General features: G+C 34.9%; 17 protein-coding genes across 26 annotated transcripts in view; 8 read left to right on the top strand and 9 right to left on the bottom strand.

The window, feature by feature from the left end:
• The window catches only part of LOC106443739 (39S ribosomal protein L41-A, mitochondrial-like), a 1,098-nt gene extending 162 nt beyond the window's left edge, over nt 1-936 (top strand). Inside the window, exons 1-3 of the mRNA XM_013885292.3 lie at nt 1-417; nt 532-596; nt 697-936. The exon at nt 1-417 is cut by the window's left edge and continues 162 nt beyond it. Of these exons, the coding sequence (XP_013740746.2) occupies nt 273-417; nt 532-596; nt 697-759 (273 nt within the window). The 5' untranslated portion in view covers nt 1-272 and the 3' untranslated portion in view covers nt 760-936. The remainder of the gene's footprint in view (nt 418-531; nt 597-696) is intronic.
• Nucleotides 937-1,531: 595 nt separating this feature from the next.
• LOC106443738 (F-box/kelch-repeat protein At4g38940) lies at nt 1,532-3,806 on the bottom strand. The gene is made up of 2 exons (XM_013885291.3): nt 3,406-3,806; nt 1,532-2,954 (listed from the first exon to the last, which is right to left on the bottom strand). Exon 2 carries the CDS (start codon nt 2,934-2,936, stop codon nt 1,833-1,835), a length of 1,104 nt encoding a protein of 367 aa, XP_013740745.2. The 5' UTR covers nt 2,937-2,954; nt 3,406-3,806; the 3' UTR covers nt 1,532-1,832.
• A 210-nt stretch (nt 3,807-4,016) lies between these two features.
• Nucleotides 4,017-5,934, bottom strand: LOC106438473 (F-box/kelch-repeat protein At4g38940). Of its 2 annotated transcripts, none has more exons than XM_013879640.3 (2): nt 5,774-5,934; nt 4,017-5,322 (listed from the first exon to the last, which is right to left on the bottom strand). In XM_013879640.3, exon 2 carries the CDS (start codon nt 5,308-5,310, stop codon nt 4,222-4,224), a length of 1,089 nt encoding a protein of 362 aa, XP_013735094.2. In that variant the 5' UTR covers nt 5,311-5,322; nt 5,774-5,934; the 3' UTR covers nt 4,017-4,221. The 2 variants fall into 2 exon arrangements, with proteins under 2 accessions (XP_013735094.2, XP_048631947.1); XM_048775990.1 differs by having other exon boundaries at nt 5,826-5,919.
• A 562-nt stretch (nt 5,935-6,496) lies between these two features.
• On the top strand, nt 6,497-8,498 carry LOC106438471 (thylakoid lumenal 29 kDa protein, chloroplastic). The gene is made up of 10 exons (XM_013879639.3): nt 6,497-6,742; nt 6,827-6,928; nt 7,014-7,101; nt 7,186-7,286; nt 7,367-7,407; nt 7,488-7,618; nt 7,695-7,801; nt 7,868-8,005; nt 8,087-8,221; nt 8,305-8,498. The coding sequence occupies exons 1-10, from the start codon at nt 6,650-6,652 to the stop codon at nt 8,413-8,415; spliced, it is 1,047 nt and encodes a 348-aa protein (XP_013735093.2). The 5' UTR covers nt 6,497-6,649; the 3' UTR covers nt 8,416-8,498.
• Nucleotides 8,499-9,441: 943 nt separating this feature from the next.
• Nucleotides 9,442-11,685, bottom strand: LOC106438470 (F-box protein FBW2). Of its 4 annotated transcripts, none has more exons than XM_013879638.3 (3): nt 11,474-11,685; nt 10,410-10,723; nt 9,442-10,291 (listed from the first exon to the last, which is right to left on the bottom strand). In XM_013879638.3, the coding sequence occupies exons 2-3, from the start codon at nt 10,721-10,723 to the stop codon at nt 9,649-9,651; spliced, it is 957 nt and encodes a 318-aa protein (XP_013735092.1). In that variant the 5' UTR covers nt 11,474-11,685; the 3' UTR covers nt 9,442-9,648. The 4 variants fall into 4 exon arrangements, with proteins under 4 accessions (XP_013735092.1, XP_048631949.1, XP_013735091.1 ...); XM_048775992.1 differs by having other exon boundaries at nt 11,438-11,637; XM_013879637.3 differs by lacking the exon at nt 11,474-11,685 and adding an exon at nt 11,151-11,402.
• Nucleotides 11,686-13,623: 1,938 nt separating this feature from the next.
• Nucleotides 13,624-15,674, bottom strand: LOC106438468 (serine/threonine-protein phosphatase 2A activator-like). 2 transcript variants are annotated; one of them, XM_022716137.2, is made up of 2 exons: nt 14,414-15,674; nt 13,624-14,102 (listed from the first exon to the last, which is right to left on the bottom strand). In XM_022716137.2, coding segments are annotated over exons 1-2 (1,155 nt in total). In that variant the 5' UTR covers nt 15,568-15,674; the 3' UTR covers nt 13,624-14,101. The 2 variants fall into 2 exon arrangements, with proteins under 2 accessions (XP_022571858.2, XP_013735089.2); XM_013879635.3 differs by having other exon boundaries at nt 13,624-13,915; nt 14,414-15,665.
• A 1,235-nt stretch (nt 15,675-16,909) lies between these two features.
• On the bottom strand, nt 16,910-20,661 carry LOC106416217. Its single transcript, XM_013857064.3, has 10 exons — nt 20,024-20,661; nt 19,279-19,523; nt 18,905-19,178; nt 18,607-18,721; nt 18,411-18,535; nt 18,057-18,138; nt 17,873-17,984; nt 17,639-17,796; nt 17,451-17,571; nt 16,910-17,359 (listed from the first exon to the last, which is right to left on the bottom strand). The coding sequence occupies exons 1-10, from the start codon at nt 20,283-20,285 to the stop codon at nt 17,099-17,101; spliced, it is 1,755 nt and encodes a 584-aa protein (XP_013712518.1). The 5' UTR covers nt 20,286-20,661; the 3' UTR covers nt 16,910-17,098.
• Nucleotides 20,662-26,891: 6,230 nt separating this feature from the next.
• Nucleotides 26,892-28,106, bottom strand: LOC106438469 (protein EXORDIUM-like). The gene has a single exon (XM_013879636.3). It carries the CDS (start codon nt 27,935-27,937, stop codon nt 27,002-27,004), a length of 936 nt encoding a protein of 311 aa, XP_013735090.2. The 5' UTR covers nt 27,938-28,106; the 3' UTR covers nt 26,892-27,001.
• Nucleotides 28,107-34,280: 6,174 nt separating this feature from the next.
• On the bottom strand, nt 34,281-36,209 carry LOC106438467 (arginase 1, mitochondrial). Its single transcript, XM_048775986.1, has 6 exons — nt 35,828-36,209; nt 35,592-35,751; nt 35,378-35,511; nt 35,003-35,212; nt 34,820-34,930; nt 34,281-34,724 (listed from the first exon to the last, which is right to left on the bottom strand). Exons 1-6 carry the CDS (start codon nt 35,978-35,980, stop codon nt 34,464-34,466), a joined length of 1,029 nt encoding a protein of 342 aa, XP_048631943.1. The 5' UTR covers nt 35,981-36,209; the 3' UTR covers nt 34,281-34,463.
• A 1,940-nt stretch (nt 36,210-38,149) lies between these two features.
• On the top strand, nt 38,150-40,670 carry LOC106443737 (cytochrome P450 71A26-like). The gene is made up of 2 exons (XM_048775984.1): nt 38,150-39,864; nt 39,942-40,670. The coding sequence occupies exons 1-2, from the start codon at nt 39,013-39,015 to the stop codon at nt 40,551-40,553; spliced, it is 1,464 nt and encodes a 487-aa protein (XP_048631941.1). The 5' UTR covers nt 38,150-39,012; the 3' UTR covers nt 40,554-40,670.
• A 241-nt stretch (nt 40,671-40,911) lies between these two features.
• On the top strand, nt 40,912-43,334 carry LOC125606904 (probable F-box protein At4g22165). The gene has a single exon (XM_048775985.1). The coding sequence runs from the start codon at nt 42,129-42,131 to the stop codon at nt 43,332-43,334; it is 1,206 nt and encodes a 401-aa protein (XP_048631942.1). The 5' UTR covers nt 40,912-42,128.
• Nucleotides 43,335-45,799: 2,465 nt separating this feature from the next.
• Nucleotides 45,800-49,594, top strand: LOC106438466 (MDIS1-interacting receptor like kinase 2-like). The gene is made up of 2 exons (XM_013879633.3): nt 45,800-48,676; nt 49,092-49,594. The coding sequence occupies exons 1-2, from the start codon at nt 45,886-45,888 to the stop codon at nt 49,379-49,381; spliced, it is 3,081 nt and encodes a 1,026-aa protein (XP_013735087.2). The 5' UTR covers nt 45,800-45,885; the 3' UTR covers nt 49,382-49,594.
• A 1,866-nt stretch (nt 49,595-51,460) lies between these two features.
• On the top strand, nt 51,461-53,618 carry LOC106438462. The gene has a single exon (XM_013879625.3). The coding sequence runs from the start codon at nt 51,743-51,745 to the stop codon at nt 53,420-53,422; it is 1,680 nt and encodes a 559-aa protein (XP_013735079.2). The 5' UTR covers nt 51,461-51,742; the 3' UTR covers nt 53,423-53,618.
• Nucleotides 53,619-54,699: 1,081 nt separating this feature from the next.
• On the top strand, nt 54,700-56,871 carry LOC106438463 (phosphatidylinositol transfer protein 3). Of its 5 annotated transcripts, none has more exons than XM_013879629.3 (7): nt 54,712-54,836; nt 54,935-54,973; nt 55,308-55,400; nt 55,499-55,675; nt 55,745-55,843; nt 55,915-56,157; nt 56,414-56,871. In XM_013879629.3, the coding sequence occupies exons 3-7, from the start codon at nt 55,335-55,337 to the stop codon at nt 56,756-56,758; spliced, it is 930 nt and encodes a 309-aa protein (XP_013735083.2). In that variant the 5' UTR covers nt 54,712-54,836; nt 54,935-54,973; nt 55,308-55,334; the 3' UTR covers nt 56,759-56,871. The 5 variants fall into 5 exon arrangements, with proteins under 5 accessions (XP_013735084.2, XP_013735083.2, XP_013735080.2 ...); XM_013879626.3 differs by having other exon boundaries at nt 54,716-54,836; nt 54,935-54,969; XM_013879627.3 differs by having other exon boundaries at nt 54,748-54,836; nt 54,935-54,983.
• Nucleotides 56,835-57,688, bottom strand: LOC106438465 (pollen-specific protein C13). The gene is made up of 2 exons (XM_013879632.2): nt 57,369-57,688; nt 56,835-57,303 (listed from the first exon to the last, which is right to left on the bottom strand). The coding sequence occupies exons 1-2, from the start codon at nt 57,520-57,522 to the stop codon at nt 56,978-56,980; spliced, it is 480 nt and encodes a 159-aa protein (XP_013735086.1). The 5' UTR covers nt 57,523-57,688; the 3' UTR covers nt 56,835-56,977.
• A 138-nt stretch (nt 57,689-57,826) lies between these two features.
• Nucleotides 57,827-60,817, bottom strand: LOC106441971. The gene has a single exon (XM_013883714.3). It carries the CDS (start codon nt 60,303-60,305, stop codon nt 59,121-59,123), a length of 1,185 nt encoding a protein of 394 aa, XP_013739168.2. The 5' UTR covers nt 60,306-60,817; the 3' UTR covers nt 57,827-59,120.
• Nucleotides 60,818-63,884: 3,067 nt separating this feature from the next.
• On the top strand, nt 63,885-65,488 carry LOC106441970 (non-specific lipid transfer protein GPI-anchored 4-like). The gene is made up of 3 exons (XM_022717585.2): nt 63,885-64,309; nt 64,391-64,429; nt 65,115-65,488. Exons 1-3 carry the CDS (start codon nt 63,937-63,939, stop codon nt 65,339-65,341), a joined length of 639 nt encoding a protein of 212 aa, XP_022573306.2. The 5' UTR covers nt 63,885-63,936; the 3' UTR covers nt 65,342-65,488.
• Nucleotides 65,489-66,623: the final 1,135 nt, after the last annotated feature.

The raw sequence follows: 66,623 nt of genomic DNA, 5'->3' as shown, positions 1-66,623 counted from the left end.
CCTTGTCTCGATTGACGAAGAGAGAGCTGGTGTCGGTGGATCCACTATTTGCGATGGCGGTTCACAGTGGTGTGTTTCTTGCCGGTCCGACAACAATAAGGTTGCTTACAAAAGGACTTCCATATCAGTTAGTGGGCTGCTTATTTGAAGTTTGGGCCTCTTCCATAAATCTCGGTGTTCTCTCTCTCTCTCTCCACGCCGTTATTCTCATCTCCTCTCCTTCCACATCGTTTGCTCAACATTGATATCTGGATTCGAATTTTTCGAGTGGGATGACGCTAGGGTTGTTATCAGCGATTGGAAGATCATTCCGGAGAAAGCGAGCGTCTTCTCTTGATATTCTCTCTCCCAAACGAGCTCCAAGAGACTTCTACAAGGGCAAAAACTGCAAACCTACTGGTTTCCACACCAAAAAAGGTTTTTCCACTTCTTCCCAGATTTAAATATTTGGGCAATTTCATCATCACATATGTATATAATATTAAAGTATTTTTGGATTAGTTTTCATACTCTTTGCTCTAAGTTTTGCAGGAGGATATGTCGTGCAGTCAGATAAATTGCCAAACTACGTAATCCCTGATCTCACCGGCTTTAAGGTTCCTTTTTCCACCCTATGTGTCTTTTAATCTTTGATTCTTCTAATATTGGATATCTCAGTAAGCTATTGTGCTGATTGAACATTTTGGTATTCTACAGCTGAAACCGTACGTGTCTCAGTGCCCTATAGAGGTCAACAAAACAACTGAAGCTTCCCAGTGAAACATTTTCAGAAGAAATATGTATTTGAGTCTTCATAAGCTTGTGCGTTTGTTGCTATTCTTATGATCCTTTATTTTCTTCAAGGAACTTATGACAACTTTTGGGTTAATGTTTGTTTACTCTCTCTACCATTTCAGAATCAGAAAATTATGATATAAACATAGAGAGATAACTCGATGTGCCGAGATTTATTAGTGTCATCGTCACCACTTGTTTTGCTACAAACGCAGATTCATTTTAATCAAAGTTGTTACTACACACCTCGAGTTGTAAATGGTGTAGAGCTACACTCGAAAAATGATTTTTAACAAAGCACTCAAGTTTAGGGTAATGGGAAGAAAATTGATCAAGGAATTAAGTGAAGCTTGAACAATAATAAATATTGAACAACTTGTAAGGAGAGTGTGTTGCATCAAACCATGCTAAAAAGCTCATCATGCTAACAACATTGTCTCATACACCACCCATTCTCACTCACCCCGTCATCATACTTAGGAGCCATTTCACTATGTAACATGGACGTAACCATTTCTAGTTAAGACAAGAGTAGCTTAAATTTGCGGACTGTCATCTGCGAAATTCGTGTGTTTTATTATTCTTAATCGTTTCTCTTTCAAATGGATTCAGTTAAGTTATGGCCACTACAATTACCATGGTAAGTCCTCACGAGAGCTACTAACATTTAAAGGAAGGAGCTACTAACATTTAAAGCAGAGTTTCTCACGAGAGTAACAATTTGTTGTTTGCTTCAGAAGCACTTCAAAACTTGATGCAGCTTAACTACTGGAGATAGATGGTTTCTATTCTCAGCCTAAGACATTAAACTACAGATGAGGTTGTGAGGAAGCAAACCTCAAACAAGTCTTAAAGTAAACATAGCCTACTTAAGTCTCAAGAAAGCGATCTAATAATAAAACATACCACAAGTTTTAAACAAACAACATAAACACAACAACACACACTTACGGTTTTGTCTACGTTAACGATGTAAGCACACTTCCAACAACACGTTGGGAATTAGGATAATCTAAATACGAAGGGATCTAAGCAGAGAAGTGATGATTATGCTGGCATCAAACCGTGACAGAGACACATTCCACCATGTCGAAAGGCCCATCGCCAATGACAATGTGACACCACTGCACCTTACCCCAAATCTCTCCTCCTTGACGCCTTTCCAAACCAATCTCCGCACAGCAAATCATCTTCTCGCCGTACTGTTTCTTAGGAAAGAAGAGAGCCAGCTTCTCCGCACCGTAGTTCACCGTTATGGACAACCTTGAACGACCAGTCTCCACAGCCAAAAACTCCTCCAAACCATTAACAACACTCCAACAGCCTTGCTTCGGATCATACGCCCTCAGAACCTTCCCGGAACGATCATGATAGTACAAGACGCCATCAACCACACAGGCACCCTCCCAGTCCTTAGAGTTCATCACCTCGTCCATCAATTCCCATTCCCTTTCCTCTGGTCCATAAACAAAAGAATTACCATTCATGTAACCTTTCAGGTAAATCTTATCCTCCAACACAACAGAATCAGACCAAAAGGGACCTACACCTACAGCCATGTCTTCATGTACCAACTTAGGCTCCAACGACTCCGTTTCTGTATCAAAGACCGTCACTGCCTTCTGCCACACTTTCATCCACCCGGTCCCCTGGACGTAATGACAAAACGCATCACCAATCACATAAACCTTCTTCCCGATGACGTTAACCTCTTTATAAGACATCCGCTGAGGAAAGTTGGGTCCGCGCTGAACCGTGTGAGAGGTGCAGTCAAAGCTGAGCACTGAGAGGTCGTTGAACACGTACACCTTCGAACCAACCGAGACACAGCTTCCACGGGAAGACATGAAAGGAAGTGACCGGACGACGACCAAGCGGTTGTAGCCGTTGAGTTTACGGTGGAGGACGTAGAAACTGAACTCACCGGTGTTGCGGTTGCGGAGGACGGCGTAGAGACGGCGTTGGGTGATGCCTAGCTGAGATCGTCTCTTGTAGAGCTTAGACGAGGCGATGAGATTCCTGAAACTCTTGGAGACGAGGGAGAGTGTCGGGTAGTGGCTTCTGGGCACACGAGCTACGATATCGATGGTGACGTCGTCTGGAAGCGACGGAATCAGAGGAGACAGCAGCATCTCGGGAGATTGCTTCATGTTTTCAGACATGTGGTTGATATGAGTGTCCTAAGGAAATGGAAAAGACGAAAGCTTTGTTTGTTAGTCAACATAAAAAAATATCAATTTGGTTCCGAGACCAGACAGAAAAGTTTTACTAAGCAAAGTTTCAATTTTTATCAAAGTAGAGGTCAATATATTACTCAAACTCCATCAAGAGATGTACGCAGGACTGTTTATCATGCATATTTCAACACTAACGTAACGCTCTAAAAAAAAATAACCAAGCAGGACCATTACTCTACAGTAACAATCAAAGTTTCAATTTTTATCAAAGTAGAGGTCAATATGTCACTCAACAAGTAAGTAGGACGAGCTTTCGATCATTTATCACGCAGATTTCGAAAGCAACCCCAAAACATTACACTAAATTTTCAACAAGCATAAAGTAACCAATCGAAGGAGATGGTAAAGGAGAATGGAGATACAGAGACGAAGATGTGAGATTTTGCGGAAAAACCTGCAAGAATCGAGAATTTCAGCAAGGAGATTTGGGTTTCGCACAAACTCGAGAGCAAAAGAGACGAAGACTACTAGTGCTTGTAAGAGAGAAGATGCATGGAGCAGAAGAGAGTCTCTTCTTCAGGGGTTTATGTTAAAAAGCTCAAACGGCAACGTTCTACTTGTGGCCCATAATAGTCAATCCGAGATCCATAGCCCAATAGTATCTTAGTTGGCCCATTAAATATGTCAGTTTGTGGCTTTGATGTTTGTTTGTTTATCAAACTCATTTGTGGATTTCGCTATGTGACAGTAGCTTAAATTTGAGGACTGTCTTCTGCGAAATTCTTGTTTCATATCCTTAGTGAATTCAGGCAAGTTGTGGCCACAACTGGATTAGTGATACTAAAAGATAATTATTATCATGGTGAGTCCTCACTTGAGCTAGCACTTGACATTTATAAAGGAGCTACAAGAATTTTTGAATCAGAGTTTCTCACGAGGGTAACAGTTTGTTGTTTGCTTCAGAAGCACTTCCTAACTTGCTGCAGCCGAACTACTGGAAATACATATGACTATAATTCTCAGCCTAAGACATTAAACTACAGATGAGGTTGTGAAGAAGCAAAGTTCAAACAAGTCTCAAGGAAACGATTATAGAACATAGCAAACTTCAAGTCTCGATCTAAGATAAAAACATAGCACAAGTTTTAAACGACTACATGAAACACATTACTACGTTAACGATGTAAGCTAAGCACACTTCCAACTACACGTTGGGAATTAGGATAATTAAAATACGAAGGGATCTAAATAGAGATATTATTATCGTGCATCAAACCGTGACAGACACACATTTGACCATGTCAAACGGCCCATCCTCAATGACAACATCACACGACTCCATCTTACCCCAAACCTCTCCATCTTGGCGCCTTTCCAAAGCAATCTCCGCGCAGCAAATGACCTGCTTGCCGTCATGTTTTTTAGGAAAGAAGAGAGCCAGCTTCTTCTCACCGCACTTAACAGTATTGGGCCACTTTGACTGGGCACACTCGGACGCCAAAAACTCATCCAAACCGTAGACAACACTCCAGCGGCTCTGCTTTGGATCATACGCCCTTAACGCCTTCTCTGAACAATCGTGATAGTAGAGGAGATCATCAACCACACACGCACTCTCCCAGTGCTTAGAGTTCAACACCTCGTCCATCAACTCCCATTTCTTTTCCTTTGGCTCGTAAACAAAAGAATTAGCATTCCTGTGACCTTTCATGCAAATCTTATCCTCCAACACCACCGCATCAGACCAAAGAGCACCAACCCACATGTCTTCTTTCATCATCACCGGCTCCCACACTTGCGTCTCTGAATCAAGCACCATCACTGTTTTCCTCCACGACATCCCATGATCAGAAGTGAAACGGGAATCACCGATCAGGTAAACCTTCCCGTCGATGACATTAGCAACTTTACTAGGCATGGGAGTCGCCGAGAAGCGCTGAGGCATGTCAGGGATGGCCTGCGCCGTGTGGGAGGCACAGTCAATGCAGAGGGCATCAACATCGTTGAACACGTACACCTTCGAACCCACCGAGACAAAGCTTCCACGGTAAGACACGGGAGGAAGCGATCGGACGATGACCAAGCGGTTTCTAGAGTTGAGTTTTCGGTGGAGGATGTAGAAACGGCAGTCTCCCGTGTTGCGGTTGCGGAGAAAAGCGTAGAGACGGTGTTGGGTGATGCCTAGCTGAGATCGCCTCTTGTAGAGCTTAGGAGAGGCAATGAGTTTCCTGAACTTCTTGGAGACGAGGGACAGTGTCGGGTAGTGGCTTCTGGGCACACGAGCTACGATGTCAAGAGTGACGTCGTCTGGAAGCGACGGAATCAGAGGAGACACTGACAGCTCCATTAATTCAGACATGTTAAAGATGACCTAAATAAAGGGAAAAGACGAGTAACTAAATCGCTGAGAAGCTGATTACAAGTCCAGACAGAAGTCTTGTGCAATATATTTAGACAGAAAAGTTTCAATTTTTTTTTCAAAGTGGAGGCCAATATATCACTCAAAACCCATCAAGAAGTGTACGCAGGAGAACCTTTTATAATGCAGATTTCAACAGTAATCACCAATAACAAATTAACTAGGCAGGACCATGACTCAACAGTAAACACTCAAAAGTTTCAATTTTTATCAAAGTAGAGGTCAATATGTCACTCAACAAGTAAGTAGGACGAGCTTCCGACCATTTGTCATGCAGATTTCCACAGTAAACCACCAAAAACATTACAATCAAGTTTCAGCAAGCATAAAGAAACAATCGAATGAGATAGTAAAGAAGAATTGAGACACAGAGAAAGAAGAGTTGAAATTTTTCCGAAATAACCTGCGAGAAGCGAGAATTTCAGCAAGGAGATTAGGGTTTCGGGCAGACTCACTCGAGAGTACAAGAGACGAACACTTGTAGCTGTGTACTTGAAGGGAGAGAGAAGATGCATGAGGAGAGAAGAATCTCATCAGGGGTTTATGTCAAAACGCTAAACGGCGACGTTTTCATGGCCCATAATAATCACTTCGAAGTACATAGCCCAATAGTATCTTAGTTGGCCCATTAAATAGATCAATTGGTGGCTTGATGATGTTAAGTATTTAGCTTTTGCAAATAAGCCTTACAATTTCCAAGTATTAACTAAGAGCATCTCCAACCCACCTCTATTTCTATCTCTATAATAGCATTTTGAGGCAAAACCACTCCAACCCATCTCTATTTTTGCCTCTAAAATAGAGATTGCTATTTTCTCCTCTATTTATAGAGGAAAAAATAGCATTCCTCTATATTTTGCTCTATATGTAGAGATCTCTATTTTAGAAAAATACATTGGAGTAAAACTCAACTCTATTATAAAGTTTCTCTATTTTAGAGGTAAAAATAGAGAAATACATTGGAGATGGTCTAAACCAATCTCTTTTGTGGATTTCGATTTGGGAAGTGAAGTTTATTTTTACTTTTAAAAAATTGCATTTGTATATTACAAAAAAAAAAAAAAACAAAAGAAAACATTTTGATAAAAAGGCGTTACATTATTTTATAACCATAACGAAAATGCCTCCCTTTCACGATACCAAATCAATAGGAGTGATATGATTGGCTGGTTTGGATAACACAAAATCCACAACTGTATCGTTCACAAAACCCAAAAGCAAGCTCCATTTTCTTCACACACTCTCTCTCTCTCTCTCTCTCTTTCATCAGAAACCAAAAATGGGAGGAGTTTCTTTCCTCTCCACTGTTCCCTCCTTCACCAACATCAACAATCGTCAACAACATCTCACACTCTCTTCTTCTCATCCCTCTGTAAGTTTCAACCGTTCCCCATTTACTTTTCTACCACATTTATTATCATGTCCCTTTCGAAATAACTGTGATGATGATCATCAGGTTCTCATTCGATGTTGCAAGACCGATCCTCAAGTTTCCGACAACACTTTTTCTTTTCACAGGCGAGATGTTCTCAAACTCGCCGGGACTGCTGTCGGAATGGTATCTTTTACTTGCTAGGACTTTACAAGAATGGTTGATATAATGTGATTGATGAGTTCTTGGCAGTGATGATCTCTCTTGTTAGGAATTAATAGGTAACGGTTTCATTAACCATGTGGACGATGCAAAAGCTGCTGATCTGAATCAGCGTAGACAGCGATCAGAGTTTCAATGTAAGTTCTCAAACAGATTCATGTATAAATGAAGTAACAAGAGGTTGTTAGAAACTAATGGTTACTTTTTTTTTTATTATGCAGCAAAGATCAAGCTTACACTTTCAAAAGCGGTTAAGGCTAAACCGGAGCTTGTTCCTTCTTTACTTACTCTAGCTCTTAATGATGCTATGACTTATGATAAGGTCAGGCTTCATTTTATTTTATTTATCCATCACTCTAGTGTGATTGCACAACTCTTGAAAAATAGTATTAATTTGTGTAGGCTACAAAATCTGGTGGAGCCAATGGATCCATACGGTTCAGGTACTTGTTTCTCTTGAAATAATGTTCTATGCAAATGCAATGAGAAAACTTATAGGCTTGATTTTTATCTATATGTGTAGCTCGGAGATAAGCAGAGCAGAGAACGCTGGGCTTTCTGATGGGTTGGCTCTCATAGAGGAAGCGAAGAAGGAGATTGACTCGTTCTCAAAGGGTGGACCTATTTCATATGCAGATCTCATTCAACTAGCAGGTGATACTAAAGGGTGTTCATGAACAGAGGCATTGTTCTTGTGAAACTGAAGTCTTTCATGGGTTTGGTTCTGTAGGGCAAGCAGCGGTGAAGGCTACATTTTTAGCATCAGCAATCAGAAAATGTGGTGGAAATGAAGAGAAAGGGAACTTACTCTACACAGCATATGGTTCAAGTGGTCAGGTAACACGATGCTATCCAGTCATGACACATTGTTCCAATGGAAGCTGACTTGTGTGAATTGTATAGTGGAGTTTGTTTGATAGACAATTCGGAAGGAGTGATGCAACAGAGGCAGATCCAGAAGGGAGGATCCCATTATGGGGAAAAGCAACTGTTCAAGAGATGAAAGATAAGTTCATTGCCATCGGATTGGGTCCTCGTCAGGTACATTTTTACTTTCCGATTTAAAGAAATGGCTATTGGATCAACTAAAGTGAATGAGTCTATTTTTTTGTGGATTTGTAGTTAGCTGTAATGTCTGCATTCTTGGGTCCTGATCAAGCCGCAACAGAGGAGCTTTTAGCTAGCGACCCACAAGTTGCACCATGGGTTCAGAAGTACCAACGAAGCCGCGAAACTGTATCTCAGACAGATTACGAGGTTTGTTTTTACTCAGATTTGTTTGATCATATATTCTTAAAACTCGAGCTCATGTTTGGTTTTTTTAAAACATGTGTTTGCAGGTTGATCTGATTACTGCGTTGACAAAGCTAAGTGGTCTAGGACAACAAATCAACTATGAGGCATACACATATCCTGTCGAGCGGATCAACCTAAGCAAACTCAAGCTATGAGCATAAGCGTGACAACAAGTTTAAGTCATTGTATAACTTGAGCAAACTTGAACTCATTAATACATTCAAGATTTTTCTTGACATTCCAATGGATAAATTAAGGAAAATAAAAGAAAAATCAGAAACCAACATTGAAAGAAACATTCTCCAAGGAAAAACATATTAATGGAGAAAGTTTAGATACTGAAACAATGAAGTCGCCAGAAGAATAATTAGGATTGTTGTTGTTCTTCAGCAGGCTTTGTTGCTGCTGCTGCTGATCATTTCTTGATGATAATGTCGTTCTGACTCATGACCCAGCATTTAACAATCATAAAGATTCAGAAGGCATCACAATGCAAAAACTAAACCATTTTTTTATTTCAGAATTTAGTCTTTAAGAATGGGTGGTTAATAATAAGGTTCATGGTTAAAACAGCAAACAAGAATTACAAATTTGGAATCAGAAACCTAACCAATTTGATCTTAGTCTGTCGAAATTAGTCAATAGGCTTTTCAGATATCAAACAAGAGAAGAAAAGGTTTAATGCATCATAGAGTGGGATTGTCAAGAAGAACCTGCATGATCAAAGTACTATCTTTGTAAAGAGTAATCAATTCAGCAATAGCCTAATCAAATGCCTAGTGAATCAAACTCATCAAATAAGTAAAATTGACTAAATATATTAGAGTTTCTATTGGAGAAAGTTAGTAAAGGTAATTGTTAGATAATCATTGATCAATAATGAGCTTTCATCTCGATTCCAAATTTCCAATTAAGTAAGAGCAAGCACTAAATAATAAAGTAGTCCGAGACACCATGCATTTCTATTAAATGAGGGAAAGACAGGAAACTACCCAAGTTGCCAGGTCAGTAAAAAAAGCTTTTAATGTGAAAGGACCCCAGCTCTGTGCACACAAAAAAAAAAGACCCCAGCTCGTTTGAAATCTTCATCAATAGCTTGTCTTTTTACTTATTCACTTTTTGTTTCTTATACATCAACTTGACATCTCCAATTCCATACATACACACAGACACAGTACATATATCAAATATCTCTATACTATAAAATATAATAATACGAATCTAAACATCAACTAAAGTAAAAAGAGAAACATAAAAAGGCATGAACACCGGCCCGGTTTAGATTAGAAAAACGCAAAGAATCCAAACAAGTATCAAGCACCCATACATAGAGAGCAAAAGCACATAAAGAGGCTAATACCATTCCTAGACCATCGCAAGACCTGGTTTCAAGGAGATGGCGGCCAAAGATGCGGTTCCATGTCTATATTCACACTATCCGCATAGAAATGATCGTCCCAACCATGCTCAAAATCTTCTTCATAAAACTCTCCCATCTCACCATCCTCAAGAAACTCCCAAGCCAAGTAATCAGACCCATCTGAGAAATAATCCGAGCAGCAATCCTCCCAGTCATTTATCATATCGTAGAATCCGATAACGCGTGGACCCAACACTTTCATATCCGGAAACTTCTCCTTGAAGAACTTGTTATCTAGTTGCACGTCCCAACACCCTCTAAGTTCCAAGAACTCGAGAGAAACGCAAGAGGACAAGATTTTGAGGACTCCTTCTGTGCTGACTCGGTGGTACGCGATCTCTAACCGCTTCAGCTTCGGCATCGTGCTGGCGATCGCATCAGCTTCATCGTCGTGTGAGTCGACGCTCGCTACGTCCAAGGGATGCATGTTTCTTGAGAACTCTATCAGGGATTTGCAGTGTCTGCCTATGGCTTGTATCGCCTCCGGGCCGAGTTTGCAGCAGTAGCTCAAGTCCAAGAACGTGAGAGATGAAAGCTTTTCGGCTACGTTGACAACACCTGAATTGCTCAGACCACTTCTCGGCACCTTCAAGGTCTTAAGCGAACCAGCACTTACCAAGAAACACAAAAAGGTGTTTAAGTCAGAAACAATGATAGATACAAAACAATGAGCTTAGCCTATAAACACTTAAATCTCAACTATATAGAGAGAGTATGCTTATAACTCACTGTTGAGCAATGAAGGAGAAGATGGAGTCATTTTGAAGGCCAGTGACGGAGAGTTTGCGCAAAGAGCCAGAGCTCCTGAGGATCAACATCTGAAGCATTCGATCGAGATGATCGGACTGGTGGCAACGGTTACTCCATAGCTCAATGTCTATCTCTTGCCAGCAATAAGGTCCGGTTACAGCTCTGTTCCATGCTTTGCAAACCCTAGGCACCACTGTTAGGATCTCTTGAAGTGGTAAGTGGCTAAAGATTAACCCAAGAGCGTCTGGGATTAACTCATCCCATTGTCGAAACTCACCATCTTCTTCTTCCATCTACAAATAGAAACATGATCACACAAGTCTTCAAATAAAAAAGGCTGTAAACTTTTTTTTGACAAAAATATAAATCAAGATCCAAGCAGAGATGAGAATTAAACAAGAAAAAAACTCAAAGATCCAACAAACCAAGTTATGGAACTAAACAAATCAAGAAAACGACAACACAAGCATACTACAGTCACTGCTACCATTTTTTCCTCGGTAAACTTCCACTGCAGAAAGATCAGAGAACAGAGATGTGAAAAGGTGGTGGAAGAGCTAAAGAAACCAGTGAATCTGAAGCAGATAAGTTACTAGAAATAGAAAGACAGCTACTAAAAAGGCAGATACTTTCTCTCACCCAGAAACTATCAACAAGTAATACTGACGCTTAGAAAAAACAGCAACACTTCAAGAAAATGAAAAAAAAAACTTAATTCACCAGAAATCTCTATAGCTTCACAAGTTTCTTCTCCAGGTTCGGATTAGAGAGAAGAGATTTCACCAGCTTATCCGCCACACAGAAGCTTGGGTAAGGAAAGAGAAAGAGAGAGAGGAGAGAGAGAGAGAGAGATCTGACCCACCTCAAAGAGAGAATCAACAATTTACAACCAAACAACAAGAACAAAGCAACAACAGTTAAAAGCCCAGCGAGTTAATTCTATGACAACAAAAGGGTCCCTCAAGAAAATATCAATTATTTTTTTATAAATACAGTAGAAATTGTACATTAAAATGACAGTTTCTTCTCTTTTTTTCACTTACTTTTAATTCCTCAATAATCAAGGAAAAGAGAAACCCTTTTTACACGAATCCGTAATCTCTGATCAGAGAATCAACGAAACTTTTATCTAGTTCTCTGATCCAACCAACAAGAAAAAAAGAAAGAAAAACCCCTTTTTTAATCTCTCGGGAAAACGCAAGAGAGATATTAATTTAGTAGTTTTAGCAAAAAAAAAAAGAGATATTAATTTAGTTTTATAAAGAGAAGTCTTGATTTTTTTTTTTGATATCGATGGATGGTTGGATACAGGTGCCGTGGAAATTGGGTAACAGTGTGTGTAAGTGTTCACATAATAATTGTAGAGAATAGAGAGTAACTTGTGAGTGAAAAAACCGACACCGACCGGTTAAAGTACCGGAAGATAGCATTTCACGTGTCTATAGATGCGGTTGTGGGGTCTCTGCTGACGTTCACATGTTGACTATTTCTACGATTTTAGCATGTAGAGCTGAGAAAGAGTCTTTACTAAATAATGGACCAAGAGCAAAGGCGTGATCAATACGAGAATCATAAACATATGGTCGTTTCCGACACACATTTATGACAAATCGAAATGGTTTTTAAGTTATCAACCCAATGGTTTATTTATGCTCCCTTGAAAAATCCGTTGGGAATTTATTATTTTAACTAATTCTAAATTATAAACTTATTTATGTTTATTGCTTTCTATAATTATTTTTATGATCTATCAAAATGTAGATAATTGTATATTTGTATTTACATTAGTACTTTATCCAATAAGTCATTTCATCACTTATCAAAATTCCAATACAACTCCAACCACACTATTATACATTTAAACACTTATTTTAACAAAAAAAAATCTTACAAATAAACACTTTGGTCTAAGTTATGTACATTTGATAAGTTTTTTAAATAATGGTCTAACTTAAAATATAATACATGAAATGAAGTTGTAACTTAAAATATAGATACTTGGAGTTTTCAGTTTCATAGAAAGGTGAAAATATATATTAATCAAATCAGTATAGCTTATACCACCTTCACATGTCATATTTTTGATAATCTTAAAAGTGACAAAAAGACAAAATAATTCACTAGTGCCGTGTCCCAATTTTGATAGGGTGCAGCGGGAAACAGCAAAAGAATGCATTTGCTATGATGACAAAAATTAAGTAAGGATAAGAGAAATGATGAGTTAGATTTTCCTAATTTAGAGAATTTCAGCACAGCATGACATCCAACTGACACACCATAATATTTGTATCTGCGAGTTTTTAAGGGTCAATATTTCATGAATTCAGATACTATAAGTCCATTCGGATCACTCTATGATCATGGGCGGACAAAGGCCGGTGTTACATGTGCCACATGCTAAATACTATAAATTTGCTGTTCGGGTTTCTATCTGTTTAGCAAGAGAATCCATGAGCTTATTTTGTTCCTTCGATTTCTTTTCAAAAGTTGAAAACATTTTTTTATCGTCCTCGAACGCCATGGTGTTAGCGTTAGCGTTAGCATTAACCGCTGAGACGTTTGTTGCTGGAGTGTTTTTAGTGTTGTCATGTGTGACATCGTTGTCACGAGGTGGTTGATTGTTCTGATCGTCTGTAGCAATATATGACCAAACATTTTGCGGCAACGAGTCAGATTGATCTGTATCTCTCTCTCCTTTTTTCTAGCGTCAAACTATGGAAACCAAAATTTGTACAGTCGATTTCTGTTAACGGAGAAAAGTAAAAAGATCCTAACTTAAAGAGTTTTTTGTTGAGCCTACGATAAGTGCTCAAATTGTGAGAAATAGAATGTGAATTTAGAAGTAAAGAGAAAGATCTTATTGAACTGTTTTTGCGTAAAAACGTTGCAATGATACAACATGTTTAACATGGGGTTATTTGTGAAATAACCAGAAAGCAAAGGAAAATTAGATTTTTAGTGAGAAGATATAGAGAGATAGGAATAGAAATGAGGAGAAAATGAGTGGTTTTAGTTAGTTTGTGAATTTGTGTTTTTTCTTCTTATGTTGGGTCTAATTTCCCTTAACATTATGCATAAAAGAAAATTGAGCACATTAGTTTTTTTTTATAGACTTGGCCACTTAGGTGTCGTTTATTTATCGCCTTTTTAACATTTGTGTATAAAAAGGCTTTTAAATTTCAGCAAAAAAAACTGTCTTATGGATTCTGTATTTCACTAAAAGCCATTTGGTATATGGAAATCATAGTAAAAGGCAGATAGAATTTATAGAAATCATAAAAAAAAAAAAAAAGGGGCAAAAGACGCAAGTAGCAAACCAAAATGATACAATGCGAAGATAGCATCAGCAATTAAAAAAAGTCCCTAGTTTCTCAATGACCTCGGAAAAGCAAGACGTCTCTCTATAATATTTTAAGCCACCGCAAGGACGAGAAGTAGATGCCCTTGCGTCAATGCACTGTGTGCTTAAAGTACCTCACTCCTCCCTGCCAACAAGATTTCTTTGAGAAATTAAATCAATTACATTCCAGGAACCTGATGACATTTAACTAAAGATCTCAAGACTCATAACGTCTTAGTTTTATTTACGTTGACGTCTGATGAAAATGGGAAGCAAATTTGGGTAGACAATGATGATTCAAATACACTCACTTTAATTTCCAGACAACGATTCTGCACAAGTTTTTTCATTTAATCATCATACATGTGAAAGCGCATAACAAAAGAAAATCAGTCAACACATAATGTAACACAACCTGCAAACTATAAGTTCTCTATCTAAAATGATTTGCATTTGCAACAATCAAGAAGCTACTGCTTCTCCCACCAAACCCATTGATTCATTCAGAATACCACTAAACTAGTACTCAGCCAAAAAAATTACAAATGAAGTGTGGTTCTTCTATACATCAATCAACCTCAGCAACATAAAATCCAATTTATTTCAAGGCGAAAACCGAGAAAAGAGGAAAGAAGAATGATACCATTTGATGAGGCAGCCAAAGAGGAAATGCTGCATAATGGGAACCTTCTCGAGCACTTCAACTTTATACATCTTAAGCAAACCGCTATTCACTTTCTTCCAATTCGGCACGCCACTAATATCATCAAGCAAGGGAGAGTGCTCAGCGAACAAACCCTTCTTCACTTTCTTCACAAACGCGATACAAGACAAGTACATGAACTCGCCAGAGAAATTCTCCAAGATATCATCGTTATGAATGGACTTGGGTTTCATATACTTGTGATCAACCAACTGAGAGCTCCCGAAAATAAAGGGCAAGAAATGGTAATCATCAAGGCCCCACACTCCATGGGACCCAGCAGGCTCCAAGCAGTAGACCATCTGCAGCTTCCTCATGAGTTCAAGATACTTAACGAAAACCCTAGCCACCACGCCGTGGTAATCTTCCTCCTTGATCACCCCCATCCTCGCTAAGCAATACAGCCACGCCGCGAAGTTCGTCTCGTGCCCCGTCCCGTAATCGATCCTGCTCGCGTTCCCGAAGCTGTCGAAGAAGTAAGGCACGATCTCGATCGTAGATCCTCTCAACTCCTCGGGAAGAAGCTCGAGGATGAGCGATTCGCCTCTCTGAGCGAGCCTCTCGTGCCACGAGCGGAACGAGATGTTTCCGTAACGCGAGGACATTTGAACGGGAGGGATCTCGTCGATCCATTGCAGCAAGGTCTCGAGGATTGAGACCACGGCGGCGACGGTGGGGGAGACGAGGCAAGGATCGGAGATTTTGTGTCCGCGGATCGATTCGGAGAGAGAGACTACGAATCCTAAGAAGTTCTTGAAAGAGGGGGATTCCTGGAAGCGGCGGATATCGTCCGGGGAGTGGATTCTCTTGACGGGACGCTCGAATTGGTACGGCGGAGAGACGACGGGGACTCGCTCGGCGTGAGGGACGGGGGAGAGGATGATCGCTTGGGAGTTGTGTGGGAGGTTGATGGCTGGAGCTCGGATTGGGCGGTAGTTTGGGGGAGGTGACATCTCGGGAAGTGAGGCTAGAGGTGAAGGTTCGGAGATCGTTGGACCGCCGCAGTTAGTGCAGCAACCGGAGGGAGGGTAGGCGGAGGAAGGTGGGTCGGTGGATGATTTCTCAGGCGTGTGTTGGTCCTTCGGAGGTTCCATTTCGCAGTTCGCAGAGGCTTAACGATTACTCGGTGGGAGTCTCAAGAGTTATTTTTGTGGTTGGTGAAAATGTTAAAAAGGAGGCTCAAAGTTGAGATGGCATACATAAACTACTGGTAGGAAAACCTATTGAATTTTTCGTTATTACGAAACTTAAGTTTTAATGTTTTATAATTTGAAAAACTTATATTAGTTTTTAACATAATATTAACTAGACTAGAGCCTTTCTCCGCGCTACGCGCGGAAAAGTGGGTCGATGGTGTACTTCTCGATGATAAGTTTCAATATTTCTGTTTGTAATAGGAGTGTGTTGATGGTGTACTCCCCGATGATAAATTTCAATGTTTTTGTTTGTAATAAGGGTACAGATTTATTCAAAATGAAGAGAAGTTTGAGTGCCAAGCTTTATTCAGAGAAACCATTGTTGAGAAATGGTTGGAAGGAATGTAACCAGAGAACTGGTTGCCTGATGAATAAATAGATTTCAGACCGGTTGACCAGTTAATCTCAGGTATGTCACTGGATAAAGAGTTTGTTCATTATGCTAATGGTGCGTAAAGCCGAAAAGTCCATTGGGGGTTCCTGAGTATGAGTTATATGAGGCACTAATGCAGTATCGTTTGTTATGTTTGACTGGATCGTGTATCTTTATTATTCCTGAACTATTATTACTTAACCAAAAACATATAAGATTTGAATGCTCGTAACCCGTTTGCGTAAAGCCAAAAACAGTAATGTTTTAGATCACAATATTTTTTTAAAAAATAAAATTAATATATGTGAATGCATAGGTAATATATATATAATCCAATCCTTCAAACATCCAAACATCAATGATGTGGAAACATTCAAACATCACATATTCATTATAGTTCATTTGACTATGTATTTGTATTAATAATTAATTTTTTATTAAGTATTATTCTCAGCTTTTTTTTTGTGAATATATATTCTCTAGATCAGTTGACAAAAATATAACAAAGCTTTTATATTCAAATATAACATAGCTTGCATATTAGTCGTAAAAAAAAAAGCTTTCATATTAAAAAAAACTTTTATATAAAAAGGGCTGCTCTCATAGCTACTACAAAATACTTAAAAATAATGTGCATGTATCTAGTGCGAAATAAACACATTGACTGCATCACTTTCTTTTTTTTCTTAATCATTTTAAAGTTTGATTGGTAAAACACAGCCATTCTCTGTGCCTACTAACAATCTTAGTTTCCTCATTTTTCAGAGAAATAATTAAGTGCAGGCTCAGTTATAACATGTTCTGTTTAAGGGAGTATCGAAAGAAAAAAATCAAGCAAGCAAACTAAAAGTTAAAGGCTCAATCAAAGATGGAAAAAGCATCAGATATAACAAAAGTAAAATAACCAAACATCAAACTTGAAGAAAAAACATTAAAATAAGAGTAACCATCGTTATTTGAAGAAAGATAAGTTCAATGTTGCAAAACCAAGGTCTGAAAATGAAAAGAAATGAAGCATAGAGTTTTAGTAACCATAAAACCACCACTAATCACACCTTAACCACATTTGGCTCTCTTGGGCTCTTCTCCCTCAATGTTTTCAGCAGCCCTTTTCACCCTCTCACCATCGGATTCTTCTAAATTGACTCCAATATCTGGATCTTCTGGAGTGAGCACCTTTGTCACAGTCAAAGTTTGGGTCTTGCCAGTCAAATTGTGGGTTGATACCTTCACAATGAACTTGCGAGTCTGGCCTATGGTATCAATCAGAGCTTGAGGGACCGGAACCAAGTGATCAGATCCTTCATCCTCGTTGGCCTAATATACATTTAAACAATTGTCACTATACATTTTTAAATATATTGGGAGTATACAGTTAAATAACAAAGCCAGACAGGTTTGTAACTACCTCGAAATAACTCTCAACCAACTCAGAAGCCTTCTTCCCAGACAGCTCATGACCAGAGTCACCAAGGAGCACAAAAACCGCCTGGTCATTATTGTCGTACACAGATATCTTGGCTAGGTACCTGTATTATGAGAAGATTAATAGTGAATGCATCGAACGCATGAGTATAGGTAAAATGAATCACTTACTGTGCAACACCAACAATATCACTCTTCCCACACTTTTTACACATAAGGGTGGTAGGCCCTTTGGTTGCCTTTGTATGGCACCCACCACAGCCTATGTAATACCATCCCGAACCATGTACAACATCACCAATGGTTGCTATGCACTCAAACCAAGCAACCTGCACAATACTTTTAACAATTATATCAGAAACTAAGACTATCCTACTGAATATTTATACATTGATAATGCACGACCTTAGCATCTGCCTGCTTCATATAAGAAAAGAGCTCGCCTATGGTCACTGTCTCAGTCTTAGTGACAACGTCTGCATCAACTCTCTTAGCAACATCCAAGTTTGAGTTCAACCTGAAGACAACCTCCAAACATCAATTGCGATACTGAAATAACAAAAACAATATTTAAAACAGGAATGCTTACCAATTGAGATAATCTCGGGTTGCTTGAACATCACTGTCCATAAATATCCTTGACGACGCCATAGAAGAGAGACATAGGGCACCTACAACAGTTGCAATGTTATAATACATAGGAAACTATAGTGTAAAACGAATCGTGGAGTTATGCATATATATATCTAACATTTGTTATTGCAGAACCTATTGGGGTTAATCAACTATCAATTATTCACATACTTTTCAAATGTCTCATAGCTAATAAGCTCTAAATTCAATTAACGCAGGTCTACTGCTCAAAACTAACCTAACCAGATAAGATTCCTTGACCATCCTATGCAACTTCTTAAAATGATAAGAAAAAGCTGATGATACAAACCTCCATATCGTTTCGGGTTTAAGGTGGTGACTAAGATAACACTCGCAGTTCCTCCAGACGCCTTGAATCTTTCACCAAAGTCTGAAGCAGCCTTGTCCCAGAGGTACATCTTCATCACCGGACCACTATAACATCCAATATACATGTGGTAAGAGAGTCGATATATGAACATGAAATGAGATATAGAGTAGCTTACTCATGTGTTTGAACATGAAGCAGAACTCGTCGGGTTGAAGCTATCTCGGCTTCATCTACCACGAGACTGTCATTGAGGACCTGCCCATTCACAAGTTTGATGTGGCCAACATAATCTGCAAAAGAAAAAAATCAAACTCAATACTTTATATTTTATAAACCCAGCCATGAAACCTAAATACTTAAGACTGGATCAAAACATTATCATAGCCTAACAATGCTTGATATATTTCATCGAGTAAGAACACATCATATATGATTAGATTAAACATGATACTATAGAAACAGTGAGAACTTACCATAAAGATCCCCTTTCAAGTCGCAGGCAGCATTGAACTCCTCATATCCATAGAATCGGAAACGGTCCTCAGGGAAACAAACCGAACTGTCCTCTAGATCAGAGAGGACAGAGGTTGATGAGAAGGTGATGGTGACACTTGGCTCGGATACCCGATACAATGTCTTGTTATTAGACCCGAAAAAATTATGGAGCCTGTAAATGCCACCAGTTCTCATGTGTGGCAAATAAGTGTCCATCCTCCCAGCTGGGATGAAGCCCTGAATAATAGTTTCCTGTTAACAACATTAAAGAGATTGAGTTGAATTAGAAAAGTTAGTCAGTAAATCTTTTTAAAAAAAATATTATCATAAGCTTTGAATAAACGGCTTATACCTCTTGGTCGATGAGAAGCATTTCGAGACCGATAAGCAACTTCGTCCGAACATTGCGAGCTTCCCAAAAGTGGATCAACCGAAACCTCAACTCGCTTTCATGAGGTCCAAATTTCACATCTTTGAAAGACATCACTCTCCCAACGTTGGCGGAGACAATAGCTTTTCCCCTGACGCCAGAGGAGACAGCAGCTTTGCTTCTTACGCCTGAAGAGACACTGGTCTTCGTGGTCTGAATGATCGGACCTACAGAGAAATATGAGCGTTGCCATCATCATATAATTAGTTTCATCTCTGTAACACAATTGTATATGTTTTTGTATGTACCGTAGAAAAACTATTGGAAAAAATTTTACTTGTTTGATCTCACTGTCCTAAAACACAAACTCAAACTGAATAATTTTTTTTTTGGGTTATCAAAAAGATTTGGTCGGCTATATGGTATCAGAAAAAATTCATTTTCTAATATAATAGCTAGAAGCACTTTTAGCAAAAATCAAACGAAACGATTCGGTTCTTACCATTAACACAATTGTATATGTTTTTGTATGTACCGTAGAAAAACTATTAGAAAAAAAGTTACTTGTTTGATCTCACTGTCCTAAAACACAAACTCAAACTGAATAATTTTTTTTGGGTTATCAAGAGGATTTGGTCGGCTATATGGCATCAGAAAAAAATAATTTTCTAATATAATAGCTAGAAGCACTTTTAGCAAAAATCAAACGAAATGATTCGGTTCTTACCACTGGGATTCTTCGAATTAGGTGAGCCGATCGAGACGCCAGAAGAGACACCTCTATTGCCGCTGGGTTTGGTCAGACTTGGAGAGGATACCAAAGCATCGCCTTTGGCTTTCTTCGAGCGGGGATCGCCAATCGAGAGGCCGGAAGAGACATCGTGTGTGCCGATAGGCTTGATCGGACCGGAAAAGTCGCCAGCCTCACCGTCTTTTGGCTTCTCCGAGCGGGAATCACCAGAGAACGCAGATTTTCTATTGGAACTCATTGCAATAGCGATGTACTAATGAGAATATAGAACGACGTTTGATCGAAATAAAACTTCGATCGAGAGCTTTATAAATAAAATCTTGATGAGAAGAGCAAAGCGAATCCATAAATGAGAGTAAAGAGAGACGAAGTGGAGGATGTATTGTTGGTTCGAGAATTGAATCATGAAACGGAACGGAGAAGAGGAAGATCAAAAGGTACCAAATTGATAGAGGGAAGTAGGGTTGAAGGACTGACGAAGGGGATCTCGAGTCGGCACTTCTCGTTCTCCGTCTCTAGAAATAATGGGCTTTATGGCCCAGCTAATATCACGTCAAACCATATCACGTTGTTTTTTTTTTAAAAATGCAAAGCCTAGTGACGTGTCAAAACATTATAATGTGATTGGTTGATTAAACTGTCCGACGTGGACATCGTTTCTGATCAGTATATCGCCCTTTTAATACTTGTTTGATTTTGACCCGCACACCCGTGCAGATGTATTTTAAAAAAAAAAATATGATGTATGATGCTATTTTGCTTTTTATGTCACTATTTAGAGTTGGGCAAAAAACTCAAATTCGAAGAATCAAACCAATCCGATCCCAATCCAAATAAGTAGTACTAAATCCGAACCAGAATTGATTAAATATCCGAATTATTCAAAATTTTGGTATTTGAAGAATTGAAACCTAATCCGATCTGAACCGAATTATTTTTAATATATATATAAACGTCCAGAATATATATTATACTTTTAAGTTCGCATAAATGCTTGAAAATATATACAACTAATTAAACGTAAATATCTTAAATAGTTAAAAAATACTCAAAACTCCAAAAATACTTAAATAATTATTAATTCTCTATCCAAATATTTAAACTAAACCTATTTAAATTGGTTATCCAAATCAGAACCAAATCCTCAAAGATCTGAACTGAACACGAAATCCCAAAAAGACCCGAAAACGAACCCGAACGCCCACCCATAATCACTAATATATATATGTTATCATAGGTTACAAAATATGTGTTATCATATAATTAATCGTATTTTATACGTACCAGCAAATAAGTTTTCTTATAATTAATAATATTTTATACGTACAATCATATAAATAATCACATATATTATATTTTAAAATTTAATGTGAAATATAAAAACCATAATTTAAGTTGGTGTTTGAAATTGGGCTTTGTATTGTATTTTTATTAAATATATTGAAAACATTTTTATAATAGTTACTGGAAAATATGTTAGTAAAAATCAAATTTTGAATATATGTATATTTTTGAATGAATTTTTGATATAAATCAATTTTAAGTTATTATTTTGATTTGAATATATATATCAAGTAACATATACCTATTAGTTTTTAATATAATGTAATGGATTTTCAATTTTTTTAGTAGCATAAGTCCATTATCTTTTTTTCTAACTTACTATTATCATGTTTTCAAACAGTACTATTTTTTTAACTACTACCTACATTACCAAACAATCTCATTTTGTACTTGAGTTTTAATAAGATAGATATTTCATAATTTAAGGTTTCACAATAGTTTAATTAAAACATTGATCTTGGGTTTTAACATGGAAAACTAGATTTTGATCCGCGCTTGGAAAGCGCAGGGTTGTTGGAAAATTTTATTATATCGAAAAACATAATTTTTAACAGCTATATAATCTAGAAATTAGTTTATTTGAGATTTTATATGTACACTTTTACGTAAGTTTCTTTTCGACATGAGAATTATATCCGGATCAAAAAACAAACCGAACCGACCTAAAATTATAGGTTTAGTTCAGATCGAGAAAAGATAATCTATTGAGTTTTTTTTGACCTGCAAGTCTTTGTTTGAGTCCGGGTCCTACCCTAGACTCAATCATAAATACATGTATATTAGGTATATTTGGATATTCCAAATATGTACCCGGAATTATGGATATTGTTTTTAAGCTTTTGGTTTACGATTAAAGTTTTGATTTCAGATAAATTTTTCAAATTAAAAAAAAAATGGATATTTGGATAAAATTTTGGGTATTTTTCAGTTCATCGTATCAGATTTTGAATAAGGTTTTAAATTTTTAGGTATTTGAATTTTTTTGGTATTTGTTTGGAGTTTCAAATACTTTTCGTGTTTCAGATATTTTTCAGATTTTTCATATATTTCAAATTCTTTTAGGATCTTAAATACTCGAACAGATGTGGACCCATTACGTCTATATCAGGTCCAACAATCTTTTGATATATATTTTTAACGTTATTGTACAAAAACATGGTTGATGAAATATTTTTTCTCAGAAAAGGTTAAGAAATAATATTAAGATCTGTTAAAAATATTTAAAATATTGTATTTTTAGAATGATTAATGTATTATCAGAAATATATAACGGATACTATCGTAAAACTGATAATATAAGTAATTTATCTTGCTTTAAATCAAATATTATATGATAAAAGTGATAATATAAAATATTAGTCTCAATGCTTTTACGATTAAAAATCAAAATGATAAATATAGTAATAGTAATGATTAGGATTTATGAGTGAGATTTAAATAAATAAAAGAATTGACTAAATTATTGTTAGAGAAATATATGGTAACATATTATTAGTATAAATTTAATGTAAGATCAAAAAATAATGAGTTAAATGAAAGGGTCCAAACAACTTTTATAGGTAGATTTTTTTAGACTCCTTCTTTTTTTTTTTTTTTTTTTTTTGCTAACCGAGTATCCTGACTCCACCGAGGTGGTCCAGACTAGAGACCGAAGTGAGCATGGACGCTGTCAGGACTTCACCATGTGGCTCACCGTATAACGGTCTTCGGTCTCGGATGCTGCAGCCCATATGTAAATTCTGCAGTGGCCAAGGTTCGAAATCAGAGACGGACATCATGTGACTCCTTCCTTTTTAATAGTATTGATTAGTAGCAATGACGATAAAAAGAAATAAGAAATTCCTTAGGATAATCTTAAGAAAAAAATAATATAACTATAGTTTATAAACATCAAAGGACAATTTTCTTAAATAACTTTTTAAAAAATTTTGTTATAAAAATAATTTGCTGGGTTTGACGATGGAATAAAGATTCTTTTAAGAATAAAAAAAATAAATCTTAAAAAAATATAAAAAATAAAAAATTTTAAAAATAGTTTCAACAAAAAAATTTTGGATTTTAAAATATTATTTTTGAAAAAAGTTAAAAAAAAAATCAAATTCAAAAACATATTATTCAAAATAATAATAAAAAATTGTTTATTATATATTTAAATAATTATGTATTTTGAAAATAGAGAAATTTTCTAGGATCGTTGTTTTAGTTTATTTTCATAGAACAATCAAAGAGAAAATGACAAAAAAAAAATTATTAAAGGGTAAATATAAATTTCTACCATAGACTCTACACGTGTTGTTTTGGATAAAGTCTTAAGTTTCATCTGTCTTAACACATGTTTGTATCTTTGTGTATCAAGATAATATTGTGCTTTTATATGGGCCTTAGTTTGTACTGCTACTGGTTTACCCATTTGGGTTTTTTAGAAAAAGTTGACAAAAAAAACCATGCTTATAAGTTTTGGGATATTTAATTTTAAAGTTAATTTAAATAAATAAATATCAAATATTATCAAGTAATTTGCAAGTATTTAAACAAGTACCTAAAATGTGATTTCCCTTTAATTAACTAAGTACTTATTGGATCAAGTACAAGTACAAATAAAAACTTCTAACACAAAACAAGTCAGGTAGCGGGTAGGGCAAATAAACCAAATGTCCGGTTTGAGTCCAAGCCTAGGTAGTGCACGATGCTGCCCTTTTACATTACAAGGATAATAAATAAGAGTGGGACAAAGATTTTGATAATAGAAATTGAAAATGTTGGCAGGAGACCAGAACCGCGTACGTTACCAAACCGTCCCTACCGATCACCGCCAACTAAGGCATCCAGATTCCAAAATGATCACATGACCATCACGCGATTACACTCGTCGAAGTTGGGAAACCACCGAAAAGACTTTCTCATTATTAATCAACCACTCTCCCTTTTTTGTTGAAGTTGTTGCAAATTCTTGGTTCTATCTTTGGTTTGGCTGCTTACAATTAAATTATGTGTTTATACTACAATTAAATTATGTGTTTATACTATCCATTGCTTTTTCATTTTTACTTCTTTAGTTACACTAGAGATTTTTTCCGCGCTTCGCGCGGATTGTGTCTTATAAATTTATTTTATTTATAATATTATTTGTCAGTTTTTTTCTTTTACATTAACTTCTTGTTTTTCCAATATTAGTTTTTCTTAATTTAAATTTATATGTTTATAATTTTTTATTTTTCTTGTTATAGATGGAGAATTATATTTTTATTGATGATTTTTTGTATGTGACATAAACTTTTTGAAATTTTAAAATAATGTTATATATAGTACGATTAACACATTAAAGAAGATAAACATATTCAGGCACATTTTACACAGGTTTTATATGCATAATTTTAAACATTATATATGTATATATTATAAGTTTGAAACATGTAAATGCTTTCTAAAGCTAAATACTTGTTCTGAGTTTACATAACTTATCGAAAGTTTTATCTCTTTTTAAATTCAAATCACAAAATAAATATATCAAAAAGTCAGCATATATGGGTTTTTTGGGCTTTTAAATCAACACTGAAAAATTACATGAATCAGATAACAATAGTTTTATAAACAACTGGATAAAATTTGACCGAGCCAAAGATTTTCACACAATATGTTATTTTTTCTTCAAATTGCGAAGAGCCTATAGGCACAAGAAAAAAAATCATAATTTTTGTTTTCACTTATATAACATTTTTTCTCCTTTACACACAGAGTTATTACACTGCTATAAGCAATGGAGAACTCTATTCATATAAGATTCACATCTATGCATTTTGTCAAAGAAGAATTTTAGCCATCTTTAGTTTCAGAATGACCCAACTTCAGTCATATACACTATATTTTCTCTATGATTCAAATCTTACAATTTTAATATATGTGCAGATTTTCATGTGAAAAAGTCATCTATCATTCAATCTATTATTTTTTCCAAAGTAAACACTATAATCCTCGTTTGGTTAACTCCACAAACTAATCTCTTTGGATCAGTTTACTAAAAAATATGGATACTAATGTCAGAAAAGAATATAAACACTATCAACAACAAATACTGGCACAAGACTATTTGGTTCAAGGAACATATTCCACGTAATGCGTTTATATTATGGCTGGCTTTGCGGAGAAGACTGCCAACCAAGGATCGTTTGAGGCGTTGGGAGTTAAATGTCCCAAGAACGTGCGTCCTTTGTAATCTGAAAATAGAGACTCACCATCATAATATGGGAGCCTTTTGCTGCTGAAGTTTGGATTTCTCCTCCGGCTGATCTACACTCTGTTGCAGCCTGGATCAATCAACCTCGCATCAACGCAGATGCGCATGCTACTCCACTCATCAAGCTCTACTTTCAGTCAGCCATCTACCTGCTGTGGAAAGAGTGTAATGCTCGTGTGTTCACAGCTGTCTCCTCACCTTCATCAGTCATCCTTGCCTCTCTCGACCGTATGATGCGTGACCGTCTCCTCTCTTATCCAGCAAGTTCTTCTTTCTCCTCTTCTCTACTTCTTTTTATCTTTCTTGTATTAGACTTTCTTAAGTTTTTTTTTTCCTTGAGTTGTTGTTGGTTGTTTTTGTTTCCTTGTTGTAATAAGTTGTTTAAAAACAACAATGTAATCTTTCAGAAAATGATAATCTTAACATCTTACAAAAAAAAAACAACAAATATTGACTTATTTATGTGAATATATATTTTATTTTAAATCATTATACTGGACGAAGAAAACACCATAATTTGTACAACAAATTTTTTTAGATTCACCTCATCATACTCACCATTTTACCATTTTAATTACATAATTTTACATGAGTTTCTTCACTCTCCCCTTTTATTTTCTCTTTATTTATAACTACAATATAAAGTTATAAACTATATATATTATAAATTAATAATTTTTTACCTTTGAAGTCTAACGATTAAAAATAGAACATAATTCAATATAGATATATGATTCTATTAATAAATTAGCAGTTACAAATTTAAAATTTTTAGAAATATCAAAAGTTGTATGTTAGTTAATTATTTTTTAAATAACATTTATTTCTAATTTTTTTTTTATGAGAATATTTTAGCTGAGGTGGATAGTCCCAAAAACCTTGAATTTAGTCCCTTTTATATAGTAGGATTGTTTTTGTTTAGTTAATTAAATGTGTTTTGCTACAATTGTTCCGTTAAGTCCAGGCTAAAATAATTTAGATTGGAATACGTCTAAAACAATGTTAAACTGATTCAAAAACAAACAATGTTAAACTGATTCAAAGATCTACCGCAACAAACCATAGCACATCAAAAAATTTAAAACATTACAAGATACATATTTGGCACGATTTCATGTTTTAATATATAAACCTTCTAGGCTCGCACGTCACTTTTGTACTTATATTTCTGCCTAGCAAGTTTCGAACAAGGAATATAACTAACAAAATAGAAGTCCTTTCGATTTTGAATAATTTGCATATAAAAATATGAAAATCATACAACAATAAGAGAACTCAGAATAATATTAATGAATAAAATAAAAGAATTACACTAGAATAGTATCATTTTCTACTACAAAACCAAAAGATGAAACATCAAACATATTTTTTCTTCCTCAAACCATAGTAGAGCAATCCGACGTTGTAGGATCATACAACGCAGGTAGCAAGAACTTCCTGCCGTTTGCACCATACGCATTAAAACTACCTCCCGTCGTAGCATCGACAAGTAAATTTCCAGCGTAACCAGGATAAGCTCCTTTCCCATAAACACCAGGACACGCGGACGCAGCTTCGAGCGGTGCGTTTTGTGGGCCCTGGTAATAACCATTACCAAAGGGGTTCGTTGCGGTTCCAGCTAAAAGACTCGCTAAGTTAATCACCATACCGTCGAGTCCCACATCGTTGTTCGGCGCCACGAGCGGCGGGCTCTGAGGACCGTACACCGGTGCGTGAAATGGCCACGCGCATTGACCCGGGCATTGCGTTTCGGAGTTTCCGACCCAAATATAAGCGAATTTGGATCCGCGTTTACCCGCATTACCACGAGCATGTCCGTGTGTCCCGCATCGACTCATACCAAATCCAGTTACCGCCACGTCAGCTGAAGTCAAAACAACGTTAACCGCATCGTATTGATCTCCTTTTGAGGCTAACTTGCGGATGTCTCTGTCTGTTAGAGATTTTCCGAGAGAGTAAGTCTCGTCGAGGATTTGTGACTTGAGAGTGAGTGAGAGTGAAGGAGAAGGAGTTTTATCTCCTGCGGCGAGTTTGTAGTATTTCTCAGTGGTTTTCCACCACGTGGCGACAGATGGTTGGTCTGAAGAGGAATGTGAAAGCGAAGTGATGAAATCGGAGATGATTGCTCTTTGAGCTGGTTTGAATTTTCCGTACCAGAATAGGTTAATGGAGATTTTGCCGGAGAGAAGAGCTCCTTTGTGGTATTTCAATGATTGGAACTGGTTTGGTTCATCTTGTGCTAGTTTCCTAGCAGAGATTGAGATTTGGAAGAGAGACACAAATAAAAAGAGTTTGAAAACTAACGAAGACATTTTGATTTTTTTTTTCTTGGGAATGGTTTAGAGAATAACGAGAGTGGGAAGCTTTGCTTTTGAAGTTCAGATTTTGTTTTGTGAGAAATGAGTAGTGTGATGGGGCTATTTATATGACTCTCTCGGTGGATTTATTTTCTGTATTTTATAGTTGAATTAAACTAGTTTTTGAATAGAAATAATAAGTAATGCCATACGCTTTAAAATGAAAGAAAGAGAAGTTTCAGAGAAATTGGAAAGAAGGGAAAAAGAGAGTAATGGTCCATTATACTGTTGCCAGCTTTTTTTTGTCTTAAACACTACTGTTGCCAGCTAAGGAGGGATAGTCCCACACTTACTTTATTACATCCTTGGTTTACGTTAGAATTCAATTTTTTTCAGATTGTGGTAATTTTGTCAGTGTCTTCGTTTATACTCCAGTTTACACTACTTCAGTTTAGAGCTGTTGTAAGATTTCATTTTTGTAAATAAACGAAATTTCGTTTTTTACTTTCAGGTTAAAGGTTTGCATACATGTTAAAGGTTTCTAGACAAAGTTTTTAATGTTAAGATTTAAAGTAAAGAGAAGACTAAACCTTATATCGTGTATTCTTTAAGTGTTCACGAAAAATTAAAACATATTTGATGTTAAGATTTTAAAATCCCTTATAAATATATTTCAAAAGACATTAATAGTAAAACAAGTAATATGTGTCAAATATGACTTCATTTGAGTGTTACTTGATAAATAATCTATAAATTATGTTCTAATTTGGATAAGAGTACTCTTGGAGAATCGAATGAGACATAGGATTCTTTTGCAAAGACATCGGTTTCTGTTTTTTAATAAATAAATTAGAAATTCAATCAAGTTGTTTTTGTAAAGACATTGGTTTCTGTTTTTTATTTAATAAATAAATTAGAAATTTAATCAAGTTGTACAATTAAAAACAACAGTTAGTGGAAAAATAAAGCACTATTTATATCTGTATTAGGACACTGTAAAATTGATAAAAGAATTTGTCATGTCAGAGATGAGCAATACAATACCTATAATATATACATCCATAAGTTTACAGAATTTTAAAAGAGGCATCAAATTTGACCTTATCGATAAAGTGTGACGGAATATACAGCTTAGTTACAGACATCACTTAATTTAATGACTGCAATACCCTTGCCAGCAAGCAAGCAAGCAAACAAGATGTACATGTTAAGACTTAAAGCGCGTGGCAGTTGAGAGAAAATGTGAAACGTCCAAGAGACGTTGGGGATTTTTAAAATTTTGGACAGCCTGGAAAAACTTTGCAAATAATTAAATTATTAATAAATCTCGAATTAATAAATATATACTACTACTAATATAGGAAAGTAGGTAGGAAGAGCTACGGGAAACGGTGTACAGTTGGCGAGAGTCGAGAGAGAACCTAATCCCACAAGTAGAGAGAAGCCTTCAGACACAATGTCCGCGCGTGATAAAATGCGCGTCCACGTCTTCGAGTTGTGAGTAATTGAAAGAAGGAGAGAGCTCGTGACTGGGAGCTTGACTATGGTTGGCTCTTTTACACATAACTCATCTTCGCCGTTTTAAGGTTCATCTTTTCTTTTTTTTCTCAACATCAACTTTCATCAACCAAATTATGAAAAACGAAATTACAACTACGAATTTTCAACTCGATGTACAAACAATGCGATCTAATATCGCATAGAATCACTGAATTGGATTCTAAACTAGCTGATCAAATCATCGCTGTAACTTTCATCACAACAAACCGGATTAATCTCATGACTCGAGATAAACCGGCTCCTAAACCCTAAGATTAGTCAACAAAAACGAGCATAGTACTAGCATAAGAAACCCATGACGCTAACCGGCTATCCTTTATAATTTAACAAGATATGAACCTGTTGCATTGCAACGGAGATTTATTTTATAATTGAAACGTTTTCACACGTAAGTTCAAGTTAATATTTGTATTTTATAATCATGGTGCATAGATGAGTTGTTATAAACTTTATACTAAGGATTAGAGAAAATACTATAAATAAACATTTAAACTGAACACAATACGAAATAAAAAATGAAAAATAAAAAGAAATTAAAGTTAAATACACCAATCGAATCAATGATATCATTATACATGTTCTTATGTACTAATTTAATGTTTTATTAAATAAGTCTTTAAAATCTTATTTTGCTAGGCTCTTTTTAAAAAAGAAAAACATTCTATTTTATAAATCTTCTTTATATTTACAATAAACAAATAAAAAAATATTAAATACTCTTTTACAATTCTTTTTTTGATTAGGACTTAGAAATATTATACAAATTTCTTTTGTTTGGGCTAAATGTGTTCTGATTCTAGTTATAGTTACATTCACAAAAATAAGCTCTAAAATAATCGATGATGGATGCAAAATTTTAGTGCATGAATTTGGGCTAAATGTGTTCTAATATATATAAAATAGTAGTAGCTAATTCAGGTTTCATATTTTTTTTAATAAGAGAAAAGCGAATCAGAACCACTGAACTTTGCATAAGAAAAGACACGGATTCTCTTTGTCTGGTTTTAGTGAAACCTTGTTGTTATCTATGTTCCACCTTAATTAATAGATAAACCGAAAACTGATATTTAAATCTGTTTCTTTAAAGCTATGTTTATTTTGACTCCAATTGCATGATAATTGTAAATTTCCTCCATTTCGATTTAACTATCATTGTTTGGAAAAATTATTGTTTCAAAATAAGTATCGTTGTAGAGTTTCAATATAAAATTTATTAATAAGATTCTCTATTTTATTTTTCTATTGGTTAAAATATGATTAATTATATAGTTAAATGTATTTTTATTTTGGAAATATACAAATCATATATTTTCTTAATCTGTGTGCATAAACTTAGAACGATAATTAACATGAAACGAAAGAGTATATAATAATCAAATTTTGCTAATTGTTTTAAAAAATAATTTTATAAAAAAAATATATTAAGTTATTTTTAAAAAATTTAAAACTTAATACCCTAAAATTTCCTTGTGAATTGTTTTTGACGTTTTGTTGAAGTATTGGCCTAATATAAAAAACAACCAGTTGGCAATGCATGGAATATTAAAGAATGGGTTGTATATTCTAAATGAAAATACCGTGAAGGAGGAGCATACATATTTGTCACCAAAAAAATAAAAATTATATATTGTTTAATTTGATAAAAATTAAAATTATATTTTTACTTAAAATAAAATATCAAATTACCAAATCAACATTTAAAGTCTGAGGTCATATCAATAAAATAAATTATGTTTATATGATTAATTGTATTATATAGTTTAAATATAATTATACTATTATATTTTAATTTATCGGTTTATTTGGTTTGATCGGTTTATATGCCAAACCATATCTATATACCGCGGTTTCTTAAAATAAAATCCATTCGATATATTAGGTATTACCAAATCTAAACCACTTTCTCTATTTCGATTTGGTTTTAATTTAATTGGTTGATTTTACCGGATTGATCACTCCTACGTCTATTTGTCCAAATAATTATTTACAGGAATTGATATTTCCATTTTATACTGTAACAATAAATTATCTGCCTGATTCTATGACATTAAATAAAATAGTTTATAAATATTTTACCTTGTGCAAAGCGCATGTCTCTACCTAGTATGGACCCATTTATTTTTTTTAATAATTCTAAGAATCATTATATTGATGACACGTGTTGTAATGCTCCAAGATTAATATATAGGAGATTCAAAGTCAGTAAGATATTAATATGTTTATATTAATGAAGGTCTTTCTGAATACACATTAAAAAACATATTTTAAATACTCATTTATAAAAAAAATTCCTTAATTTTATGAAGATATTATACATATTTTTTCAATACCTTCCTAAGATGTTAGGAAGATACTATAAGTATTAGTCTTTTTTTTTTGTTATCGACTTAAACGGATGCAACTAAGACTCTTTAAAACAAACTAGTAACTCTCCATCCATATGAACGATAAAAGACGATTGCTTCACATGCACTGCGTGCAAGACTATCCGCCTTTAAATTAGTGTTCGAGATATATGAATGATCTCTGAGTAGTTAAAACTTTCTCTTCTGGTAACTTGCAAAGGCAGACCATTCTTCTGATATTGAACCTTTCTTCATTAATTGAGAATAATATGTTGCAAATGTGACATGAAACTGACGTAGATTCCTCATACATTCCATGGGTCAGATGAGTGTTTCTATTTTCGAGTGTAATGATGAGAGGCTGGCTCTCGTATTCCTTTCCCCATCACACCATCAAAGCCTTCTAGCGTGCTATACAATCCTTTTTCTGAATAATTTTTATGTTTTTCATGATCCATCCGTAAAACACCATCAAACTATGATGGAAGGTAAACCTGTCACTTCCAACTCACTAGTTTGGGAGACCCTCTGAGTGAGTGATGCATGAGCTTCTGCCCAAAGCAATGACTCAGTTTATACCAGCTTGAGAGTATCTCTAGAGTCAATATCAATGTTGTTAAAATCTTTGTTGTTTCATCTTTTTCAAATATACCATATAATCCAAGCGAGTTGATGATCTTCTATGGATAGAGACACCTTCCAATATAAATGATCCATATTCGTGAAAAGCGTTGAAGAAAGAAAAATATATGGATGTGATGGAATCTTCGAGAAAGTCCAAACCTGGACTACCGGTGAATATTCGAACTGAACATGGTTAATTGATATTTCACTAGGTCCACATCTTGCACACTCAGTATAGCCTTGTAATTTTTTTGCTTGCAGATTTTTGTTTTTCGATATACAGTAAGTCTGATACTATTTACTATAAGAAATGCTTTATTTTTGGTATATTGTTTATACATATTAGTAATATTTTTAAAATATGTATCTAACTCAAATGTAAGAAGATATCATACACTTTCATAAAGTTTTTCCTGATTTTTCGTTTCCTAAAAACAAAAACTTCGATCTCTTTTGAAATATTTTGTTTAAATATATCTTTAGGTTGATAGATAATTATCATTTACCTTTTTAATAAAAATGTAACTGGATCAATTTGACTCTCGTGGAGTGGGCTATTTGAAGCTAATTCTCTACGTGACATAGAAAACTAAAGGGAATAATCAATTCCTACTCATTTCTTAAAAGCTACACTATTTATGAGAAACATTTGCTGTGTATGATTCTTTTTTATTCCTTAAATTTTTAAAAACTATAGAATAAAAATATTCCTTATCAAAATTTATATGGAATAAAAGAAATAAATATTTTTTATCATTTTTTTACATATTTTTTTCTACTCATTCATATTCCTATTTTAATGATCACCAGTTAGAACTTACGTATATTCAAAATTTTGGGTAATCGTATTTTAAGATTCGTACTACCTAAACTAATAGTAAGTTCTAAACATGTTTTTTCAAAAAAAACATTTTCTATTCTAAGAGTTAAGCATGAAAGCTAAAAAAAGCTTCGGAGTAGTTTTCTCAAATTTTAAAGACATTTTTGTATATATATTTGTTAAGAAATTGTTTTTACCATGGTGATGATAATTGATATTTAATAACAAAATATAGTACACACCAATATATTATAAATAATAATATTGAGTAAGACATATGAAAACAAATGTTATTGAACTATACAATATAAAATAGCAAATTTTAAACAATACTTTAATCTTATTGAATTTATAAAATATAAAATAAATTATACAATAATGAAATTAAACTATTATTAAATAAATCTTAAAACAATATATAAGTAACTATATAATTTTTAAAAATCATTATTTAATATTTTTGAGTAGACCTACACAATAATTATTTCATATAAACAATATGTCTATGGGTATAGAAACGAAAGAATGTACTGGCGGACGGGTGCGGGCTAAACTCTGTTTTAGTTGATGGATTTGTTCGAACTATTTTTAGTTGAATGGTTTGTTTACTAAAGACAAAACTGAGTAAGCTTACCAAAAAAAAAAGAAGACAAAACTGAGTGTTATACATCCAATTTTAGTTGAAGAGTTTTTTTTGTTTGTTTTTTTACTAAAATGTCGTAGTTGCTGTTGCTTTTCTTTCTAAAGAAAAGTATGTGGTTGCAACCTAATGTCATATTTAGCACCTTGAGGTATAATAGTTTCAACGTCTTTATGTTTGCAATCATTACCATTGGGAGGGTAAACTCATACAGTATTTCAAAGATTGTGTTAAAAGGGACGTAAGAAGTAACGAATCTGCGAATTTGAAAGAACCATATTTCCCCAACTTTGAGTACTCATATAGTCACAGATACCAAATAGTTTAGACATGTAGGAAAGGAATTGACCTTGCTGTGATGCATGACCATATTGTAAGCAATCTTATTCATATCTATGACTGTTCTTCTGTGCCAGTCTATTATTGCATCTTTTTCAAGAACGCATGCAAAACCAATATTACAAACTTCGAGATTCACTTGGAGATGTCCATAATCTCGTAATGAAACACCGAAACATAGCAAAACCAGAAACTACAGGATACCATTCTGTCTCACTTAGAGATTTTTGCCGCTAGTTCCCTAACAAGCTTAGCGGCGACCATGGCCGTCATGCCGTCAACAGTATCACGCTGGGGGTTGAACTCGACAACATCAGCCCCGACCACGTCTCCTTCAAGATTATGTAAGATGTTAAGAACATCTCGGAAGGAGAGACCTCCTGGTTCGATGTGTGACACTCCAGGTGCAAACGCCGGATCAAGACAGTCAACATCGATGGAGATGTACACACCCTTCACTCCTTCCCCTAGTTTCTGTACAAACCCATTAAAAACCAAACCGAACGCTAATTTAAAACCACAGTTTAACTCAATCCTGTCTTAAAATTCAGGGGGAGAGAAAGAGATACCAGATTTTCCAAAACTTCACGATCTCTCGAGAAAGTTCGCATCTCATACTGTTCAACTCCAAATCTCTTGCCCTGTTCTCGTCCTTCCTTGTTTATCGATCTGATCCCAACCTATACAGTAAAGAGTGGGCTCCCCCTTAGTATTATCTTTCCTAGAGATTGTCATGTACAGAGAACACCAACCTGTAAAAGGCGCCGGGCATAGCCACCTTCCATGATACGAGCAAAGGAAGACGCATGAGAGTACTTGTTGCCTTCGAAACAGTCGTATATATCAGGATGTGCATCAAGGTGAAGAACGTCCACAGGTCCTCCAAGCTTCTCAGAAACCGCTCTAATAACTGGATAAGATATGGAATGGTCTCCACCTAAGACCAACGGACGCAATGGTTCCTGACACAGCAAACAAGGATCTCAATTACTTTGTACTTTATTTTTTAACACTTGTTAATTATCCAATTACAAAAACTACAAGAAATATTACATAGACGATACTATAGGGTCGACAATTACTTTGGACTTTGACAATCAAATCAGACTAGTGGTTAAATAGCTAACCTCTTCCATTACAAGCTTTACAGATTCGCTTATTACATTCATTAGTCTATCATCATCAACTCCACAATCTCTGATCTCTTGTACAGGAACATCCCCAACATCAGTTAGAACACGTGGATCCTTTAGCTCCTTCCCTGAAATATATATTCCACAGTTTAAATCTGATTATATTTATACCTAAAATCTTAAGCAAATAGGTGAATTATTTTGATACCTTCTTCAGTGGAGGAGTTGGTGCTACCACACCAAATAGCTTCTCTAATTCTGGGAGGAGCAAAGGCAGGACCTTGAAGGAAAGAAGAGTTGTGACCGAGCGGGACACCGAGAAGAGATGTTGAAGCTTTAGCTCCTCCTAAGAGACGCACCAACTCTCCCTACACAATAAGTATACATATATATATGATTATGTTTGTGTCATACAAACAAAGACAAAATGAAAGACTGTAATACTTTGAGTTTTGCCCTTTCGCGAATGAGAGTTAACGAAGCATCGACGACACGATTCTGCCCTTTCTCGATCGAAGAAGCAGACACGGTCGTGAACGACGCCGTGCTGGATCGCTGTAAGTGGCGAATCCCTCTCTGACCAATCTTCAGAAACATATCTGGAGTTTGTTCAGATTTTAGATCGGATTGTAATAGTTTCGGGATATGTGATAAAGTCGAAAAGAGGTTTGATGAAATCCTTCTTGTTCCTATCGCTAGAGATAAAGAGAGAAAGACGAGTTCGTGATGACTACGGAACCAATGATCAGTCAGTCATTCTGGTTTTTATTTCTTCTCTTTTGTTTTTCTTTTTTTTGTTTCTGTCCAAATTTTTTTTCTTGAATTGTGATCAAATGTCAGCACGGTACGACCATAAAAAAAACTATATATCATTTACATAACCATAATGATGTATAGTTAGAAATTTTGAAAAGGGAAATTACACCCTATATACATGAAAAAAAAATAAATACACTAACTAACCAAAATCCCCTTCTCTCTCCTACTTTCTCTTCTTATCTCTCTCTACTCTCTCCCAAAATCTAATTTTTCATTTTTTTTTTGGTTATTTGGCAAATAAGCCCATTTGAAAATATATAGATTCTAGTAATCTAATCTATTAAAAGAGGAGTACAAAATTAGATTATCCCTTAGTTTTCCACTATATTTACAATGGCATGCCACTGAAGTTATTAATTAACCTACCTTTTAGGATTTTTGTCTTTTTCTTCAATTAATGTATTTCCAAAATTAAATTCTAACTAAAAAATCATGGCAACAATAATTAATAAACCTAACTTTTAATATTCTTTGTCTTTTCCTTTTTTATTATACATATGCGGGTTTGAAAATAATTAATTTCATATATACATTTCGTAATTACATACATTATACGGTAATTATTTTACTAATTCCACATATACATAATAAATAGTATACAACAATTTTATTATACATAGTCATAAAAATGTGATCCATAAAAACAGTTTATACAACGATTTTATAATCATAAAATTTTGATCCATAAAAAATAAAAATACATTTGTGTGACTTTACATGTCATATTCTAAATAAATAGATGATATAATTAAGGGTTTACATGATAAAATAAAACTACTCAATACAAACTATAAAATTATTGTGTTTAGAAATGTCATATTAAAAAAAAATTAAACGGGTAAATTTTAAAATATATATTATCACTTATACAAATAAATATTCATTTATAAAAAACTAACACCCGCGCGGGTGCGCGGGTCAAGCTCTAGTATATCCTTAAAATCATGATGTACTTGTTAAGAATATTCATTATATAAAATTATAAATTGTATTAATACCAAAAGTACTTTAAAATCATTGATGCTTTAGCTACGTCTAAGAGCACCTCGTGCAAAAAAGGAGAGTATCCAACAAATAAATAATTATTTCCTCCCTCCATTCTTTAAAGTTATATATTTTAAATTTTTCACACATTTTAATAAAATACACTAAATTTATATAGTTTTTGTGTTTATATTTTTTTCATAATTTTAAACCAATAAAAATTTAATTAGTGTAATTAAGTTTTTAAAGTTTATAATTAATTAATAAAATATACATTAAAAATATAAAAGATATATCTTTTTGAAACAATTTTTTTTTTCTAAGATATATAATTTGAAAAAACGGAGGTAGAGTTGGTCAACTCTAAATTTATCTTTCCTCAGCTTTCCTTCGCTCAATCATCAATTCCAAATTTATCAACAGCGTATTTAACCGCAACTCGTTATTTGTACATGTACTTGAAGAAGATAAGAACGGAATTGACAACAGTGGAAGAGGTGGAGAGGAGACTAGTAAACATGCAAGTACCAAGAAGATGATTATGATGCAAGATCATTCTTGTTGCCTTTTGGAGGTTGTTTATCACATTTGAAGAGAGTTGGTTGTAAATTTGATTGATGCCCTCTTAGAATTCTACTCTCTAAATATGATTTCATTTTGGATTTGATAGGTAAAAAAATCAGAAATAAAGTTCAAATAAGTAAAAATGCATTTCATTTCATTCTATATATTTTAAAAAGGAAAAATAATTGTTGACTAAGTATTGACCACCACATGGCTAATCATGCAAACTAAACTAATGTATATGTAGCCACACGAAGTATATGTTATACATGACAACATCCTTCAACTTTATGATGTCATGTAATTAATATCACGAGTTTAATTTCATGCATCCAAAAACTAATGTGGATGTTAGAAATCGTTTAAATATCTTGTTTCAACAATTAAAATATGACTGATCCGATTATAATTTAACTAAAATTAGATTTTGACCCACATTTTAAAAGCGTAAGAATTTTTTAAAAATATATAATTTACAAAATCAATATGTTTTAACATTTTTTGATAAGTAGTGTTTTAACATTTTTATTTTAGTGTATTTAAAACTATATAATTGTATTTTTATGTATATCTGTTTTGTGATGCTCATTATAAAAAGTCTTTTATTTATTCTTCAAGTTAGACTTTTTTTCTCAAAGCTACTGTCTCCATGTTAGATTTATTTATTCAATGTTCAAAAAATCGATAGGCGGTGGTTAGACGTCTTATAGATGATTATTGTTTAGAGAGATGTCTTGTCACATAGACCAATTTTTTTTAAAAAAGAATTGATTTGAAAAAATTATTTTGCTCATACACGATTTGCCGACAAGGCGGACGCCTAGAGTAGTCTAGACCAATTTTTAGAACACTACCTATATATATGGTTCATATCAGTAGAATAAGGCATTGAATGGTGACCAAATGAATGAAAAGAACACTACGTTTCCTAACGTTCTTTGAAAATTTTACCATTCATGAGAAATAAGTTTTACTTTTTATTCCTCTTCAATACTTTATTTGTAGAGAATTATAAAACAAAACTATTTTTTATTAAATTTAATAAAGAATCATCATTCCTAAATTTTATTTTTACTCATTCTTTTTCACCTTTCTAGTGTTTGTACGATACCAGTCACATCCTATAACTGAAACAAATATATGTGGACATCCATTAGTTACATTAAATAAACGTGGCTATCTGTACATCAGTGCAAAAATTACAAACATCATAAAAATCTCTCGAGGGGAAAACTAATCTTGAAGAATTTAAAGATAGTACGATGATGATGATACTCCTCGTATGCTCAATAATTTTAATTACCACTCTCTTCCTGCAAAATAGGTCAACAGGGAAGAAAAGCAACACACCGAAGTCACCACCGAGATTTCCGTTAATCGGAAACCTTCATCAACTCGGCCGCCACCCTCACCGATCACTATGTTCTCTCAGCCAACGTTACGGTCCTCTCATGCTTCTTCATTTTGGTCGTGTCCCTGTTCTTGTAGTCTCTTCTGCGGACGCGGCTCGAGACGTTTTGAAGACGCATGACAGGGTTTTTGCAAGCCGTCCATGGACTAAAATCACCGAGAAGCTTCTTTACAACGGGCGTGATGTGGCCTCAGCTCCATATGGAGAGTATTGGAGGCAAATGAAGAGTGTTTGTGTCGTCCATCTCCTCAGCAACAAAATGGTACGGTCATTTCGTGACGTGAGAGAAGAAGAGATCAGCCTGATGATAGAAAAGATCCGGGAATCAAGTTCTTTGCCGTTGAATCTAAGCAAGCTCTTGGTGAGTTTAACAAATGATGTTATATGTAGAGTTGCTTTGGGAAAGAAATACGGCTGTGAAACAGATTTTAAGGAGTTAACAGAAAGGTTCTCGAGGCTATTGGGTACCTTTAGTGTGGGTACTTATGTCCCGTGGCTTGCGTGGATTGATTGGATCCGTGGTCTGGATAGGCAGCTAAAAAAGACAGGAAATGATTTTGATGAGTTCTTGGAGAAAGTTTTGGACGATCATGTAGATGGTGACAGAGACGGGACTGATTTCGTGGATGTATTGCTAACCATTCAGAGAGATAAGAGCGTTGGTTTCCAACTCGACCGACTCAGCATAAAAGCAATAATATTGGTAAATGAAAGAAAATATGAATAAAGATTCAATGATGCTTCAGTGCATTAACACATTTCTTGTTTTTTTTTTTTCAGGATGTTTTTGTGGGTGCTACGGACACTTCGTACACACTTATGGAATGGGTGATGACTGAGCTTTTACGTCACCGAGAGTGTCTTAACAAACTTCAAGAAGAAGTCCGTACGATTTGTAACGGGAGATCGAGTGTGTTAGAAGAAGACATTCAAGACATGAAGTATTTAAAAGCTGTGATCAAAGAGACACTTAGGCTACATCCTCCACTTCCATTGATGGCTCCTCATGAATCAACACATGATGTTAGATTAAGAGAATACGACATACCCGCAGGGACACAGGTACTGATCAGTGCTTGGGCGATCGGGAGAGAAGCTTTGACGTGGGGGTTGGACGTGGAAGAGTTTAGACCGGAGAGGCATTTAGATTCTTCTGTTGATTTCCGTGGTCAGGATTTTGAGCTGATCCCGTTTGGAGCTGGGAGAAGAATTTGCCCAGCAATATCATTCGCTGTTGTGTTGAATGAGGTAGTGTTGGCTACTTTAGTGCATCAGTTTGATTGGAGGTTACCGGTTGAATCGACAGAAGATCAGACCAATGTTGCTGAATCAACGGGTCTTGCGATTCACCGCATGTTCCCCCTTTATGCCATTGCATCATCTTCTACTTGAGTTTTGACTTATGTCTTATATATAAATGGTTTAATATGTTATCTTTAAATACAAAGATAATTATGCATCATATCATTATGTATATCTACTTGGTCTTATATTAATTATAAAGTTATAGATAAATAAATAATGTTTTATATTATAGGACAAATTTCTTAAAAAATCATAAAATAGGTTTTTTTAACCAAAAATTGCATAAGAAAAATGACCAAAAGATATTTCATTAAACATGTAAACATTAATTTTATTCTTAATTTATAGATATATAAATATAAAATTTATTTAAATAAAAAATAATGGACACCATGTAGTGGTTATGGTTGGGTATGGATGAATGTATATGGGAACGAAAAACTCTTGGAGTTGAGAAACAAAAAAAAAATTGTATCTTTTTTGCACTCAAAACTAAAGGCATTAATTTACGCAATGGACACAATGCTTCAACACACAAACAGCCAGTATTTTGGGACAGACGGCAAGGATATTTAATCGATGATTGAGGACCCAAAAGCATGGCTGAGTTTCTCGACGAAGCTAGGGGAGGTAGCAGTCCTTAAGAGACGATTTCCAGATTTCAAGATTTTCCATATACTAAGAGAGCATAACTCGACAACATATGGTTTGTCTAGGATAGCTCAGACTTTTTATCGTGATTTAATTTTTGTTAGTTGTTCTATTCCGGTATGGATTTTCAGACAACCTATAGTTTGAGTAATATAATAGCTTTCTGATGTCAAAACAATAATAAAAATAGTAATTTATAATATATTTTGGAAAATGAACATATATTAAATTATTCTAAACAATGCGAAAATATTCTTACCATCCAAAATGAAAAAAATGAACTAATGCGATAAATAAAATCAATCCAATTTGGCTTAACAAGAATTAAAATAACTGTACTTTAATTTGAAAAATATATGTCACTCAATATACCCACAAAATGATTAATTGGATTAATCTAGTTTCTTATATCCAAAATCAAAGATCTAACAAATAAATATAAAATATGAACTAATTGCTACAATTTAATTCGTTCGTAAAATATATGCATGAGATTTGAAAATATTATCGTTATAGTCATTTGTGTAATTTTGAATCGATTAACACTTAAGTTTAATTTTTCAATTTAATTTTCAAAATAATCGATTAACACTTGTAACCATAATTTATTAAGTCGATTAATTTTTATTTATTTTAATAATAATTGGCAGCCACTTATATGGGTTACACTAAGGGTTAAATTAGCATTATTACATAAATATACTTTGTATTTTAGTTTTTTTAGGTCAAATAGTTAAACAGTCAATTATTAAATTTTTGTGTGTTATAGAAGCAAATTTCCCAATCTTTTATCTCATATAATAGTTATCTCACTAATTCATCCATATTTTACCTCTTGCCACCGGTAAAATCATTCAAAAATAGAGCATACCCTAGAAAGCTGTAAACGTTTTTCTCATTTCTATTTTTCTGCAAAACCAAAACAGAATACACATGGCTGACTGGATTAAATAAACTGTGTTTAATAGCCCATATAAAGCCTGACGCGACGTCAATAACAATGTTCTCGATATGGAGATAGAGGAAAAGCATAACCCTAATTCTCATGAACGTCTCAAACCAAGAGATACACCCAAATCCTGGTCCGAGCTTCCTCTTGATCTCTTGATTTCTGTTTTCAAACGCCTCAGCTTTGCTAATTTCCAACGAGCAAAATCGGTATGTTCGTCTTGGCACTATTCTTCCAGACAATGCGTGCCCAAAAACCAGACCCATTGGTTGATCCTATTCCCCGAAGACAATAACAGCGACAACAATTCTTGCACGTTGTTCAATCTCGAGGAAGAAGATAAACTTTACAGAACAAAAGATCTTGGTCTGGACTTCGCAAAGAGTTTTTGTATGGAGACCTACGGAAGCTGGCTCTTGATGTGCAACCGTATGCATAATCTCTACATTGTGAATCTCTTTACACATGAGAGGATCGATCTACCTCCCGTGGAGGCACAGCGTGGAGTGACAAAGATGGAGCGAACCTTAGATGATGACGTGTTTCGCATTACGAGTCACAACGGAAAAGAGTATAAAGGTATTCGTCTACGATCTCCAGTGCTTTGGATTGATGAGAAAACCAGAGAATATGTTGTGTCATGGGAGCTGCGTGGATTGTGCGTAGTTTATTCGAGAAAAGGAGATACCTCGTGGAATCAAATTCCTGAAACCTCAAGCTGCTGTGACATTGTTTACAGGGACTCCAAGCTTTACTTCTTAAGCTTGTTTGGTCAGTTCAGAATCTTCGATTTTTCTGGAGAATCTCCACAAGAAACCTTTCAGTGTGGGGTTATTGTGGAAAGATTTCGGTTAGGTATCCAACTTCGTCAACGAAGTAACTCCTTGAGCATTGTTGCTACCAAACTTGTAGTCACAGTAACAGGAGAAGTCCTCAAGGTTGAGAAACTGTGGAGACCGAGGTCTGAAACCTGGTCCTTCCGTGTTTTCAAGGTCTATTCATCAGGATTCCTGAAGAAACATGATCGGATTTATTCTTTGGGTGACGAGTCAATGCTTTTGGATCAAGGCATCACAGTTCTCGCCAGTGACACTGATGGATTCATTAAAAACTCCGTCTACTTCAGTGTTAGTCATGGAAAGGACGTACATGACATGTTTCTTTTTAACCTCGAGACACAGACAACAGAGCTGTTGCACAAATTTAATTGTTCTTCAGTTCAATTCTCTAGAGCTCGATGGTTTTTACCAAGTTTTAGGCAAACGTGATTAATCTTAAATATGTTCTACTCTTCAATAATATGTTTTCTTATAAATATGTTGTTTACTCTATCTAGTGATGATCTCAACTATGTTTCTTACAAACGAATGTCCCAAAATATTTCAGGCTCCCTACTCTATTTGGTTCTGCAAAGTTGGCATCACCGAAACCACACTCATAAAGTTAGTTGACTTTGGCTTTGTTTTGTTTACAGACCAACAACCCTTGAGTTGTCTATGTCTCAGCTCCTTATCTTCCCCAAACCAAGGAAAGGCTGAAACCATGATTTCTACCAAAATTTTTAATACCTTTCCCCCAAAACAAATCAATCGTACAAGAGGTTGTTGGCTAGACTCTGATTTTTCTTAATGAATGGTCTGCCCCCAAGAAAAAAATCAATCGTACAAGAGGTTGTTTCAAAGATTTTGGAATTGGAATTCTTTATTTGGTTCTGTGACCCACAAGCATAATTTTTTTTTCTCTTTTTTTCTTTCCCACAAGTATGACTTCACTCATGGATTCCGAACTAATTGTGGTTTTAGAGGTGCTTTGATTAATTAAGTGATTAGAACTCAAGGATGATTGGTTTATGGTTTTAAAGATTGAACAGAATACCAGCCATTCGTGTTAAACGATGAAGCTTAATCTCTCGGTCTAGGCAGTAAGTCTTATACCCTTGTTGTCGTGTCGACTGACTTTTCTAATTGTCTTTGTATAAATTCTTCTAACGGCCCTTCTTTTCTACAAGAAGCTTAATCTAACGCCCTTTTTTCTACCCGAAGAGACTTGGTTTCACACAGCCCCACACATAATAGTGAAAAAGACCTCCAGCTTTTGTAACACGTTAGGTTAAATAACTAGTTAAATACTTGAACAAGGAAAAAAAAATCAACATTCAAATAAAAAGGTCCATGTGATAGCTCATAGCATTGATGGAGTTAGTTGTAAACACCATTATTTCCGCCGGACTTTAAAAGTCAACCATCTTTGGCGTACATATCTCTTTTCTAAAATTTAATAATTTTTCTCTTTATTTTGACTAGAACTTCATGGCAAATATGAGATGCTTGGCTTTTAGTGGGTAGGTGCGCCCGTATTTTACATTTTATTATAAATTTAGTAAATAAAAATACAGCAAAATTTAAAGGTGGTCACGAATCGGATACTCGAGTTTTTTTGAGGTATTTATGATCTGATTTGTTTCGTCTCAGTAATCAGATCCGATTTGATTAGTAGCTACTGGGATATTCAATATTCCGTAAAACTTAAAGGTGGTCACAAATCAGATATCTGAATTTTTGGAGGTATTCGTGGTCTGCTCCATTTCGTCGGAGTAATCAGATCCGATTCGATTCGTAGCTACTAGGATATACGATGTACGAGATATCCAAAAATTTATAAAAATTTAATTAGATCCGTAAAAAATAAATTGAAAATTGAAAATTAAATTTAAAGAAGTAATATAAAATAAAAATATTTACAAAAATAAAAAATTTATTTACTTTTTAAGTCTAATAAATAATATGATAAATTTAGTAAATAAAAATACTCTAAAACTTATATAAAATATAATATTAATATAACTTATATATATAATTCTATAAATATAAATATATAATATATATATATATATATGCATATAACGGATCGAATATCTGTTTTTAAAAATATTACTATTTGTGATTTATTTCGTTTCTTAAAGATATTGCATACTATTATTATTTTGCTTTACAGAATTACGATATTTGGATTTTGTTGTTCGAATTGAAACATATAACAAATCAAATCAAAATTTACGTATTTTTTGTAACCCCCTAAATTTTACATTCCTGATCCAGGGTATATACTGTATATATAGTAATAACTATGCAATTATGCAATTTTCTAATTAACGTAAATACTAAAGTATGTATTAGTAGTTTAAGTAGTATAAAGTATTCCTAGTCACCAATAATAAGGATTATTTCGAACAAGATGGCTGAGAAAATAATTATTCTTACCATTGAAATGAAATTAATTAAAATTACTATTTTTCTAGTGAACATTGAACATCGTTGTTGATCCGTTGTAATCCACCAATCCTATTCCCTTTTTTTAGTTTATAAAATCAAACTTTCAACAGTTTGACTAGAATCATTCATTTAATTTCTTACATATATTGAAAACAATGACTTAAATTGATTGAAGGAATCGAATATGAAAACAAGAAGTTAGCAAGTGCTTTTCAATGCAAGAAGAACAAGCAAGTGCTTCTTATAAAATTTACTTAAATTTATATGCGAACTTGAGAATTGTTATTTCGAAATTTGACAAAGTAAGCGGCTAATATTTAAAATTTGGAATGAACTGTTTTTTTAACAGAAAATTCAAAGCGACGACTGATTCGCCTCTAATCTTAGGGTCAACTATCTCAAAGCAGTCAACGAAATGAGTTTGCAGATTTATAAAAGACAAAACTCTTTAGATAATGCCTGCCTTGTGATATGAACACCAGAAAAAAAAAACTCACTTTCACTAAATATCACTTCAAAATCAAAAGAGAGATAAGAGAGAAGATAAATGGCTTGTAAAGACAAGTCTCGTGGTGATGATCTTCAATTCCTTTTGATCATTTTCACAATCTTGAGCTGTTCTCTTACTGCTTCTGCAACAGTGTCAGAAGCAAATGCTCTTCTAAAATGGAAGTCAACTTTCACAAACCAGACAAGTTCTTCAAAGCTGTCATCTTGGGTCAATCCAAACACAAGCTTTTGTAGCAGTTGGTACGGTGTTTCTTGCCTACGAAATAGCATCATACGGTTGAATCTTACAAACACCGACATCGAAGGTACTTTCCAAGATTTCCCATTCTCTGCTCTCCCGAACCTCACTTATGTTGATCTCAGTATGAACCGTTTCTCCGGAACCATCCCTCCTCAGTTCGGAGACTTCTCTAAACTCATCTACTTTGATTTGTCAATTAACCAATTAGTCGGTGAAATCCCACCTGAGCTAGGCAAATTAAGTAACTTAGAAACTCTCCATCTTGTCGAGAACAAGTTAAACGGTTCGATTCCTTCTGAGATCGGTCGGTTAACTAAACTTCACGAGATTGCCTTGTACGACAATCTGTTGACCGGACCAATACCTTCTTCCTTGGGAAACCTAACCAACTTAGCTAACCTTTACCTCTTTATCAATTCCCTCTCTGGTCCTATTCCACCTGAAATCGGAAACCTGTCTAGCCTCGCTGAGCTATGCTTAGATAGAAACAAGCTAACCGGTCAAATCCCTTCCTCTTTCGCAAAGTTGAAGAATGTAACACTTCTCAACATGTTTGAAAACAACCTCACTGGTGAAATCCCTCCTGAGATTGGTGATATGTCCGCTTTAGATACACTTAGCCTCCACACAAACAACCTTACCGGTTCGATTCCTTCTACCTTAGGAAACCTCAAAAACCTGGCCATTCTTCATCTTTACCTGAACAAGCTTACTGGTTCGATCCCTGAGGAGCTAGGAGACATGGAAACGATGATTGATTTGGAGATAAGTGAGAACAAACTCTCTGGTCCTGTTCCTGGTTCATTTGGTAAGTTGACCAAATTGGAATGGCTGTTTCTTCGTGATAACCATCTCTCAGGTCCGATCCCACCAGGAATCGCTAACTCCTCGGTGCTAACCGTCCTGCAACTCGACACCAACAACTTCACCGGTGTATTGCCTGATACAATCTGCAGAAGTGGCAAGCTCGAGAATCTCACGCTAGATGATAATCTCCTCTCAGGTCCCATTCCTAAAAGCTTGACAAACTGCAAAAGCTTGATCAGAGCAAGGTTCAAAGGGAACAGCTTCTCCGGAGACATCTCTGAGTCTTTCGGAGAGTATCCGAATCTCAACTTCATTGATCTCAGCAACAACAAGTTCCACGGACAGATTTCACCCAAGTGGGAAAAAAGTCGAAAGCTGGTTGCTTTCATCGCAACAGACAACAACATCACCGGACCGATCCCACCTGAGATTTGGAACATGACGCAGCTAAACCAGCTCGACCTATCTTCCAACAACATCTCCGGCGAGCTGCCAGAAACAATCAACAAACTCACTCGCGTCTCCAAACTCCAACTTAACGGTAACCAGCTCTCGGGAAGAATCCCTTCGGGAATCAGAAGCTTAGCCAATCTTGAGTATCTCGACCTCTCCTCAAACAGATTCACCTTCCAAATCCCGGCGACACTCGACTCCTTACCAAGGCTTTACTACATGAACTTGAGCAGAAACGATCTGGAACAAAACATCCCCATGGGGTTAACAAAACTCTCACAGCTACAAACTCTTGATCTCAGCCACAACAAACTCGACGGAGAGATCCCATCACAGTTCAGCTCTTTACAGAACTTAGAGAAACTCTACCTCCAACACAACAACCTCTCAGGTCCAATTCCATCAAGCTTCCGCGAAATGAAGTCACTAACACACGTGGACGTATCACATAACAACCTCTCAGGTCCGATTCCAGATAACGCAGCGTTTGAAAACGCGCGTCCAGATGCGTTAGAAGGCAACAGAGACTTATGCGGCAGTAACGCAACGCAAGGCTTGAAGCCATGTGAGATCACTCCCTCAGGGAAGAAGAAATCAAACAAAGACAACAACCTGCTCATCTACATACTAGTCCCGATCATCGGAGCGATCGTAATCCTCTCCGTCTGCGCGGGAATATTCGTTTGCTTCCGCAAGAGAAAGCCCCAAATCGAAGAGGAAGCAGATACGGAATCAGGAGAAACGCTATCGATCTTCAGCTTCGACGGGAAAGTAAAATACCAAGAGATCATCAAAGCGACGGGAGAGTTCGATCCGAAGCACCTAATCGGAACCGGAGGATACGGGAAAGTGTACAAAGCGAAGCTCCCGGCGATGACAATGGCGGTGAAAAAGCTCAACGAGACAACAGACGAAGAGATCTCAAAAGTGAGAAACGAGTTCCTCAACGAGATCAGAGCGCTCACGGAGATCCGTCACAGGAACGTGGTGAAGCTGTTCGGGTTCTGCTCGAATCGGCGCAACACTTTCCTGGTGTACGAGTACATGGAGAGAGGGAGCTTGAGGAAAGTGTTGGGGAACGATGAGGAAGCGAAGCAGCTGGATTGGAGGAGAAGGATCAATGTGGTGAAAGGCGTGGCGCATGCTTTGTCTTATCTGCATCATGATCGGTCTCCGCCGATTGTGCACCGTGATATTAGCAGCGGTAACGTTCTTATCGACGATGATTACGAAGCGAAGATCTCCGACTTTGGTACTGCGAAGCTTCTCAAAGTGGATTCATCGAATTGGTCTGCCGTTGCCGGAACTTACGGTTACGTTGCTCCAGGTACTGTACTTCTTTTTTAAAACATTAACCGGGTCGGTTTAGGGTGAAATGACTTAACTGATTTGTAGGAGTGAGTTGGTTTAGGAAAAAACCAAAATTGGTTTGGATTAACTATATGACATTGGTTTGGATATACGTTTATAAAGAAACCACTATAATTGACATTCTGTCACAAAATGTCATTAAATATCTCCAGTTCTAAATTACTTCTGTTTATTTGGTGACAAAACTGAATCTGTTTCAGTTTAAGAAAAAAAATTGGGTAGAAATAAACTGTGTGATTCAATCTTGGTTTCGGTTTAATTCGAGTAGGCTAATATAAGTCCTATAAACTTGAATTTGGATTTATTTCTTTTTATATTAAGTAAGTAAAAAGTATTTTTGTGTTTAATGTCTTATGAAAATGAATGTGCAGAACTAGCTTACGCAATGAAAGTGACGGAGAAATGCGATGTGTTTAGTTTTGGAGTTCTAACGCTTGAAGTGATCAAAGGAGAGCATCCGGGAGATCTAGTTTCAACTATTTCATCGACTCCTCTAGACAGAACTATGTCACTGAAAGGAATTTCCGACCGCCGACTACCAGAACCAACGCCAGAGATCAAACATGAGATCTTAGAGATCATGAAGGTTGCACTTTTGTGTTTACATTCTGATCCAAATTCTCGTCCTACCATGCTTTCTATCTCCACTGCATTCGCTTAGACTTTCCCCTTTTGTGATTCTCCCAGAAGTGATGCCCGGTACTTTATAGTTTTATACTATGTTGTATTTTCATGGTTGTGTTAATATTTTTTGCATTTGGAATGTTATATTTGACACTACACTCTGTTAGAGATAATTCTATAAAAGTCTTCATTTTGTTGTAAATATATTTTGATGATTTCTCAAATATATATTGAAGATGCAGTTTTCTGAGATGTTATGTATCAGTTCATGGAGTAATATATGAGGTTATCCATAAGGTGTTTGAGTATCTCTAATGTAAAATTCTATTTTTCCTTTAAAATAGAGTAAAAGTGAAAATAGAGTAAAATTGTTTCAACCCTATTTTATTTTCCATTCTATAATGGAGAGTGATGAACAAACAAAAATAGATTACTCCATTTATGGAGTAAATTTTATTATGAAGTGAGATATGAAATTGAGTTGGAGCATTTCTTACTATATATTCATTTTTACTTCATTTAAGAGGAAAAAATGGAGTATGGATGGAGATGCCTTCATACGAACCTAGAGTTATATTGGAGTTTGTGTATGGACTATTTGAGTTTTTAAAAAGGGAAGGGAATATATGTTTTAAACCAAATGTAGGTTTTTCATTAAGCAAAATAAAATTTGCTTGGAGAGAAAATTTGTCATTAAGAAATGGGAATTTTGCTTAAAAGGAAATGAATTAACAAGCATATTTGTAGATCTTTCTTCGTGAAAGGTGCGCCACAAAATCTACTGAATCTAAAAATAGTTTGCGGAGAGTATTGTATTGAATTAACACTATAAAAGTATTCTTAGAAGAAAAAAGATTTTATAACTTGTATAGTAAGAGAAACACAAAATGATAAAGAATGAGAGTTTCTTAGATAAGATTAACGAGTAAAATCTTTTCAGTTATATTTAATGATTATAAATAATTTTTATGATACAAATATATATAGAAAATGATTTATTATAAGTTATTTCATGTAAATTATGCACAGTTGATTTACCTTTTAATTATTTGTTTGTCTTGGTCTTCATCATAGATATAACTTGATCTGCTTGGTGGTGTGAGGTCCAACAGAGCAGATGGTTGTAGGGATACGAGTACTTGGTTTCAGTGTCTCTTCTCTAACCTCCATTGCTATAGTTGGATATCTATGTTTCTATTATTCTTACATTTTTTTGCAGTGCTTTTGAGGTGAGAGATATTAGTTTCTCTCGATACTAGGGTGGAACTTTATTCTTGAAAGAGATTATGCTCCGTTTTGGATATGATTATGGTTATATTGTCCCTTTTGTGTGGTCAGTGTTTTTGTTGTGTTGGTTTTGGTTAGGGACGTGAATCATCAATCCCGACTTTCTACCAGATTTGTAATTTGTAGTTTAAACTTGTTCAACGATAGCTTAACTGGAGCTAACTTGGGACAAAATTGATTAAGCCAAATAAAAAAAAAGACGTATCTAAACTATGGTAATTATAGTCATGATTTTGTTGAAGATATTAAAAGTTTGTCTGCTATTATTGGAATAGGAACACCTAATTCACCTTACTTTCAAAACAAGACTATTTTGGTTTTGTTAATATGTCATCAATCATATTTATCTTTTCTATTTTTTAGTGTGGAAAAACCATTAATTTTTCATTATATGTCATATTCTTTATGTAATATGTTCCATATCAATTTCAATAAAACAGTGTTAAATAAAACCCGAAAAAATAATCAGCTGTAAAGATGTTTGACTCATTTAGACATTTTGTGAAACCAAAATACAATTACTGCTTCTTTAGTTACAATTGTAGAATCTTTCTACAAGGTATTTTTTTATGTTGGTTGTCCTACCTAGTTTATTTTTCTAGTGTACATCTTATTTGAATAATGAAATAGCTTTTGATGTTAAAATAAAAAATTGAATGATATAACTCGATATGTGTTAGGTGGTGGGTGTACATAACAAATTTATCTTTAAGCAAACTCCTAAGCAATGAAGACATTAGTCAAAAAAAAGTCGGAAGCCATGAATTAACTCAGCGCTAATTTTTCTGAGAAATATAAGAGCCCTAAATATAATAGCTAAAAATGGGTTTGAAGTCATAATACAAAAACACATTTCTTCGTTTTGCAGCAAACAAATTAATCATTGAAGTAATTTATTTGTGACCTTCTGATTTTACACTTACTTCCAAAGCAATTAAGAAGAAAATGAAATCTCTGAATTTAAAGTAAAATAGATCGGAAAAAAAAAGAAAGTTTGGAAGAAAGAAGAAGACTAGAGAAGTTCACTAGTCCATTCGTCAGATCTACTCTCTTCTCACAAATCTGTTGGATTTGATTCTTCCTCATCGGATTCTTCTCCGCTGAGAACCCCATGAAGGAGTCAGATCTGACCACCGAACCCATCGCCCAGAACCTAATCAAGCTAATCAGCAATGTCTGCTTCTCCGTCTTCGTCTTCACCGTCCTCATCTTCACCGTAATCGCCGTCACCTACCAACCGCCAGATCCATGGCTCGAATCAGCTCCTGCGCTTACCAAACTCCTCACGGCCAACGAAAACGCAACTTTCAAAATCGACGGCTCGATGCTCAACACCGGCGAAGACATCGCCTCCTCTCCGATTTCACCTCCGGCGAACTCCACGAGACCCGTTACGGAGGCGACGATCGAGCTATCGGAGGAGAAGATCGGGAACATGACGGTGAACTCTTCCTCTGTGGACTGCGACGATCTGAAAGTCGTGAACTGCTCAGATCCGAGAGTGCTCGTCGCTGTTCAGAGGTTTAATCTGAGAATTTTCAAATCGATTGTCTTCTTAGAGTATGAAACTCCCGTCAACGGTTCGAAGCCCGACGAGTGCGATGTTTCTTGGAGATTTAGGAACAAAAAGGAGAAGTCTTGGAGGAGATACAGAGATTTCAGGAGGTTTAAGTTTGCCTTCGGTGAGAATTGTACTTACAAAGTGTTTCACACTAGTGGTTGGCACTCTGGTGTTAATGCTCGTAGGTTTAGGATCAAGCCAAGAGGAGGAGGAGGAGGAGGCGGTGGTCCTAAGGCTACCCGTGGAGTTGGCCGTGATCCGGAGATCAATGATACGATACCGACTCTTGGCTCCCAGACGAATTTCAGGAGAGGGAAGTATCTGTATTACTCAAGAGGGGGTGATTATTGCAAGGGTATGAATCAGTATATGTGGAGTTTCTTGTGTGGGTTAGGAGAAGCTATGTACTTGAACAGGACTTTTGTTATGGATTTGAGTTTGTGTTTGTCTTCGAGTTATAGCTCAAAGGGGGTTGATGAGGAAGGTAAGGACTTTCGGTACTACTTTGATTTTGAGCATCTTAAAGAATCTGCTTCTATTGTTGAGGAAGGTGAGTTCGTAAGGGATTGGAAGAAATGGAACCGGTCGCATAAGCGGAAAGTTCCGGTTAGGAAAGTTAAGACGCATAAAGTGTCGCCGTTGCAGCTAAGTAAAGATAAGAGCACGATTATATGGAGGCAGTTTGATGCACCTGAGCCTGAGAACTATTGGTATAGAGTGTGTGAAGGGCAAGCTTCAAAGTATGTAGAGAGACCGTGGCAGACGCTGTGGAAATCAAAGAGGCTAATGAACATTGTCTCTGAGATTAGTGGGAAGATGGATTGGGACTTTGATGCGGTTCATGTTGTTAGAGGCGAGAAAGCCAAGGACAAGAAGCTATGGCCACATTTGGATGAAGATACATGGCCTGATGCGATTTTGAATAAGCTGAGAGGCTTGGTTCAACCATGGAGGAACTTGTACGTCGCGACTAATGAACCGTTTTATAATTACTTTGATAAGTTGAGATCTCAGTACAAGGTTCACTTGCTTGATGATTATAGCTACTTGTGGGGGAATAACAGTGAGTGGTACAATGAGACGAGTCTATTGAACAATGGGAAACCAGTAGAGTTTGATGGGTACATGAGAGTGGCTGTTGATACAGAGGTGTTTATTAGGGGGAAGACACGTGTTGAGACGTTCAATAACCTTACCATGGATTGCAAAGATGGGATCAATACATGCTGAAGTTGAACAAGATCAGGTTGTGATATGTTTCTATGCCATTTCATTTTTATATTTCTTTTGTTTTTTTGTATCCAAACCAGTTATATGCTTTTGTTGTTGTTGCCTTGTGTTCTTCTAGCAATTGATGTTATTGGTGGGGGCGAGTGTATGTAACGTTTACATTTGGTTATACAAATTTCTTAAATCTGCAACTTCAGCGACAATTTCTTGAAATTTTGATACAAATGTCTAGCTTCTGAAAGCAGCATATAAAAAGTTACGGGAAGACGACATTTGTGAACAGTATGTATCATTCTTTCCGTTTTCGTTTCTAACAGAGTTGTGATGTGATGGCGACTTTGAGATCCGTATATATATTTTTAATAGAATGATAAAGTATTCTATTAAAGTTTTTTTTTTCTACAACAAATGATAAAGTATTATATATCTATTTTTGATCGGTATACTCTTAGGTAACTAAATCTTAAAAGCGTACCTTAAAAGCTTAGATCAGATAAATAAATAATTTGTTTTGTTATTTTAGAATTAGATAATTTTTAGACTGAACTGATAAATATATACTTGACATAAATTTATATTTTAAGTCTCCACTTATATTTTATAACAGCTTGATATATTAGATTTGAACACTAACTTGTGAATAGAGTTTGCCGATGCCTTTCTTCAAAATTTTAATTTTTATATATGTATTTGGAGTGGAACAAATTTTTACAGATGTTCATCTTTTTTAATTGACACTTATGTAATTCACCAAGTTCACAAAAGAAGTTAAAAAAATCATATTAGTGAAACATAAACTAGAACGAAAACACAATTTATAAAGGTAGAAAATGAAATCACCTATGGAGATACAATAGTAAACAAATCAAAAGCAGAAAACTTAATCAATTTTAGTCATTTTACAATCGATATTGCATATCTGGTTTTTGTAATTTATATCAGCTGCAAAACTTAGTTTCTTTTAAGCATATAAAATCTTAAAAGTAATTAAAATGAGTTGTAGTACGTTAACTTTTCAACAACAATTATACATCTAAGAGATCAACAATTGTATTTGTTATTTTACAATCGATAAAAATTATAGTGTTACAAAATGTTAAACTATTTATTGAACAAAAATTAGTATAAAAAATCCATCCCGCCTATCATCCAGTAGTAGAGTATTCTATAACTTTTATATTTTAACTTTTAACTTTTAACATTTCACATGAACCCAAGTACTGTTCTTCTATAATCGGTCACGTGTTATTACATATCCCTAACTTTTATATGATTTTATTTATAAAATAGTCGAATATCCATTTCGTTGTTTACTAGCTTCACATAGGCACCCTTCTTTTTGTTTGTTTGACTTTAAACTCCGACGATCGTTTGAGCCTTTCCCTCTGCTTCGATTCCCAGTACTATTTCAGAGGTTAGTTCTTAAACTTCGATTTTTTTTCTTCCGTGCTCCAGTTTTTGTGATTTAATGGTTATTTTCCTTCGAAATTGAATTATGTACTTTCCGTGTAGACAAAGATCTTCCTGACCAGACATTTACGATCCTGGTAGGTGAGATTAAGATCTACATTTTTTTTTCCGACCACTTATTTGTCTTAGCTCAACTTGGGTACTTAGGTTTTAGATTCGTAGTCACTGTTGTGTGTTCATCAGCTTGATTACTATTTCAGTTATTAATTCTTTCTTCAATGTTAAGTTCGTGTAGACAAAGATCTTACCGGCCCAACATTTACGATTGTGGTCGGTCAGATTAATATGAACATTTCGTATTTCCTGACCGCTAATTTTTCTTAGCTCACCCACTTAGGTTTTAGATTCTTAATTATTGCTGTTTATTGTGATCTTCAAAAACTTTGGACTAATGAAAAAAAGAACGTTTTTGTAGGGAATAAAGAAGTAAATATCAGAAGTTATGAACTCTAATCAAGTCTCTAATGGGTTTGTGAAACCTGTTCCTACTGAAGAAGAGAAGGGAAAGGTAAACCTTGTAACTTGGTCGTTGTTTTTAGCTAATTTAGAGAAATATTACAAATCAGATCTGTGAGTCTTTCTTCTTTTGTTATAATTTGATTTCAGATTGAGGAATTGAGAAAGCTGTTAGGGCCATTGCCGGAGAAACTCTCCGGTTTTTGTTCGGATGATGCAGTTTTGAGGTATCTAAGAGCTCGCAATTGGCACGTCAAGAAAGCTGCCAAGATGCTTAAAGAAACCTTGAAATGGAGAGTTCAATACAAACCTGAGGAAATCTGTTGGGTACATATTTTGAATTATGACTAAAACATTCTTGTTGGATACACATAACTAATGCGCTAAATTTTACAGGAGGAGATAGCTGATGAAGCAGAGACAGGGAAGATATATAGATCTAGTTGTGTGGACAAACACGGACGACCTGTTCTTATCATGAGACCGAGTGTTGAGGTTTGTTTAAATAAATTAATGCAAAGTTTGTGCTTGGTCTAAGTTAGTTCCCATTATGTTGAGTTGTTCAGAATTCGAAGTCGGTGAAAGGCCAGATTAGATACCTTGTGTACTGTATGGAGAACGCAATCCAGAATTTGCCACCAGGGGAGGAACAAATGGTGTGGATGATAGATTTCAACGGCTATAGCTTGGCGAATGTATCGTTAAAAACTACCAGAGAAACCGCTCATGTATTACAAGAACACTACCCGGAGAGATTATCTTTGGCCATTCTTTATAATCCTCCCAAGTTCTTTGAACCCTTCTGGAAGGTAAAACCTATAACCTACGTGATTACTTAAAAAGTTATATGTTGATTTTTTTGAACCGGGGTCTGAAGTTGACCTGGATCACCGGTTTTTAGCCAGTTTTACCGGGTTTTTTTTTGGAAATTCGGGTTTAAAACCAAAGTAGACTCGGCTTCTACAATGAGTCATGGTTGTACTGGTTCGACCTGCCGTTCCGGTCCAATTTTCAAAACACTGACTTAAACTAAAGTTATGTTGGTCTAATATGTAATGGTTATAGGTGGCAAGACCTTTCTTAGAGCCGAAGACACGGAACAAAGTCAAGTTTGTTTACTCGGACGACCCAAACACCAAGCAGATCATGGAGGAGAACTTCGACATGGACAAAATGGAGTCAGCGTTTGGTGGAAACGATGACTCGGGTTTCGACATACACAAGCATTCAGAGAGGATGAAAGAAGACGACAAGAAAAGATTGGCTGCGCTGAAGGATATTGCCTCCCCTTCTCTAGACTCACTCAGCTTCTTATCGGTCTCTGATGGTGCCACCTCTGACAGTGCTCATCTCGCCTCTGAAGATGTGTCCGAGGACGAGCATCAGCCTCATGGTATGAGTGAGAAGTAGTATGCAATGATTGTAACGTCGCATGAATTTATCTAATGAGACTTTCTTCTCAGACATTGTATGTTTTTTCATCTTGTTCTCCGCAATGAGATTCATTATATATATTTTTAATTTTTTCGGAAGTAATAAAACCATACAATGCACGAAACACAAGCTGCAATTATAATTTTAATCCCACATGTCGCGGGAACACTGATAAAAACATACTGATTGAGCATTTTAGTCTTCAGTTTCTTGATATTGCTTCATGATCTCTGCACAGCCTGGTGATGCTGCATCCCTTAGGAACCCCAAGTTGTTAGCGAAACGTTCATCTGAAGCAATGCCGTTGAAACGAGTGAGGGTCACACGGGCACGGTCATGACCAGGTGAGACATTGGAGCAGCGTAACTGAGAGCTACTAACCAACATGGTATCACAGAACTGATCCTCATGGTCTTCGCTAACCAAGATCTTGTACGATCCTGTTGAGTCGGTTCTCGCCTCGTGCCTGTAGGTTAACTCCATTGTTCTCCTGTCTTTGCACTCCAATCTAACCACCGCACCTAAGGATCAATAGATCGAAGGTTCAGATCAGAATCGACATCTAAAGATCAAAGATCATACGTACCAGGGATGAAAGTAGATGCCGAAGTTTCAAAACCAGCGAGGCAAGTATCGCAATAGACACGGCCTCTGACGACGAAAGGGTTCTTGTTCGGACGAGCAGACATGGCTAGAGCCGGTAAAAAGCAGAGAGCAACCAGAAGAATTGCTTTCGACATCGCAGTGTCTGGAAAACTTTCACAAGGATGAGTTTCTTTTCTTACGGAAGATCTGAGATTTGAAAGCAGAGAGTAATGAGCGTGAATGGTGAAGTGGGCACTTGTGTTGTGTCTCGATAAAACAGAATGATTGAGGCGTGTGAAGTGGTGTTCTCTCCTACGCGCTGAACTAGAGAAACCGTTGTTGACTGCGGTTACAAGTATCAGGCTATTGCTGAGCTGGCGTAATCTTATTGGCTGGAGTGTAGCTTCTTCATACGTCTTACCGTAGAGGACCACTGCTGTGTACACTACAGGTTTTTTCTTTTTGTCGGCGTATTAGTAAAGATGATAATTGGCATAATTACCTCTTTTGCTTTTTCTCCAACTCCATAATTACTTACGGAATTAGTGGCAATCGAGGATTAGACTCATATGCCGCAACTCTCAAAATCAGTCCTCAAATATATGACGTGTCTAACAAAATTTACAGTGGAACCTTTAGTCCAGTGTATATGCGTCCAAAATGTTGTTTATGGATCACAATCCATTAAAAACAAATTCACTGGCTAATATATATTTATCCAATTAAAAATATTGAATACTTTTTAAGAAAATCTGAAAGAAAGACACATACGAAAAGAAAGACACAAATATATACATACTGCAAAATTTCAAACTGGAAATATTTTTTAAACTAAATTTGACAAATATCGAATGAAGATATAAATCAAGATAATGCTAAAAAATCTCTTTTTTTTTTTGAAGAACATATTTGTATTATAATTGAACTGTATAAGGTCAATACAAGAAGTCAATTAACTAGAAAGATTTCAGCTCATTTGAGCATTTATAAATTTCAGTTTGGGTTCGGTTCGGATCTTTTTAGGTTCGATTTGGATACGAATAACCCATTTAAACTATTTTTAAAATTTAAAAATCATATATACTTTAGATTTAAAGATAAAATAATATATTATATATAAAATTGAATAATAAATGCAAAATACTTAAAATTAACATATAAATTGGTTTAGCTTGAATATTTAGATAGTGAATTAACAGATATTTCGAGTATTTTTAGTGTTCTGAGTGTTGTTTAGCTATTTTATACATTTACCTTTGAACAACTTCAAAATATCTTACATATTTAGATATTTTTATTTATTAAATTTAAAAACAATTAATACATTTAAGTATGTAGACCTATTTCATATAGATTTGAATACCCAAAATACTTAGGTCGGATTCAGTTCCGGTTCGCTAGTTACTTAAATTTCGAACTCGTTCGGATATTTAACCAAGTTCGATTAAGATTCAGTTCTACTTTTTCGGATCGGATATGGTTTGGTTCTTCGGATTCGGGTTTTTTATTCAGCCCTATAGATCAAATTTAATATTGCAAAATTTTACTTTTAAATATGGCACATTTTTTTCTAAATCAAAGAAATTATTAGTTAAACCCAAAAAGCATATATGGGTCAAAATTAGATTCCAGTTACAGTTTGCAAAACCCAAATAAAGAAATAAGTAAGAAAAACTTGATCAAAGTGAAAATCTAGATCATATGAGAAAAACATCAATCATAATGCCTGGGGAAAATATCATATACGCATTCCCTAGTTCCCAACCACATCAGAATTGGACCCTTCACGGTGCTGTCCTGCTGAATACTTTTCAGCTTCATCCTCAATTTCTTGCCTGTTTGTACTCTTTGCTTCACCTACCTTGCCCTTGTCAACGTTGTTGGTTTCATTCCCCGTAGCCTCGTCCCTCACCATATCCTGCATACAAACATCTTCAGCAGCCAAATAGGTTTCCCTTGCCTCCTCACTAGGAGAGGCACCAGAGCTATGAGTTTTACTCTCCCTTACAGACTCATTCTCTACAACCTTCCCATTACCATTTTCACCAACAACCATATTGCCCCTTTCGAGACACTCTAACCTTCTCATAAAATCACCAAACCCCCTCTCCATCAACAACAACCTCTCCTTTACAGTTAAGTTCTCTTCCTCTAGTTGAGCAATATGCTTATTCTGATCATCAACTCCGTTTTCCAAGTCATTGTTATACTCAAACCTAGCACCATCATTCGGACATACCATCTCAACTAGGTTCAAGTCCTTGTCTAGTCTCGTCTCAACCTCTGCATGCTCCTCCACATCACTCTTACACGACCCTCCTTCATCTTCATCAAACGGTTCTAATTCATGAATACCATCAGATCTCAGCCTAACCAACCCCTCCATTGATCCATACACATCAACTCCCCATTCCTCCTCCACCATATTGCCCAAAACCTCTACCGATGGAGAGAACATCGGAGAAGGCAACACCGACGGTGTTACAAGGGGTGGAGACACTGAATCAGCAATGCCACCCGATTTCTTCGCCCGGATAATAAAAGAGCTTGTGTTCCGTGGAGCATAAGGAACATATCTTTTACCATATTTGTTCTTTAGGTCTAACTTCCTGTTTTTAGACTGAAGCTTATTCAAAGCCCGAGGCTTGTAACAACCTGAACATGAACCATGTCGCCGCTTCTGATCGTTGTACTGTCTGTTGTTACCACCTCGAACCATAGGAATACAATTCCAGTTATGACCATAGTTACTATGGTTTACCGAATTAGGGTTAAGGCTAAAGTTTAGGAGATTCACCATTAGAGGCTGAGATTGAGATTGAGCCATGTTTATCACTTGTTGTTGCTTGTTCATAGCCATACTCCAATGATTCAAGCTTTGACTCATAATCTGAGACTTAATCATCAGCGACGGTGGAGGAAGTAGTGTATTCATCATCTTAGACACAACAAAACAGACGCAAACACTTAACCGAGATTGCCTTATTGAAAACAAAGGCTAAATTTCGAAAATACTTGGAAGCAAATCAAATCAGTAGACAAGTATATTTCATAAGAATTATCTCAGTTTATTTAATTGGGTTGTCGAATTTTCTTTGTAAGCATCAAAAGTTTTGAATAAATATAGCTAGAGATAACTTTTTTGTCTGAAACGCCGTAAAATATGAAGAGGTTTCGATTCTTAAATAGAGGTGAAGGAAGTCGAATGAACGGCCAAGATGAATGCAGCAAGTTAAAGTCGGTTACGGTTTTGCCATCATACATGTCGGTTGGTGTTGGGGTTTGCACTTTGGACCATCAGCTTATTCGTCGGTTACAAATTTATTTGACCTATTTTTTTGATGGGCTTCAAAACTCGTGACAGATTCAAGATTAAACTTTTTGTCTTTTGTTTTCTAAATTGAAAGGGCTTTTAGTAATTAAACCTCTAGACTAAAGATAAATTATAAAAAAAACTTTCAACTAAAAATCTTATGAAATAAACCCTCAACTTTAACTCCGTTAAATTATGTTATACTCCTTTTAAAAACTTTTGACGGAGGGTGACATACAATAACGGTTTATAAGGTGATGGTTTATAATGTTGAAAACTTAGTTGAGAGGTGTTTTTACAATTCAAAAATAGTCGAGAAGTTTTATCACTAAAAGTCATTAGATGTTTTAAAATCTTTATTATCATATATACATTGTTTTAGATTGACATATAAACTTTTAAAACTAATTTATAAATTTTAATACATTGTCAATTACATATGATTAATACGGTTTCACAATGATTTTATAATTTTTTACAATTTCTGCCAGTTAGTAGGATAAAATAATCTAATTATTAAAGTAATATAATAAAGTAAGAATAATATATTAAATATATTATTTTATTGATCACGAAAACAAAAAAAAATATAACGTGTTGGTTCAGAAATCAAGAAAAATAAAAATAATTATGCATTATTTTTGAAGGATAGGGGGAACGTATGAGCTAGAGGATGGATCATGGAAATAGAAAAAAAGTGTATACTACTCTAAATTGAAAGATATCATGGATGAATTATCCTCAACAGTACTTAAGAATTAATATAACTTAGAAACTTTAAATTGTTTGATATTTGACAATGATGATATGAAACACAAATTTTCTTATATCACTACTGCCAAATATCAAATAATTTAATATTTTGAAGTTATATCAAATTGTAAGTAGTGTTGAAAATTATTAATTTAGGATGTATAAATTAATTTTATAATAAATAAATGTATTAAATTTTATAAATTAGGTTTAAAAGCTTATAAATCAAGCTAAAAAATGTGTAAATGATGATAAATATTTTAAAATATTTATGACTTTTAGTGATAAAATCCTTTAACTATTTCTGAATCGTAAAAGAACATCTCAACGAAGTTTTCTACATTATTTTAAACGGAGGGTAACACATGTTAACAGAACTAAAGTTGATCATTTATTTTACAATATTTTTAGTTAATTATTTTTTTACGATTTCTAATTACTAAAAGCCCAAATTGAAATAGTCCATACTGACAAAACCAAAGCTCATATCACAAGCAATACAAAAACAAAAGAATTTTCTGGTAATTAATTGAAGATGTGGAACTAGGGAGAGAGGAGCGTCACTGTAGAACGCAGGTTCTGATGGCTGCGAGAGAGTGAATCTAGTTTTTCCCTAAGCAGAAACTGGATCTCTGCAATGATAGATGCTGCAAGTCTACTAGAAGCATTATGGAGGCGTCGATTCCTCTATTTCCAAGTTGGATACATTCTCGCCTGTAGCCATAATTCAGTAATCAGCTTCAGATTCTTGTCGCTGCTGTGACCATTGATCCAAACTAACACATCATCAAAGGAAGGTGGAGGCAGTAGGCTGGCCTTTAAACAGAAGAAAGACCAAATTTCCGAAAAGAATGAGCAGTTGAAGAAGAGATGATCCCTATCTTCGGGTGCATTGCTGCATAGGAGACATTCATGAGGCGCTTGCAGACCCCAAGAACGTAACCGGTCGCAAGTTGGGAGCATGTTTCACACTATAATCCAGGAGAGAAAGGAGTGTTTTGTAATGGAGCCTGAGGACCAAACTACACTTTGCCAATGTACTCGCTGAAGAGGGTCATTTAGTTGAGACCAAATTTCAGAAGCTGAGAAAGTGTTCCTTGGATCTTTGGAGCTGCATCTCCAATTTTCCACAAATACAAGTCATCAGCCTCAGAAGATAAAATAGATGTTGAGAAGGGGAGGCAAGTACGCACCAACTGGATGATTACGGCTTTTGCTTTGATCCAGCCACCATCCCTTAGTTGTTAGGGCATCCAAACCGATGAGCTAAAAGGCAGACCTGTAACTCTAGGTCCCTGGTCACTAGTAATGTTGAGGAGGGTTTTACATCTGGTGGAATTTGGTGGATTTTAAAAGATTTTGATGGAGGATTTGGTACTATTTCAAAACAAAACAAAACAAAAAACTCAATATGCTGAGTAGAGACCCTTTAGACAATACAATGAAGACTCAAGGCATTTCTCATGTGTGGTCAGTGGCGGGGAACTATAATATCTGAAATATTAAATAAGATTATGTTTTTTTTCTCCACATATTTTTTTATAATCTAAATAAATTTATTTATTATTAATATCTCTATAAATTATTAAGATTTTCTAGAAATGTTATATAATTAATTGATTAGTATTTTCTAGAAATCTTGTATACTTAATTTATTAATTTATATAATCAAATAAGTCATATTAAATAATTAATGAAATGATCAATACTATGATTTTGGTATAGTAAATTTTTTGTGACTCTATTTTAATAGAATAAATATTTTATTGGAATTCGTAACAAAAATCGTAACAAAAAGAGATATTTTTGGACCATTTAGAACTTTAGTAACATTTTTTATCATTAGATAAAAACAAGAATTTAAATTAACAGAATAGATTCTTAAATTTAAGACTGAAAGCTAATTTGAAAACCAAAACAAGTTTTTTTTTTTTTTTTTTTTGACAGCAAAACCAAAACAAGTTAGAACCTAGTAAACTTATAAATCGATATTTGTAGCCTTTATTAAAATTTACACTTAATATAATTGACATCCAAAATATGCTTCAATATCTATTTAAAATTTTAAGATAAAATAAAGTTTTATAAGTATATAATAAAATTTCAATTATAAAAACTTTAAATTATTTTTATGTGTAAGTCCTTTACAAAATTATTAACATATGCAAGTCCTTTACAAAATTATTTGTCCAAAAAGATCAGCACAACGAACAGAACGGGGAAACAATATCAAATCCTATCGAAATAATAACAAACGAGATTTCAAAATAAAATAAAATAATAAACGACTCACCTATTCAACAATGATTTTTAACCTCCCAAAATATAAGGAACAGGAACCGGATTCAAATCCTAAAAACAAGAAAAACAAACTCATAAATTCCTATCCTTTTATTTTCCGAGTTTACTTTCTATATATAAACCTCATCTTCTCTTATCATAAAACAAATCTAACAACAGAAATAATAGTGATAAGCACTTTCAAAGAAACAGTATATCAATAATGAAGCAATATCTATGTCTTTCTATCTTGGTACTACTATCACCATTATTTGCACCCATCCACGCCCGCAACAAATCACATTCCGCAATGTCTCCCTCACCGGTAGCAACTCCGGCGCCAGGACCGTCAAATTCTGATTGCTCGAGCGTAATATATGGCATGATGGATTGTCTATCGTACATAACCCCCGGATCAAATGATACCATTCCCACGAAAGTGTGTTGTGGGGGAATACTATCTGTTTTACAATATAATCCTAAGTGTGTTTGCGTCGGCTTAGCGAGTAGCAAAGATATGGGGATTGAAATTAATAGCACTAGAGCTCATTCCATGCCCACGACTTGCAAGCTCCCCATTGCTGCTCCCCATTGTGGTGAGTTTTTGTGTGTCTCATTCCTAGTTTTTTGCGTATTGTTTTCATTGTTATGAAGTTAATTTTTTCTTGCTGGTGTAGCTATACCGGGCGCGTCAGCACCGGGTGCATCTACTCCTGGTATGTCTCCGAGTACTCATTAAGTATTTTTCATTTTTCGTTTTTTCATTTTTTTTCTTAGATAATTAAATTATTGTATTTTATACGTAAGATTGAACCTTTTTCTGTGTTTTTTCTTCTTTTTTTTTTAATCTTTCATCCAGGTTGATTAAAAATCTATTAGTTACATTTTTATTTTAGTAAATTTATAAGATTTTCTGGTAAATCAAATATATTTCATGTTTCATTGAGGGTCACTAGAGTTATAACTGTCAAGTATTCGTATTGCATTTGCAATAACTAAAACGTAAACTACATTTTTGATATGTTATAATAAATGATATGTTTTCTTCTATTATACTCGTAATCAAAACTGAATTTCGGGAAGAAAGGAAAACAAAACTGAAATGAAAGATAATTTACATATTAGCTAGAACGTTATGTGCGTATTGTTCGTTAGTTTAGTAGTTAGATTTTTCCAGCAAATGCAATTAATCTATTCAGATTCCATGAGATTTTATATACCACAGTTTTCATTTTTTCACTTATATTGCATTTGCATCAATCAGTTTAGGCTTACATTTATAACTATATTGATTTATTTATTTTTTTGTGAAAAATGTAAGTTCCCTTCTCAGATTTTTGTTTTGTGTAGATCATATTATATGCTAAGAAGTATAATATATTATTAATAATATGGATGCAGTTTCACCATCAGCTGGAACACCTATGACTTCACCATCTTCAGACGAGTCACCAACATCGCCATCTTCAGACGAGTCACCGACATCTTCACCATCTTTGGCTGAGTCGCCTGGAATGACGGCACCGTCTCCCTCAAGTTCTGGCACCAACCAGCTCTCAGTTTCAACTCTGACCCTCTTTGCCATTATCGTGTCTTCTATAACATACATTTTGGGTTTTTCTAATTAATTGTATTTTTCACATTTCATATATATTTTTACTGCGTTTGACATTTTATTGTTGTGATTTCATGACTGATGCTGTTTTAATTTGATGTTCTTGGTTAATCAAATTTTATATATGCTTGGATTTTGTGTCCTGCTTTCTCAAGAAATCAAATATGTGCACAACTGCACAATATCCTGATTTTTTTTTTTTTGAATTAAATATCCTGAAATTTCAAATTTCCCAACTCAATAGATATCGGATTTGTGCTTGATTTCTCTAAAATAAAATCAACTTGACACAACCCCAAATCAGTATTACGCCACAACGTTCTTAGTTTAGTCTTGTTTGTGGACCTTCATTGTCTTTGACTGAGAGGTAGATAAATAGACTATTTTGAATAGAGAATTTGGAGAATAAGATAGGAATATAGGGATTTGTGAGGGGATTAAGTTATATTATGGATCCTTATTTCTACAAATCGACGTTCCCTGTAATGTTGAAGTGTACTAGGTGTTTTCCATGAGCAGAAAAATAATTTAAATATAATACAATTTTATTTAAATTTAAAATTTACTTATATTATTATTTTTATATTCTAACTCAATCGGTTTAGAAAAAAATCTTCAATTTATTTTTTATAGTCTTGTTTCTTTTAATTATGTTTAAATATTTCAGATTAATTTTGTTTAAATTTTAGTAAAGTTAAAATGATATTTTATAAAAATAATTTGGTTTATATTATATTATATTAAATGATTATTTATTCTAAATATTTCTGTTATTCTTTAGTTTTAAATATGTCTTTATTATAAATATTAATAAATTTTGGCTTTTTGTTATAGTTAAAATACGTTAAAATAAACATGTAAATTAATAATAATAAATAAATTTAAATAGTTTTTTTTATCATTTAATTATCAACAAATTTCTACTTGATGAGTGTTGCTTCAGTTTTGTATTTGTTAATGTTACACTTACAATTAATTTTAATAATATATACATACACATTTATACAAAATATTATATATTAGTTGAAGTAAATATATATATATATACATTTATCTAGCTGAGCGAGGCACCACATGTTGGTGCCATGTGATATTACGTGTATACGCACACCAAATAACCTAATGTGCACACTACCACAATCGAATGGTATGTCGATGTAGCACTTTAGGATCGAATCCACAGAGACCAACTATTACACTTTATCTTTATGGGATCAATATCAAGCTAAAACAATATGGGGGTTTTAAAGTTGATTTCGTAACAACCAAGTAAAAAGATTAATTAAAGATTTCAG

The sequence above is a fragment of the Brassica napus genome, chromosome A3 (assembly GCF_020379485.1).
Source record: "Brassica napus cultivar Da-Ae chromosome A3, Da-Ae, whole genome shotgun sequence".
Lineage (NCBI taxonomy): Eukaryota > Viridiplantae > Streptophyta > Magnoliopsida > Brassicales > Brassicaceae > Brassica > Brassica napus.
This window is presented reverse-complemented; position numbering and strand designations above follow the sequence as displayed.

Bases quoted from the DNA above. Each gene is read 5' to 3' on its own strand.
- LOC106438470 (XM_013879638.3), bottom strand. From the start codon at position 10,723: ATGGAAGAAGAAGATGGTGAGTTTCGACAATGGGATGAGTTAATCCCA. The intron at 10,292-10,409 runs GTGAGTTATAAG...TTTCTTGGTAAG, and splicing joins TTCTCCTTCATTGCTCAACA to TGCTGGTTCGCTTAAGACCT.
- LOC106438465 (XM_013879632.2), bottom strand. From the start codon at position 57,522: ATGTCGAAAGCAATTCTTCTGGTTGCTCTCTGCTTTTTACCGGCTCTA. The intron at 57,304-57,368 runs GTACGTATGATC...ATTGATCCTTAG, and splicing joins GGCATCTACTTTCATCCCTG to GTGCGGTGGTTAGATTGGAG.
- LOC106438467 (XM_048775986.1), bottom strand. From the start codon at position 35,980: ATGTTTCTGAAGATTGGTCAGAGAGGGATTCGCCACTTACAGCGATCC. The intron at 35,512-35,591 runs GTATCAAAATAA...TATATATTTCAG, and splicing joins CAACTCCTCCACTGAAGAAG to GGAAGGAGCTAAAGGATCCA. The intron at 34,931-35,002 runs GTTGGTGTTCTC...TTTACTGTATAG, and splicing joins ATGCCCGGCGCCTTTTACAG to GTTGGGATCAGATCGATAAA.
- LOC106443737 (XM_048775984.1), top strand. From the start codon at position 39,013: ATGATGATGATACTCCTCGTATGCTCAATAATTTTAATTACCACTCTC. The intron at 39,865-39,941 runs GTAAATGAAAGA...TTTTTTTTTCAG, and splicing joins GCATAAAAGCAATAATATTG to GATGTTTTTGTGGGTGCTAC.
- LOC106416217 (XM_013857064.3), bottom strand. From the start codon at position 20,285: ATGAGTTCCAATAGAAAATCTGCGTTCTCTGGTGATTCCCGCTCGGAG. The intron at 19,179-19,278 runs GTATAAGCCGTT...TGTTGTTAACAG, and splicing joins TGCTTCTCATCGACCAAGAG to GAAACTATTATTCAGGGCTT. The intron at 17,572-17,638 runs GTAAGTGATTCA...CTCATAATACAG, and splicing joins GATATTGTTGGTGTTGCACA to GTACCTAGCCAAGATATCTG.
- LOC106438466 (XM_013879633.3), top strand. From the start codon at position 45,886: ATGGCTTGTAAAGACAAGTCTCGTGGTGATGATCTTCAATTCCTTTTG. The intron at 48,677-49,091 runs GTACTGTACTTC...ATGAATGTGCAG, and splicing joins TTACGGTTACGTTGCTCCAG to AACTAGCTTACGCAATGAAA.
- LOC106438468 (XM_013879635.3), bottom strand. From the start codon at position 15,567: ATGGAACCTCCGAAGGACCAACACACGCCTGAGAAATCATCCACCGAC.
- LOC106438471 (XM_013879639.3), top strand. From the start codon at position 6,650: ATGGGAGGAGTTTCTTTCCTCTCCACTGTTCCCTCCTTCACCAACATC. The intron at 7,619-7,694 runs GTGATACTAAAG...TTGGTTCTGTAG, and splicing joins AGATCTCATTCAACTAGCAG to GGCAAGCAGCGGTGAAGGCT. The intron at 8,006-8,086 runs GTACATTTTTAC...GTGGATTTGTAG, and splicing joins TCGGATTGGGTCCTCGTCAG to TTAGCTGTAATGTCTGCATT.
- LOC106438462 (XM_013879625.3), top strand. From the start codon at position 51,743: ATGAAGGAGTCAGATCTGACCACCGAACCCATCGCCCAGAACCTAATC.
- LOC106443738 (XM_013885291.3), bottom strand. From the start codon at position 2,936: ATGTCTGAAAACATGAAGCAATCTCCCGAGATGCTGCTGTCTCCTCTG.
- LOC106438473 (XM_048775990.1), bottom strand. From the start codon at position 5,885: ATGCATCTTCTCTCTCCCTTCAAGTACACAGCTACAAGTGTTCGTCTC. The intron at 5,323-5,825 runs GTGAGTCTGCCC...CCCTTTATTTAG, and splicing joins TTCGTCTCTTGTACTCTCGA to GTCATCTTTAACATGTCTGA.
- LOC106438469 (XM_013879636.3), bottom strand. From the start codon at position 27,937: ATGTCTTCGTTAGTTTTCAAACTCTTTTTATTTGTGTCTCTCTTCCAA.
- LOC125606904 (XM_048775985.1), top strand. From the start codon at position 42,129: ATGGAGATAGAGGAAAAGCATAACCCTAATTCTCATGAACGTCTCAAA.
- LOC106441971 (XM_013883714.3), bottom strand. From the start codon at position 60,305: ATGATGAATACACTACTTCCTCCACCGTCGCTGATGATTAAGTCTCAG.
- LOC106438463 (XM_013879630.3), top strand. From the start codon at position 55,335: ATGAACTCTAATCAAGTCTCTAATGGGTTTGTGAAACCTGTTCCTACT. The intron at 55,401-55,498 runs GTAAACCTTGTA...ATTTGATTTCAG, and splicing joins CTGAAGAAGAGAAGGGAAAG to ATTGAGGAATTGAGAAAGCT. The intron at 56,158-56,413 runs GTAAAACCTATA...TAATGGTTATAG, and splicing joins TCTTTGAACCCTTCTGGAAG to GTGGCAAGACCTTTCTTAGA.
- LOC106441970 (XM_022717585.2), top strand. From the start codon at position 63,937: ATGAAGCAATATCTATGTCTTTCTATCTTGGTACTACTATCACCATTA. The intron at 64,310-64,390 runs GTGAGTTTTTGT...TTGCTGGTGTAG, and splicing joins CATTGCTGCTCCCCATTGTG to CTATACCGGGCGCGTCAGCA. The intron at 64,430-65,114 runs GTATGTCTCCGA...ATATGGATGCAG, and splicing joins ACCGGGTGCATCTACTCCTG to TTTCACCATCAGCTGGAACA.